The sequence below is a fragment of the Euleptes europaea genome, chromosome 1 (genome assembly GCF_029931775.1).
Source record: "Euleptes europaea isolate rEulEur1 chromosome 1, rEulEur1.hap1, whole genome shotgun sequence".
In the NCBI taxonomy this organism is placed as follows: domain Eukaryota; kingdom Metazoa; phylum Chordata; class Lepidosauria; order Squamata; family Sphaerodactylidae; genus Euleptes; species Euleptes europaea.
Window position 1 is genome coordinate 173410908 of NC_079312.1, and position 71621 is coordinate 173482528.

The 71621-nt window shown below is 42.5% G+C and overlaps 5 protein-coding genes across 5 annotated transcripts; 1 reads left to right on the plus strand and 4 right to left on the minus strand.

Annotated features, from left to right (window-relative positions):
* Positions 1 to 32733: 32733 nt before the first annotated feature.
* LOC130477664 (olfactory receptor 10K2-like) lies at positions 32734 to 33693 on the plus strand. The gene has a single exon (XM_056849703.1). It carries the CDS (start codon positions 32734 to 32736, stop codon positions 33691 to 33693), a length of 960 nt encoding a protein of 319 aa, XP_056705681.1.
* A 4608-nt stretch (positions 33694 to 38301) lies between these two features.
* LOC130477673 (olfactory receptor 13C7-like) lies at positions 38302 to 39237 on the minus strand. Its single transcript, XM_056849717.1, has 2 exons — positions 38708 to 39237; positions 38302 to 38515 (listed from the first exon to the last, which is right to left on the minus strand). Exons 1-2 carry the CDS (start codon positions 39235 to 39237, stop codon positions 38302 to 38304), a joined length of 744 nt encoding a protein of 247 aa, XP_056705695.1.
* Positions 39238 to 43605: 4368 nt separating this feature from the next.
* LOC130483158 (olfactory receptor 13H1-like) lies at positions 43606 to 44541 on the minus strand. Its single transcript, XM_056856014.1, has one exon. It carries the CDS (start codon positions 44539 to 44541, stop codon positions 43606 to 43608), a length of 936 nt encoding a protein of 311 aa, XP_056711992.1.
* Positions 44542 to 49835: 5294 nt separating this feature from the next.
* On the minus strand, positions 49836 to 52720 carry LOC130477681 (olfactory receptor 13H1-like). The gene is made up of 2 exons (XM_056849729.1): positions 51789 to 52720; positions 49836 to 50169 (listed from the first exon to the last, which is right to left on the minus strand). The coding sequence occupies exons 1-2, from the start codon at positions 52718 to 52720 to the stop codon at positions 49836 to 49838; spliced, it is 1266 nt and encodes a 421-aa protein (XP_056705707.1).
* A 7494-nt stretch (positions 52721 to 60214) lies between these two features.
* On the minus strand, positions 60215 to 61147 carry LOC130477690 (olfactory receptor 13H1-like). Its single transcript, XM_056849740.1, has one exon. The coding sequence runs from the start codon at positions 61145 to 61147 to the stop codon at positions 60215 to 60217; it is 933 nt and encodes a 310-aa protein (XP_056705718.1).
* Positions 61148 to 71621: the final 10474 nt, after the last annotated feature.

A 71621-nucleotide genomic window follows, 5' to 3' on the forward strand; every position in this document is an offset into this window, starting at 1 on the left:
ATATTGAATCCTAAATCCTGCATCCATTTGATCATGACTGGTTTAATTCTTTCTTGTTCTAAATTAATAGTCATCAATAATTTATACATCCTACCAATCAATCCTTTATTTCCTTTATCTAATATCTTTTCTAACTCGGATTTATTTTTACTGAATCCAAGTTTACTATCTTTATTAAAAATATCTTGTAGTTTATAATATAAAAACCAGTCTTTTATATTTAATTCTTCCCTGCTTTTTAAAGCCCATTTACTCTCCTTCCATTCAATAATACCCCTATATATCTCTATATCTAAGTTTAATTGTTTTCCCCTCTTCATATAAGCTTCTATTGGATTAATCCACCCCGGGGTCGTATTTTCTAAAGTCTTCTTATATTTTGTCCAAATTTGAAATAACCCAGCTCTAATAATATGAATTTTAAAATCTCTGTTTACCTTTTCCTTTTCATACCACAGATATGCATGCCAGCCATATCGAAGATTATACCCTTCTAACTCTAATAATCGATAATTTTCTAATTTAATCCAGGTTTTTAACCAGAGAAAGCAGGAAGCCTCATAATATTGTTGCAAGTCAGGTAAACCTAATCCTCCTGTTTCTCTTAATTGAATCAAATTTTTATACGCTATTCTATGTTTTCCTTTTCCCCACAAAAATTTTTGAATATCCTTCTTCCAAATTTTAAAAACTTTGAACCCCTTAATAATCGGTAAATTTTGAAATAAAAAAAGCATCCTGGGTAATACCATCATTTTAATCACCGATACTCTACCCCACAATGATAAGGGTATTTTTTCCCAATTTGTCAAATCGGTATTTATTTGTTGCCATGTTTTTTCATAATTATTTTTAAATAGGTTAAAATTGTTAGGAGTTAACCATATTCCCAGATATTTTACTTTATGTTCTATACCAAAACCTGTTACTCTCGCTAATTCCTGCTGCTGCAAGAGTGTAATATTTTTGACCAATATTTTAGTTTTATTTTTGTTTATTTTAAAGCCTGCAAGTTTTCCGTAAACCTCAATCATTTTGCTCCATTCAGCTATCTGAGTAATAGGATCAGTTAAAAAACACACTAAATCATCTGCATATGCCTTAACTTTATAATGATTTCTCCCTATTTTATAACCTACAATCTCTGCATTCATTCTAATTTTTCTCATCAATACCTCTAAAATAATAATAAACAACAGTGGTGAAAGGGGGCACCCTTGTCTGGTGCCCTTTTGTATTTCAAATTGTGATGATAATTCTCCATTAATTATTAGCTTAGCAGTTTGACAAGTATAAATATTTCCAATAACCTTTTGAAATTTATCACCAAAACCCATATATTCTAACACTTTCCTCATAAAATTCCAATTTACATTGTCAAACGCTTTTTCTGCATCTAAAAATATCATTGCAAAAGGTGTATTATCAAATTCTGCATATTCTAGTAAGTCTAACACAACTCTAACATTTTGATTGATTAACCTCCCCGGAAGGAATCCTGCTTGGTCTTCATGTATAATACTATTAAGAATTTTCTTCAATCTATTCGCTAAAATCATCACAAACATTTTATAATCATTGTTTAATAATGATATTGGTCTATAGTTTTTAACTTCCATTAAATCAGCGTTTGGTTTAGGTATTAAAACTATATTTGCTTTCTTCCAGGTATTTGGAATGGATCCTCCCTGTATACAATTATTCATAACTCTCAATAAATTTGGTGATAGTTGATCCATAAAAGTTTTGTAATAAAGATTTGTGAAGCCATCTTCTCCTGGTGCTTTGTTTAATTTACTTTTCTTTATTACTGATTTTAACTCCTCTAATGTTATTTCTGCATCTAATAATTCTTTCTGTTCCTGTGAGATTTTATCCCATACAAATTGTGTTAAATATTTTTCTATCTCTTTTTCTAAAACTATTCCCTGTGTATAAAGATTAGAATAATAATCTATAAAAGTTTCTGTAATTTTTTGTTTATCTAATAAAATTTTTCCATCCTTCCTTATTTTCAATATTGGCTTTCTCCTCTCTTTATGTTTAAGTTGCCATGCTAACATTTTGCCTGGTTTATTTGAATGTTCAAAAAATCTTTGTCTATTATATAATATTTTTCTTTCTATATCGGTAGTTAATAAAATCTCATATTGTTGTTGCCAAGTTTTTATTTTATCAATCTGTTCTTGTTTAAGTAATTTGGTTTGTGCTTTTCTTAACTGTATTTCCGCCTGTTTAATTTCCTCCAGTATTTTTTTCTTTTTTGACTCTCTTTCTCTAAACCACCGCGAGTTTTGTTGTATTAAAATGCCTCTTATCACTGCTTTCCCCGCATCCCAGACAACATCTTCAGATGTGCCTTTATTTATGTTATCTTGAAAATAATGTTGTATTTCTACTTTTATTTTGTCTGTAATTTTCTTATTTTTTAATAAATATTCATTAATATGCCAAGATTTGTTTTTCTTAATTCCCAAATTCATTTGCAACAACAGTGCATTATGATCTGAAAGAACCTTCGGTAAAATTTCAAGGTCATCTAGTTTGCATATAATATCTTTAGATAGCCAAATCATATCTATTCTAGAGTGAGAGTTATGTCTTGAAGAGTAAAAAGTATATCCCTTTTTATTACCTTTTTTCATTCTCCACGCATCAAACATTTCCCATTGTTCTGTTAAATGATCAAAAATACCAGGTATTTTACCTTCAAATTTCCCCTGTTTTTTTTTTGCTGATCTGTCTAAACGAGGATCTGTTACTCCATTAAAATCACCCATCCATAACATATTTTCCGTAGCATATTCAGCCAATGTCGATATTAGATCCATATAAAATAATTTTTGGTTATTATTAGGTGCATATATACCGACTAATACTATTTTTTGGTAACCACACAGAACCTCTACCATCAAAATCCTCCCTTCCCTGTCTTTATACAACATCTTTGGTTCAAATATTAAAGGAATGTACATAGCTATTCCATTAACCTTTTTCTTATCATTACATGAAGTAAACAGTTTACCTAATTTATTTTGTTCTAATCTTAAAACCTCTTTTGTTAAAATATGTGTCTCCTGTAAACAAAAAATGTTAGCTTTTGATTTCTGTAGATGATAGAATATTTTTCTCCTCTTATTTGGAGAGTTTAAACCATTAACATTCCATGATAGTATCTTCATCATTTGTTGGTTAGTAACTCAAATTTTCCCCCAGGTATAATACCCCTTCCCCCCCTCCTCCCCCAATAGTATCCCCATCTCCTTCTCATAAATCCTCAGACCCTAATTCAGTCTGTGTCCTCTTCTTCCGTCAGAGATTTTCCTCCTGAAGCTTCTGCAGCCTTCTCATTCTCTGTAAGATTCTTTTCAACCAGTTCTTTAATTGGTTGTTGTGGTGGTTTACTTAATTCTCCTTCATATCTCCGAAAGAACTGATCAACTTTAGCCATGTCAGTAAGTTTGAACCTCTTTGTTTTGAATATAAATGAGACTCCTTGAGGGTATTCCCATCTATGTTGTATTCCATTATATCTCAGCCTTGCCACCAATTCTGCAAACTCCTTTCTTTTTCTCAGTAGTCTCCCTGGTATCTCCTTCATTAGTCTCACTGGTTGACCTTCTATTGTTAAAGGATTGTTGTAATGTTTATTTAGTATCAGGTCCCGGTGAGATCTTGAAAAAAGCTGTACCAAGCAATCCCTTGGAACTTTGTTTCTGGCTGCATAAGCAGAGTTGACTCTATAAGCTGTAATTATCATCCCTTCCACTATTGCTTCTTCTTCTTGCAAAAAATCAGCCAGGAGCACTTTCAAATATTCTTTCAGGTCAGAACCTTCAGTCCGTTCTTTAAATCCGCGAATACGAATCCAGCTCTCCTTTATCCGCATTTCTAACATCGCCACATTATCCTCTTGCCGTTCTTCACGTTCCTGGCGGGCCTCCAGTACAAGTTCCATAGTATCAACCTTTTTTCTGGTTTCTTTATTTTCCTTTGCTTGTTTTTGCTGTTTCGCCTCCAACTTGTCTTGCTTCACAGTCAAAGCTGAGATAGAGTCCTGCAATGTTGAGATAGCTGCAGTATTCTGGTTAAGACCTTGCTTTACATAGTCCATATCTTGCTTCATTGAGACAACTTCAGATTTTACTTCTGTCACTTCTTTTTTGACTTCAACCACTTCAGTTTTAACTGATGTCACTTCCTGAAGTGTTTTTGTTAGCAGCTCTTGCAAAGAATTCAGCGTGGCATCAGCTTTCTTAGTCATTTTTGCCAAAGAAGTTGATCCTGTTACTGGGGAGGAATCTGGAGAAATAGCTGGACTAGTGAGAGATGGTCTTCTTTTTGTTTGCATAGATAATTGAGTCTGAAGGGTCTTGGGGTCTTTAATAAGTACTTTAGGGTGCTTTTCTGAGTCCTTTTTATTTTTTCCTTCTTTATCTCCCATTGAAGGGCTCAAAAATGCAACATTTGTAATCCAAAGGAGAGGAGAGGGGGGGGGGGAGAGATGACAGTCTCACAACATCAGTTCAAAGAATCTCAGTAATGGAGCATTTAACTGGTAAAGTCAATCTTGAAGAGCCAGCTCAGTGATCATAAATCTGCTGGATATCTCTTAAAACTGTCAGAGTCAACAGAGCAGGAAATTCAACTGCGCCACAGTCTGGCAAAAAGCCAAGTTTCTTTTTGTATTCGTTAGCAAGTATAGAAAAAAAAACCAGCTTGCTTCTCCCTATGAGTTATACCACCAGACACCCCCGTGAATCACTAGTTGTACATCAAAAGAGTAAAAAAAAAAAAAAAACCTGTTGTTTCTTCCGTGCCTTTAAACCGCCGTCCCGATCAGCCTGAGAACAATGGCGCCTGCTTCTCCGCTGGTTCGCCCGAACGCTCCCCGCCGCTTCCAAGGCAGGGAGCGCATCAAGGGCAAGCCGCGAGCCGGCCGCTTGCTCAGCTTCCCCTCTACTTCAAGGGGAGCCGTGGCTGTTGTTCGGGGGAGGGGGGATTCCCTCCCTCCCTTGCCACTTTGATCGGGGCTCGAGAATCGTGCTGCCACGGTGATCAGCAACGGAAGTGGAAGTCAGGAAGTAAACATTGACCTGCATTTGCTTTATAACAAAATCACATACAGGAATTCAACTCACTTGCACTTTTGTTCCTAAATATGCAACAGATGAAAGATTAGCAAAGGTAAAACATAGAAAAAAAGCATTCATGGCCTTTAAGCCAGGGATTGGTTGGTTTCCGTCCGTCTATAAATAAGGCTCCTGAGATCTGATGAGATCCTGGGCCATCCAGGTCAGGCTCCCTTTTCTGCAGGGGGGGGGATTTTCTTAGTAGCAGAGGGGGCTACATTTGGAAACGATTGGAAACTAATCCCCCCTCGAAAAGGCTCGTTAGAGCTGCGTTTCTCTCTGCCAAGATGGGAAAGCTGCTCCCACTCACCCCCCACCTGCAATGACTTACTTGTGAGTAGACCGTCCCAGGATCCCTCTGCAAATGCATCTCAGCAGCCCCTCGTGGTCTCCTTTGCAATTCGGCTGCAAAGCCTCCCCCCCGCCCTTCCTCCTCCTCCTCCTCCTCCTCGCTCGGCCGCTCCAGCAAACAGCTCGGCCGGTTTAACCCCTTCGGTGCTGCAGAGGAGTGGCAAAAAGGGCTCCCTGGTCTTTCCGCGATGCCCTGTGCATGTTCTTGCTTCAGAGCACAAATACTGTTCGCACTTTGTTTGGGCCCTTTAGCTGTGAAGACGTCTTCCAACCCCTTATAAGCAGTGATATCCAAAACCCTTTTAAAGCGATGTTTTTTATAACATTTTCAAACTCTTAATACATCTCTGGGAGTACAAAGTGCGGTGACACCCCTGCTTCGCATCGCGTCGCGGGATCTTGCTGGACTTTGCTGCAATTTTTTCCCCTCCCGGCTCAGCTGCGCCGTTGTCTGAACAGCCTGGGGATTCCCCAGCAGCTGCACCCTGTGCGGAGTGACTCCCGAGCAATCCCACGGAGCTGCACAGGGCGTCGCGGAAAGAGCAGGGAGCCCTTTGGGCCACCCCTCTGCAGCACCGAAGGGGTTAAACCGGCCGAGCTGTTTGCTGGAGCGGCCGAGCGAGGAGGAGGAGGAGGAGGAGGAGGAAGGGCGGGGGGGGAGGCTTTGCTACCGAATTGCAAAGGAGACCACGAGGGGCTGCAGAGATGCATTTGCAGAGGGATCCTGGGACGGTCTACTCACAAGTAAGCAATTGCAGGAGGTGGGGTGAGTGGGATCAGCTTTCCCATCTTGGCAGAGAGAAATGCAGCTCTCACGAGCCTTTTCGAGGGGGAAATTAGTTTCCAATCGTTTCCAAATGTAGCCCCCTCTGCTACTAAGAAAATCCCCCCCCCCCTGCAGAAAAGGGAGCCCTGAGCTGGATGGCCCAGGATCTCATCAGATCTCAGGAGCCTTATTTATAGACGGACTGCAACCAATCAATCCCTGGCTTAAAGGCCATGAATGCTTTTTTCTATGTTTTACCTTCACTAATCTTTCATCTGTTGCATGTTTAGGAACAAAAGTGCAAGTGAGTTGAATTCCTGTATGTGCTTTTGTTATAAAACAAATGCATGTCAATGTTTACTTCCTGATCTCTGTGTTTTGCCACATAACAAGACGGAACTGGGCTGGCTAGTGATGCCACCACTTGCACTCATACCTGGTGCTCTTATATAGTGTCTGGCAGCACTAGAACAACAACTGATGTGCATTTGTCAGTGCAAGAGTGATCCTGAGAGCTTTACTGGGATGAGAGACCACCCAGGCAGCCCAGGTTCCCCAGGCAGAGGCAGGCAATGGCAAACCGTCTCGGCTGGCTGATCCCTTGCCTCGAAAACCCTACTGGGTCGCCATACGCAGTTTGTGACTTGATGGCCCTTTTACACAGACAGAGAAATAGTGGAACCCATGATTGCCTGGTCTCTGAGCTGCCCTTCCTAGGCCAACTGCTACAGAGAGGAGTAGCCGACCGACTCCAGGTCTTCTTGGACAACTGCTTTGCTCCAGACCCTTTTCAGTCTGTTTTCAGACGGGGCTACGGGAGGCAGATGGCCCTGTTGGGTTGAGTGGATGACCTCTGTCTGAAAGGAGTCAAACGTCAGGCCTCCTCCTTGTTGCTCCTCCTGGATGGATCTGCTGCCTTTGGCACACTGGATGTGGCCCATCTTGTTAAGGTGCCGGCAAGCAGAAGGAGGCATCAGGGGCTGTACGTTGGACAGGTTCAAATCACTCCACCTGGACCAGAACCAAAGACTTGCCATTGGAGACCAGATATCATCAGTGTGGGACCTGCCACAGCATGGTGCAGTGGTTAGGAGTGGTGGAATCTACCCTAGAGAGAACCGGGGTTGATTCCTCTCTCCTCCACAGGAAGGCTGCTGGGTGACCTCTCTCAGCCCCACATTATTGCTAGAGAAGTGAGTTAATGCAGTTGCAAAAAAAAAAAAAAAGGCTTTCTTCGAACTCAGCATAGCTGGAAAAATAGCCCCTTACCTTCATACGGCTAATCTGGTGACATTGAGACTAGGCTGCTATAATGGTCTCTTCCTGCCATTTTGATTTCTTTTTCTCTCCCTCTTCATAGCCGCGAGAGTAAGGGCATCTTTCCACAGTCAGAGGCCACCCAAGGGAAGGGGAAGGAGATGAAACAGCAGGACCCAGAAGGACCTGGAATTGGCAAGAGATCAAGGGAAAGTCCCCATCCTGTCCAAGTGGAGAGTGGTGTTGAATGCTGGGAAAGAGCTGTGCCGGAGATCCTAGCTCAGGAAACGAGGACAGTAGATGTCCAAGGCCAATGTTTCCAGCAGTTCCTTTACCATGAAACTGATGGGCCCCGAGCGGTTTGCAGCCAGCTTCATGGGCTTTGCAAGCACTGGCTGAAGCCGGAGAGGCACTCCAAGAAGCAGATGCTGGACCTGGTGATCCTGGAGCAGTTCCTGACCATCCTGCCCCAGGAAATGCAGTGCTGGGTCAGAGGATGCGGGCCGGAATCAAGTTCCCAGGCGGTGGCCCTGGCCGAAGGTTTCCTCCTGAGTCAGGCAGAGGAGAAGAGGCAAGCAGGGCAGGTAAGGGGGTTTCCTTCACCTCATTCAAGCAAGGATTTTATCATAGAGCTTCTCTGATAGATATGGATACCTCTAGAGAATTCCCTTGGATGGGAAAACAACCAACCCTGATTCTGGCCCCTGTGCTTGAAGCAGCTCTGTTGGTTGATGCAGGGGTGACGATTCTTCCCTGTCTCCCTTGCTGTATTTTCAGATGGGACCATCCCTGAAGATGGAAGTGAAGTTTTCAGAGGCAGAAGGAGCTCTGTTGGAGGAAGGGCAGCAGGATGAGGCCCAGGAGTGTACCCAAGATGCAGTCTCACATGGTAAAGGTACTTTGTGGCTGGATGGGATTGAGGCACATGGTGAAGCTGTGGGGCAGAAAAAGGAAATGGGTCTGCACGCATCACAGAGTGAGCTTGTGGGACATGGTACCACAGGAGGTAGTTATGGTCACTCACTTGAAGGGGGATTTTACAAATTCATGGAAAGCAATTGCATTTTTATTCACATGAATTAAAATATCCATTACTCTCCTTCCTTCCACACGAGGGACTCCAGGCATCTAAAAAAAGGAAAGATTGGAATTCTAGACTGACGTTCTTCCTTCCTCTCTTGTCTCCCTCGTAGGCAGTGGAGAGATGCTATTGAGCCATCGTCTTTGCGGAGGTGTGGAAGCGGCTGCTTCACCTCTGGTCCAGGTAGGGGACCTGAGCGGGGGACACCTGTGTGTTCTTTCCTTTGTCGGGGGTGGGGTGGGGCTGCTCCTGCAGTTGCTGCTCTGGTGTCCAAGTGAGAGAGGCCCTGAACGCCACTCCCTTTACCCATGCCAAGCTCTCCATCCTGCACCCTCCCAGAATGCCCCCTTCCAGGGTGCCGTCTCTGCCTGGCTTGATCTCTGATGAGGGAATCTGCTTTTTCTTTCAGTCTCTGTTTTCCTTTGAGGAGGTGGCTGTGCATTTCACCGAGGCAGAGTGGGCCCTGCTGGATCCGGGCCAAAGAGCTCTTTGCAAGGAAGTCATGCTGGAGAACTATGGGAGCGTGGCCTCTCTGGGTAAGGCTCTTTCGTAGGTGCTGCCCGTGCAAATGGCTGCCATTGGGATGATGCATGAACCGAATTCTTGAACGGCAATGTATCGTTTGAGGCCAGCCCAGCCACTTGTTTCCTACTGAGAGCCTTGAGGTGGTGGCATGGCAGCGAAAGCGATATTCAGCATGGGCGGGTAGAGGGACCCAAGCCACCTAGCTGGCCAAAGGGCAACAGAGGCCCATGTTGTGGCCATCATTCAAGCCAGAGAGGGTGTCCTGTCCTGAGGTCAAGGCGGGACTGAGATGCCCTCAGGAAAACGCTGGAAGGGGTCACCTCCCAGTTGCTCAGTTGCCAACCATTACTACTCACTTGTCCCCCAGATGGGGTTAAAATCATCACCTCTGAGTGATCTGGAATGGATTCACCCCCCCTTACACTGGTTGGAATTATGGGCTTTAATCTTGACCAAGCTTCTATTCTTCCAGGAAAAAAAATCCCCATTCTCTGGGTTTCTTTCCTTCCTCATGTAAGAACGATCCCTTTCTATCTGTGTGTTCCAAAGGAGCCAGGATTGTAAGAGAGACTACGGAGGAGACAGAGATAAGCCTTGGATGTGAACAAAGACTGGAGAGTTTCTCAAGAGGCTCTCAAGAGAGTACTTCCTTCCCAGATAAGCTGGCTGCAAGTGAGTATCCCTCATGTCAAGGGAATGAACAAGGAATCACCCTGGAGGATTTCTGCTTCACTTCTCACCAACTTGTAATTTGGTAAAATCATAAAGCCTCCTGGGAAAGGAGGGGAGGGAGGGAGGCCTTCTGGGGCCTGAAATCTGGGCGGCTCAGAAGCTCTTTCCGGGGCTGAGCGCAGCTGCTGCTCTTGAGGGACAGCTGTATCCTTAAAGGTTGGGGGCGTTTCTTATGGACAGCCAAGTCATCCAGTGAAATGGAGTATTGATAGCACCCCAATAGAACAAGTTAAATACTACAAATATTTAGGCATCACATTCAATGATCGTCTGTCTTGGACAGGGCCCAGACTTTTTTTTTCAAGGGCAATCAGAACATTACGGCGGCTATTAAAACTTTCCACCTCAAAACATGTAGCCAAATACTCTATGGTATTCCAATTCAGATAAGGGTCTTTAACAGCAATATGGAGAGCCTTCAGGCGAATTTTATAAGACAAATATTAGGAATCCCAAAATGTTTCTCATATTCAGCCATCTGGATATTGACTTTTAAATACTGGATTAAAATCCACTTTAGAGCCAACTTGAAAGATCTAATGTTCCATCTTCTGAAGGATTCATATAGGGCCATCTGGTTCTCGGCAATTTTATCCAAACGTTCGTAATCAAATCGGAATTAACCTGGATGAGTTATTAATGCTAGAGGAAAAAGCAGCTTTTTATATAATCAAACAACGACTCTTAGATCAGAAATATCAGAAAAAAGGCCCGCTCACTCCGCCAGTATGTTCCCCACTTAACATGGGTTTGTCAATATTACCCGGAAAGACGCAGCAATACTTTAGAACACTTGAGGAACCTCTTCAACGGAGAGCATTTATGCTAGCTCGACTCAATTCCTTCCCATCTAAGGTGTTATACGGGAGATTTACTAAGACTCCCTTTAACAAGAGGGTATGTGCATGCGGAACGGGCCAGCCAGACACCCTACAACACATTGTCTTAGATTGTCATTTACATGAAGAACCCTGTAAAAAACTTATATTACCCTTAATCAACAAACAGATGGCCCCTTATAGAACATCCACTTGCCAATTCTTGCTGAACGACATTACAACTAATGTTACGGTGAAGGTGGCGGAGTTTTTGGCAGAACCTTAAGTTCTTAAGGTTAAGATTCAAATTTAATTTTAATCTAGATATGTACTATCTGTTGATCTCTGACCTTGTGACCATCAATATTATGCCAAGAAAGGTTATCTGATTCTGATTCTGACAGCCAACCTGGAGGAGGCCAAAGGTCCTTTCCTATAGATATCACGTAGACGCCTTTCGGCCTTACCTGCCCTTCCAACAACTGACACCTCTTCCGAAAGACTGTGGAGTTCACTTGGTGAAGTCCTGGGTTCTCCCCCCCGCCGCCCACCCGCAAACAGAGGTTTAAAACCAGCTCTTCAAGGCTTTCAGCACAACTAGAAAGAAACCCTCTGTGCAGTTGCAGGACTGGATATCATGGTCACTTTGAGACCCTTCAGGGTAGAGAAAAGTGGGGTGTAAAAACCTCTTCTATTTCATCACGAATAGCAGAGAATCAAAAGAGTTTCATGACAAGTCAAATGTGACTGGTGGGGGAATTATTCTTTTCCACTTTTTCCCTTTAAAGTACATATGGGGAGGGGAGGGATAGGCAGAATATAATAACTGCTGATCTGGAGGGGCCCTGGCTGGGCAGAAGGTGTGACCAGTGGCTCAGTTGGGAGAGGAAGGAGGTCTGATACAGGAAATGCAGACCCCTTAGTGAGAACTGTCTGATGGGTGGCTTGGCTTCTTGCGTAGGTGCTGACTGGACCTCTTTTCTTTCTTCCAACAGCACATGTCGAGGAGATGCTTGGGGGACTCCAGGGGTTCTGCTTGGAAGAAGCCAAGAATGAAGACTCCAAAAGAAACTTTGGAGGTGGGCCACAGAGACAGGAGGGAAGCTGCACAGACAATAGGAGGGATGAGCCCATTCCGTCCCAAAGAGGAGGGGGCTTCTATGAAATTCCAGTCCACAAAGAAAGGTCGACCAAAACAAGAAGGAATGAAGGCCTCCGTGCTAACCGGAGAATCCACCCCAGGAAAAATGAAAATGTGGCCTTTGGAAAGACTTTCAGTAAGAACACGAGTGATGTTTCCAAGACGCAAATTCGCTCAGGAGAAAAACAATATGCGTGCACAGAGTGCGGAAAGACCTTCAGTCGGAAAGAAGCCCTTACTTCACATCAAAGAATTCACTCAGGTGAGGAGCTGTATAAATTGTTAGGCTGCAAACCCAGCCTTTATGATGCAGCAGGCTTTCATGTCCTTTTGAAGTGTCTATTATTGTACACTCCAACGTACAGCAGGGGAAAGCAACTGCAATGTTTTGAGCATGGATGAACTTCAAGGGAATGTCAGACCTCCTTGTGTGTCTGCTAATGGGCTCTCTTTTTATTCCACAGGGGATGATCAGTGGAATGAGGGCGATGAAGAACCGCATCAGTTATTGCCAGATCAAGTAAAAAATGAAACTTTGCAAGGAAATGTCAAGAATCAAGGCAGACGTAAGAAGCAGAAAGGCAGTCCAATGGTCAAGAAGAGGGATAATTCCATTCCTGTCCAAGGGAGGGAGTTCTGTGAACTAATCCCCATGGTGGAGGAAGCATGTAAGTGTTTGGAGTGTGGCATGAACTTCTCAGATCAAACCCAATATGATATCCATTTGCATATGCACAGAGGAAAGGAGACCCATGGATGCTTAGAGTGTGGAAAGAGCTTTCTTTGTAAAGCGGAGCTCCTTAGACATCAAAGAATACATGCAGGAGAGAAACCTTCTAGCTGCTCAGATGGCAAGAGCTTCTTGCAGAAGTTAGACCTTTTTCAACACCAAAGGATTCATTCAGGTGAGCAGCTATTTCTCTGCTCAGAGAATGGAAGGGTGTTCTCTCATGGAAGGAAGAGTAAGGCAGTCTTTCCAAAGAATAGTATAATGAGGGCACATAAATGCTTACAGTGTAGAAAGTACTTCAGATACAGATCACAGCTCCTTGTGCACCAAAAAATACACACAAGGCAGAGACCTTTTCAATGTTCAGAGTGTGGAAAGAGATTCAGTCAGAGTGGCGATCTTCAACGGCATCTAAGAACCCACTCAGGGGAGAAGCCTTTTGAGTGCTCAGAGTGTGGAAAGAGATTCAGTCGCAGTGGCCATCTTCAACAGCATCTAAGAACCCACACAGGGGAGAAGCCTTTTGAATGCTCAGAGTGTGGAAAGAGATTCAGTCAGAGTGGCTCTCTTCAACAGCATCTAGGAACCCATACAGGGGAGAAGCCTTTTGAGTGCTCACAGCGTGGAAAGAGATTCAGTCGCAGTGGCCATCTTCAACAGCATCTAAGAACCCACACAGGGGAGAAGCCTTTTGAATGCTCAGAGTGTGGAAAGAGATTCAGCCTGAGTGGCAATCTTCAACAGCATCTAAGAACCCACACAGGGGAGAATCCTTTTGAATGCTCGGAGTGTGGAAGGAGATTCAGTCGCAGTGGCCATCTTCAACGGCATCTAAGAACCCACACAGGGGAGAAGCCTTTTGAATGCTCAGAGTGTGGAAAGAGATTCAGTTGCAGTGGCAATCTTCAACAGCATCTAAGAACCCATACAGGGGAGAAGCCTTTTGAGTGCTCAGAGTGTGGAAAGAGATTCAGTCGCAGTGGCCATCTTCAACAGCATCTAAGAACCCACACAGGGGAGAATCCTTTTGAATGCTCGGAGTGTGGAAAGAGATTCAGTTGCAGTGGCAATCTTCAACAGCATCTAAGAACACATACAGGGAAAAAAGCCTTTTGAGTGCTCAGAGTGTGGAAAGAGATTCAGTTGCAGTGGCAATCTTCAAAATCATCTAACATCCCACACTGGGGAGAATGCTCAGAGTGTGGATAGAGATTAAGTCAGCATGTATTTCAAATCTCAAAGACAACGTCAGATAGAAGGGGCTGAAGTAATGTAAACTCTTGTTAAGAGCTTGCATCTACACAGAAACCTTACCCCAGGGGTGTCGAACTCATGTGTTAGGAGGGCCGGATATAACATAAATGTTACTTGGTCAGGCCGAGTATGTGTACCAAATAAATAAATAAACAAATACTATCAAATGTCTGTTTCTTCTATAAAGTTAGGATTTGTAGTCCCTCGCATTATTATTTTTTTGCATTTTAACCTGGGGGGGTTGGCTTCCTTGGCTGGTGAGCCCACAGTTGACTTGCCAGCCGAGATCTGGATGGGGTGGTGGTGGCCGCCTTGGCTGACGAACTGGTAGTGGGCCCACCAGCCCCATCCAGATCTGAGCTGGCAAGGTGGCCGCCACCAGCCAAGGCATCTAGGAAAGATGAGGAGGGGTGAGCGAGTGGGCGCTGCAAGGTGCTACACTCAAGAAAAACAGAATGAGGTGGGTCAGTGGGCTGGAAAGATGAGGAGGGGTGAGTAAGTGAGATTCAGATTTATTTTAATATGGTCCAAGACCAACAATAAAAACTTTTACATAATAAAAGAATAATAGCTATATACATCAATAAATATTTGTCAAACATAATCACAAGCTCATATGGGAAGCATTAAAAACTTAAGCTTAAATAAAACACAGTTACAGTCCATATATAAATATAAAAAACGACGCTCATCCATTAGGGTAAATTCCCACGCTCGCCTAGTCTTCATAACTCGTCATCCAACTTTGGCCATTTTAAAGGTTATCTCTGTGTCCTTATCTGAGAGCATGCTAGAAAGACAAGTCGCTCTAATTCTCCCTGGGTAGCCTGATCTCGTCAGATCTCAGAAGCTAAGCAGGATCAGCCCTGGTTAGTATTTGGATGGGAGACCACCAAAGAATACTAGGGTTGCTAAGCAGAGGAAGGCACTGGCAAACCACCTCTGTTAGTCTCTTGCCATGAAAACCCCAAACGGGTCGTCATAAGTCGGCTGCGACTTGACGGCACTTTACACACACACAGCCAGCTATTACAAGAGAAATGTCTTCTCTTATTATATTATAATTTTTGAAGTAAAAAATGACACCGTCCAGGGTCTCTATGCTCCCATCAGAACAAGGGCATAAACGTTCACCATAGGGTATCTTTTTATATCTCCCAATATTGCCGAAGGAAGAGCATTACAACAATTTTTTTTAAAATATTTTTTTATTTTTCCATACAATCATTATACGTTTCATTACATATTGTAAAAAGTCTAATTCTTTGACTTCCCCTCCCCCCTCCTCTGATCCTTTAATTAACATTTTTTTCTCTTTGTATTGTTTTTCTAATTCAATTATAACAAAACCGTCAATACCCAATACATCCATTCTGAATTAGATCAAAATACATTTGTTAATATCACATTCAAGTTCATCTCTACAATAATTAATCCATGCCTCCCAATCTGTTGCAAATTCATTATCATCCTTTTGATTTACTGACGCCGTAAGTTTTGCCATTTCTACTAATTCCATCATTTTTTCAATCCACTCCGATTTGTTTGGTATATCTGTCATTTTCCATCTCCTAGCATATACCATTCTGGCGGCAATAGTAGCATACATCAAAAAAGGTCTCTGGTTCACTATAGTATCAGGTATTATACTCAATAGCATCATTTCTGTTGTTTTAGGGATATTTTGTTGTAATATCAACCTTAATTAATTATAAATCATGTCCCAATAATTCTTAGCCTTCTCACATAGCCACCAAACATGATGAAAAGAACCCACTTCTTTTTGACATTTCCAACAGTTCGGTGACATATTACCATACATTTTGGCTAATTTCTTTGGTGTTAAATACCATCTATACATCATTTTATAAATGTTCTCTCTCATAGATTGTGAATATATATATTTCATATCCTTTAACCAAAGTCTTTCCCATTTGTGCATATGTATATCATGACCCAAAGTTTGTGCCCAAGTTATCATTGTTGGTTTAACCAAGTCTTGTTCAGTATATAGAGTCAATAACATCTTGTATATCTTGGATATTAAATGTTCATTGTTATCTAACAGCATTCATTGAAAAAGTGATTTACCTTTTGTAAAACCCAACCTCATATCTTGAATAAACACAGATTGTAATTGATGATATTGGAGCCAGGTAATCTGTTCCTTGATTTCACTATATTCCATTAAGGCACATTTATTATCCTTCCATACCAATAAGTCTTGATAAATAAGAAATTGTGCTGGTCTCAGTGGTTTCAAAGTCAGCATCTCTTGTGTAGAGATCCATGGTGGTGGTGTAGGTTCCAAAAGATGTTTATATTTTAGCCAAGTTTTTATTAATGAAGATTTAATAACATGATGCTGAAAGATCTTGTGTATTTTTAATTTGTCATACCATAGATAACCATGCCATCCATATCTATTGTTAAATCCTTCTAGGTCCAACAATCTATTATTTTTCAGTTGTATCCAATCTTTTAGCCAAACTAATACTGCTGCTTCCGCATATAATTTGAAATTTGGTAAGGCAAATCCTCCTCTTACTTTGGTATCAACCAGGTATTTGTAGGCAATTCTAGGTTTTTTCCCTTGCCATATAAAGTTAAGCAAGTCTTTTCTCCAAACATCGAAGTATTTGGCATGCTCCACTATTGGCAAATTCTGAAGTAAAAAAAGTAGTCTTGGCAAAATATTCATTTGTGTTACTGATATACGGCCCAGTAATGAAATATTTTTATTGGACCAGATTATCATATCTCTTTTAACAGAATCCCAAAGTTTCGCATAATTATTCTCCAAGAGATCTTTGTTTTTATTTGTAATCCATATACCTAGGTATTTCACTTTGTTTGTTTTTTCCTAGCTTGTCGTGACCAAAAAATGTGTTTGTTCTTCCTTAGAGAGGTTTTTAAATAAAACATGAGTCTTATCTTTATTAACCTTAAAACCAGATATTTCCCCATAGTTCTTCAATAATTCCAATAGTTGAGGTGCGGATTGGATTGGATCCGACAATACAATCAATAAATCATCTGCAAAGGCCCTCAGTTTAAACACGTGTTTATTAACTTTCAGTCCCTGAATTGCTTCTGTTTCCCGAATCTTACAACACAGGGTTTCCAAGGTCAAAATAAACAACAAAGGTGATAGTGGACATCCTTGTCTGGTTCCTTTTTGTATTTCACAATTATCTGTCATTAATTCGTTTACTAGTATTTTAGCTTTTTATGTGGTATATATCGCATCAATACCTGTACGGAACCTTATTCCAAAGTTCATTATTTCCAAAACTTTTTTCATATAATCCCAAGAAACCATATCAAAGGCTTTCTCTGCATCCAGGAAAACAAAAGCGACCTTATGTTGATTATTATACTCATAGTATTCCACCGCATCTAATAATATCCTTAAATTGTCTTTTATTTGTCGGCCTGGTTCAAATCCTGCTTGGTCCTCATGTATCAAAAACAGTATGTATTTTTTCAAGCGATTATCTAAAATTGAGGCATAAATTTTATAATCCACATTTAAAAGCGAAATTGGTCTATAATTGGTCACCTTTTCCACGTCTCTTCCAGTCTTATGTATCAATGATATATAAGCATGAGACCAGGTTTCAGGGACTATTCCTGTATCTAAAATTGAATTGCATACCTGTAAAAGAGAGTTTTTAACCTTCTCTTTAAATGTCCTATAGAATAAAGCTGTAATTCCGTCTGGGCCAGGTGTTTTATCGGTTTTTTGTTTCATTATTGCTTCTTCAATTTCTACCGTTGTGATTGGAGCATCCAAAAACTGCTGTTGTTCCACAGAAAGTCTATTTACCTTTGTACTTCTTAAGAAATTATCCATCTTTTTTTCTGCAATATTGTCTTTTTGATATAATGTTGTATAAAAAAGTTCAAACTCTTTCAATATTGCTGTTGTATAAACCGGTCCCTTTGAAGTTTGTATTCTGTTGATTACCTTTTTCTGCATGGAGTCTCTTATCTGAGTAGCCAGAAATTTCCCAGGTCGATTGGCATGTTCAAAATATCTCTGTTTAGCAATTTTCATATTTTTATTCATTTCTTCCATGGTCAGCAAATTTAACTGATGCTTGGTTAATTTAATTTTAGTCTCAATTTGCCTCCTCTGATCTTCCTGAGTTTCCAATTTTAATTTCTGTTCTAAGTTTTGTAATTCCCAAAGTATTTCATTCATTTGTTGCAGTTGTTTTTTCTTCCATGCAGTATTCTTCTGGATCATGTAACCTCTTAACACCGCCTTAAAAGCATCCCAAACCACATTTAATCTGGTTTCTCCATGAAGGTTGATACGAAAATAATCTTCAATAATGTCCTGTATTTCCTTCGTTTTCTCATCTCTCAATAACCTGTCATTAAGTCTCCATCTGAATGCTTGTTTAGTAGACCACTCAAAGGTGACCGGGTTGTGATCTGAAAAGGTTCTTGGAAGTATATGAACCTTCCTCAGTTGAGTAAAGACAGACTTGCTGGCCCATATCATGTCAATTCTGGAGTGTGAATTGTGTCTAGCGGAGTAAAAAGTATATTCTTTTGCTGTTGTATTTGTAGTTCTCCATATGTCTTGTATATGAAATTCCTCAGTAAGCTGGTAAAATATTTTAGGTAAACAACCTTCTCTTTCATCTTTAGCTGTTGATTTCTTATCCAATAGTGGGTTGATGATTCCATTGAAATCTCCCATTAATAATAGTTGGTGATCTGCATATTGCAACAAAATTTCATACAATTGCGTATAAAACTGAGCTTTCCCATCATTTGGAGCATATATCCCTAGTATCAGTACCTTCTGTCCAGCTATTTTCACTCTTATCAACAATATTCTGCCCTCTTCATCTTTGTAAACCAATTCTGGAGTAAGATTTGCTTGTGCATATATAACAAGTCCTTTAGTATTTGTTTTAGCTGAGGAAATAAAAAATTGTTTCAAGGCTTTCCTCTCCAGATATTTTTTATCTTTTTTTGAAATATGAGTCTCTTGTAAGCATATTAATGAATATTTTTGTTTTTGTAAAAATTCGTCCTCTTTTCACCTTCTCATTTAGACCATTAACATTCCACGATATGACTTTAGCCATCAGAATTAGTTATACAGTCTTAAACTCCACCTACTGTTCCCTTATCTGCATCCTCATCTTCCTCTTGGCTTGATTCTTCTTTCTGACCTGGTGTATATCCAACCAGGTCTTTCTTGTATTTTCTCAGGAATTTTCCAACATCTTCTTTTGAGGTGATTGTATATTTGACATCTTTAAAGGTAAATACCAATCCTTGTGGTAGCAACCACCTATATTTAACTCCACTTTTTCTCAGCGATGTTGCAAAATCCTTAAACAAAGCTCTCTTCGCCATCAGGTGTCTGGGAATATCCTTCAAAAGTATCAGAGCATTGCCATCTATTACTTTAGGATCTTGATAGTGTTGTGGCATTATTTCATCTTTCATCCTCATATCATAAAAGGTTATCATAACATCTCTGGCTTTTGCTCTTCTCAAATTAGGTGGTAGAGGTATCCTGTAAATCCTCCTGATGGCAAGGTTCAGGTCTCGTTCAGCAATATTAAACAATTCAGCCAAAGTTGTAATTAGAGATTCTCTGGTATTACCTCGATCTTCCGATAAATTTTGTAAACGTAAATTAAGTTCTCTGGCTTTTAGGTCCATTAATGCAAATTGATCTTTTGCGGATTCTTCCTGCTGCTGTAACACTTCCAGCTGTTTTTCATGTATATCCGCTTTCTTCTTAACTTCTTTATGATCTTCCGCTATCTTCTTGACCGAGGCATCCATAGTCTTCATATCCGCTTGTAGCGAGGTGACCTGGGTTTTAGTCTCTTTAACTTCTTTAACAATCTCAGCTAACATTTCAGTTAATTGCGTCATTTGTTTCTCCTGCTGTCTGGACACATGCTCCATTTGCTGCTTTGACATTAATTCCATCTGTTTAGTAAAAGTATCAGTTTGTTTGGCCAAAAGTTCTTGCATTTTCTTTTCTTGCTTATCCGCCATGGTCTCTGTAGATTTGGTAGTTGTCGGAGTATGGAATGAACTTGAACGTGGTCTTGAAGTGGACATAAATTTTGGCAAAAACCCTCAGTTTTTCAGCCGGCTCCCAGCAATGTATTTCTTGAGAGATTAGCTTGTAGTATACTGTCCCATCAAAATTGCAATGTTTAAACTTAAATTCTGCCCCTAGATTGTTTAAAATCAAGTTTAAAAGTTTTAAGATACCATCGAGTTTTGGGTCGCTCTAGGTCGGCTTCTAGGCAGGAAGTGGGAAGTGCCGCGTACCTTCTGCCGTCCTCTCTATGGTAAATCAGATCGTCTTACCAGTTGCATCTTCTGACGTGCTTCCGGTCCTTCGGCTTCGCTCTGCAGCCTGTGATCTCTGCCTGCCGTTCCTGGGATCCCTCTCTCTCTTTACCTTGCCACGCAGCTAGTATCAACTTTCAGGGGCCATTGCTAGAGGTGGGAACTTCCTCCTTCTCTCTCAAGAAGATTGGCTGTGCTATTGGGTAGCAGGTATGTCCATTTTCAATTCCATTTGTTTAGTCTATCTCCCATAGCTTTTAAAAATGTCCTGACGATCTAATTCGAAACTGGATACAGTCTTATAAAGTCATTTTCCCAGTCGGGAGTTCAGGGAACAGTAATCATTTTAAAAGGAGCAGTTGGTTGCTTATTTTCCCATGTAAACAAAGAGATTCTCGTTACTCACGTTGATTTTCGGAGGGTGAGGCTTTTGTTCCCTTAATTAGTTGCTTAGATGGTGTTGGGTAAGGGAAAGCGAGGTCTAACTCAGAAATAAACGTCTGTGGCGATCTGATCCTCTCAGCCAAACGCGGGACAGCATCTGAGATTCCGGGAGTCTTAAAAAAGCACTCTTGGAAAACTCAGGAGTCAACACCGCTCTTCGCTGGCTAGCAGAAGGATTCCTGTTTCCAGCTCCACTTTTTAGGAGCGGGCAGGGGTCTATATATGCCCCTATTTAGACGTAAATTCAGTCCTTCACTGGGAGAACCAGTGAGGCAACGCACCTCGATCAGCAATTCCTTACCGGAAGTCGCATTACAATGTAACAAGGTAAAGGCCCTCCTATAGTCAGGGTTATCCAAGTGAATAAGAAAAGGCATCGGGGCTACATTAGTAAGGGTGCTTTGATTGTAACACACGTTTTAAAGTCTATTTAGATCATGCTGTCTTTCTACATCCAGTACTCTTTTCCTTTTGACAAGCTGGAAGCAGGCTCACTAGCCCACCACCCCCGTCCAGATCTGGGCTGGCAAGGTGGCCGCCACCAGCCAAGGCACCCAGGAAAGACGAGGAGGGGTGGGCAAGGGGGCGCAGAAAGGTGCTTCACCCGGGAAAGATGGGGCGAGGTGGGTGGTTGGGTGGGAAAGACAAGGGAGGGTTGAGTAAACTGAAGCAAGGCTGGACTGTCCTCGCTGTGGCCAGAAAAGACAGGGCGTGGTCGGTGGGTGGGCACAGCGAGGCCGGACAGGGCTCACTGCCCCTGAAAAAGACAAGGAGGCATGGGTGGAGTGGATAGATAGGAAAGATGAGAAAAGGTGGCTGGGTGCAGCGAGGCCGGACGGGTCTCCTTGCGCCTGGGAATGACAGGGCCAGGTCACTCAGCTCACGGTGAAAAGGCCTCTGGAGGGCGGAAGCGGCCCTTGGGCCGCCTGTTTGACTCCCCTGCCTTACCCTACGTGGGAAGAAAAGGTATCAATGCTGGGAAGGTGGAAAGAGATTTAGCCATGATCGAAACCGCCAATAGATCTCACAGGGAAGAGAGCAAGGATGGGTTCTGTGGGTGGAAGGAGATTCAAGACCAGCTCCTATCTCCTTCTGCATTGAGGAATCCACGCAGAGGAGGAACCTCAGAAATGTTCAATGTGTGGCAAGAATTTGAGGCAGAGATCTGACCTTCTTTGAATGGTAACTCAAATAAGGGCCCTTTTAGTGGTTGCCCTCCTTTGTGAAACTCAATACTTTAGTTATCTGCCAACTGAACACTTTCTGATACCTGCAAAACCGGCAAAAACATTTCTGTTTTCCAAATCCTGTGACGCAATAGACAGGATGAATATAGCAGATATCTATTGCCTCCCCGCTGCAGGACAAATCCTAGTGAAGACAGCTGGCAACCCCAATTTGCAAACATGTTTACCTGACAAGGAGTTCAATGGAGGCATCCCGCATCCCTAATTCCTCCCCAGTCCAGCCTGCTACACACTTGTTGGGGTAGCGACTTTGAAGCCCAACGAGTTCTGGCAGTAGGATTAATTTGGGTTGAAAGGAAAAAATCCCCCCCCCCAAATCAACTACACCAGCATGGGTGAATGGTTAAAAGCGGTGGTTTGGAGTGGTGGAGTCTGATCTAGAGAACCAGGTTTGATTCCCCACTACTTCACACGAGCGGCCGAGGCTAATCGGGTGAACCGGGAGGAGGCTGAAGTTGGTTCCCTATTCCCAGTTCCTTATTCACATTCCTTAGTTCCTGAATGTTTTTGAGGACAATTCAAAAGCTCTGCACCCCAAAATATGGATTGGACCACCACATATTATACACCCCCACACTCAGGGGACTGTGCCCTTCGAGATGGCACATGCTGGGTCCTGGCCCAATTTCCGGTTCATGTGCCAGCTGTTCCCAAGTGGGGTGCCCCACAACCAATACACAGGCAGACACATCACCCCAAAATAATCTTTGGACCACCCCAAATTGCACATCCCCACACTCCAGAGACTGTCTCCTCCAAGAAGACATAAACCGGTGCCTGATCCAAATACCGGTTCTGGCACCATTGGCTTCTTTTTGGGTCCCCCCCCAAAACCTGTATTGCAAAGAAGTTTTGAATAAGGAATTGGTTCTCTGCACCCCAAAATATGGATTGGACCACCACATATCATACACCCCCACATTCAAGGGACTGTGCCCTTCGAGATGGCGCATGCTGGGTCCTGGCCCAAAGTCCAGTTCTTGTGCCAGCTGCTCCCAAGTGGGGTGCTTCACAACCAATACACGGACATTGCACCCCAAAATAATCTTTGGACCACCCCAAATTACACATCCCCACACTCCAGAGACAGTCCCCTCCAAGATGAAATACAGCAGTACCTGATCCAAATACCAGTTCTGGCACAACTGGCTTCTTTTTGGGTCCCCCCCCCAAACCTGTATTGCAAAGAAGTTTTGAATAAGGAACTGGTTCTCTGCAACCCAAAATATGGATTGGACAACCACATATCATACACCCCCATACTCAGTGGACTGTGGTCTTCGAGATGGCACATGCTGGGTCCTGGCCCAAAGTCTGGTTCTTGTGCCAGCTGCTCCCAAGTGGGGTTCCTCCAGGACCTATGCACATACAGACCCTGGAGCCCAGCTGCACCCCAAAACAATCTTTGGACCACCCCAGATTACACATCCCCACATTCCTGTCCCCTACAAGAAGATATACAGTGCTGCCCTGTCCAAATACCGGTTCTGGCACCACTGCCTCCTTTTTGGTCGTCCCCCCCCCCCCCCCCAGAAGCCTGTATTGTGAAGACGTTTTGAATAAGGAACTGGAACAGTTTTGAATAAGGAACTGGAACTGGAACAGAAGGAACTGCCTTCTGCACCCTCAAACAAAAGTCTGAACCACCATATATCATACACCCCCCACTCAGGGGACTGTGCCCTACAAGGCAATGGGTGCAGGGTCCTAGTCCAAAGTCCGGTTCTTGTGCCAGCTGCTGCCAAGTGGGGTGCCTCCAGAACCTATGCACATGCAGACACTGGGGCCCAGTGGAGCCAGAACTGCTGTTTGGACCGGGCACCATTGTATGACATCTTGTAGGGGAGAGTCTCTGGAGTGTGAGGATGTGTAATGTGGGGTGGTCCAAATATTGTTTTGGGGTGCAGCTGGGCCCCAGTGCCTGCATGTGCATTGGTCCTAGGGGCACCCCACTTGGGAGCAGCTGGCACAAGAACCGGACTTTGGACCAGGACCCAGCATGCGCCATCTCGAATAGCACAATCCCCTGAATGTCGGGATGTATGGTACGTGGTGGTCAAATCCATATTTTGGGGTGCAGAGAACCAATTCCCTTTTCAAAACATCTTTGCAATATAGGTTTCTGAGGGGGGACCCAAAAAGAAGCCAGTGGTGCCAGAACTGGTGTTTGGACTGGGCACCACTGTATGTCTTCTTGGAGGGGACAGTCTCTGGAGTTTGGGGATGTGTAATGTGGGGTGGTCCAAAGATTATTTTGGGGTGCAGTGTCTGTGTATTGGTTGTGGGGCACCCCACTTGGGAGCAGCTGGCACAAGAACTGGACTTTGGGCCAGGACCCAGCATGCACCATCTCGAAGGGCACGGTCCCTTGAATGTGGTGGTGTATGATATCTGGTGGTCCAATCTATATGTTGGGGTGCAGAGCTTTTGAATTGTCCTAAAAAACATTCAGGACCTAGGAAATGTGAATAAGGAACTGGGAATAGGGAACGAACTTGGAATAGGTAACCAACTTCAGCCTCCCATAAGGCCAGGAAATTCCTGCCGATTAGGAAGTGGAGCTTGGTGAGAATAGAATTTAGGGCGGGGCGAGACCTCAACAGGGGATGTCAAAAGGACTGGAGAAAAATGGCAACCAATGGGCAACTGAAGCTTTTATTCATTTTTTGACAAAATTTATATCCTGCCTGTCCCAGGACATGGAGCCAACCACATCAGGGAGTGAGGTTAGCAGGGTTGCCAGTGGGTGGTTTCGGTGGGCAATTGCCCGCCAATCCACCCAGCTGCTCCGGAGCAGGGATCATGCACAGAAAGCAGGGATCGTGGAGCGGGGATCATGCAATTGCCCCACCCGTAAAACATCCTGCCGTTGAAAAGGGGGGGGACCTGCAACCCTAGAGGTTAGGCATAACCCTAATAGTAACTGTTCAACTTTTCAGACAGAAGCTCAGTTTAACAGGATATGATTTAAAATGAACATATTGCACTGTGGCGGCAGCTGCCGCTGAAGCAATTGCTAAAAATCTGCACAGCCAATCAAATTTCCAGCAGCCAAGTTGATGCCCTGCTGGGCAACCGGACCACCTGGTCCCACCCACTTCCTAAAAACATTTGGTGGGTGTCAGGACAGGTCCTGGCAGGCATCACGGCACCCACAGGCACCACGCTGGACACCCCTGGTCTAATCTGACCTTAATGCTTAGGCTGGGTGGCCGATACATAATATGCAGAGTCCGCTATTTGGAAAAGTTTTGCAAATAACCTTTCCCCATCTGTGATGTCTTCTGAAGTTTCCACCAACTCTGCCCCTCTCGAGGCCTGTGAGATGTTTTGCGTGCCTCTTGATTCCCCCAAGGCGTTTGCCCATCAGATGGGAGATGACTTCTGATGAGCTCAAGCAAGAGGCAAAGGCGCAAGATTAAAATGTGAGGATTGCGAAAAGTTACTAGCAGCAAATTAAAGGGCACGGTAAATGATTCCAGTTCAGCTCAACCATCTTTGCTTGCCTGGGGGAAGATGCCTTGATTCCAGCACATCAGCTGCTTGTTCATGGCTGTTTGCAATGTTACTCGGGTGACATTCATTTCACCATGGTGTTCTTTCCCGTCTCAATATTGTGCAGGTACTGACTCGGCTCAGAGGTAAGGTGTGCTTTCTTCCATCCATTTAGGAAAGCATTCTAGCAGCTGTGAAACTCGACAGGAAAGAAATACATCTAAGGAGAGACCCTTTGCCTGGTTCGAAATTTCATGCTGGTCATTCTAGATGGTATTAAGACCACCATATTCACTGGGAATTTGTTCTTATTCTCTAACGTTTGACCTTCCCTTCCTCAACGGAGCTCAGGGCACTATGCGGGGTTCCCCGTCACCCATGTAATCTTCACAACATTCCTGTGAGGTATAGTAGGCTGAGAGGCAGAGTAACTGGCCCAAGTTCATCCACTGAGCTTCCTGGTGTAGTGGGGATGTTTTCCTACATCTTGTCCAGCACGCCAAGCACTACACCATACTGTCTCGTGCATTGTGTTGTTTACCCATCTCTTTTTTTAAAATGAAAAACATAGTCTTTGATTATGTGATTTATGTTAAAGTTCTGCAAAAAAAATTGTTCCACAATTTAAATAAATAATACAAAGTTGACAGTGTGGAATATTTACATTTGTATGGTATTTTGCTGTTGTTTTAAATATATGAGATGGTCCAGGCTAGTCTGATCTCATCACATCTTGGCTGCTAAGCAGGGTCAGCCCTGGTTAGTATTTGGATGGGAGACCACCAGGGAATACCAGGGTTGCTATGCAGAGGAAGGCACTGGCAAACCACCACTGTTAGTCTCTTGCCATGAAAACCTTACATGGTCTGTTGGCTGTAGTTAATTTTCTCAAGGTTTAGTTATCAACTGCTTTGTATTGCCAGTGGCCCATGTAATACAAGTCTATCTATTAGTGACAGAAAACCACTTTTTAGGGTCTCTGTGGCCATTTATGCATAGCTGTTTCCCTTGTGGTCACCCCTCCAACAACTTTGGGTCTTTGTTTTGATTATGCATGCCGTTTCCGACCGCCAGAGGTCGCCTCGCTTTCCCCCTGCGTTTCCCCGTGTTTTGCCCGCTTTTTCAGAGACCTGTTTTATCTCGAATTTGAAAATGCGGGGAAAGGCAGGGGAGAGCAAGGCGACCTCTGATGGTCAGAAACAGCACGCACCATCAAAACAAAGACCCGAAGTCGTCGGAGGGGGGACCGCGAGCGAAACAGCCATGCATAAAAGGCCTGAGTTGGCTGTAGTTAATTTTCCCAAGGCTTATCCTAGGAGATATCTTCAGAAATTTGAACCTGGTGGTTATAAGTGCCCGTGAGAATCAGTGGGGCAGAGGGACTAAAAAACTGGGCCCATTGATTAGGAAGCCCCTGTTCAAATGCTGTATATCTTTACTTGCAGGCCTTAGGGTCAAATGAAACAGATGAGGAGAGCCAGGTCTATTTATTCTTGTGTCTACGAGGAGGGATACAATTTTTACAGAAAATGAAGTGTATGGAGGGGGCAAGAAATCTTGTCTCCTCCCTGCCCCCTAAATTTGCTCCATTGCTTGAAGCATTTTTCTTAATACCGAAAATGGAGATGGGCTGTGGGGGGGGGGAGGTTTCAAACAATGGAGCATAGCGAGATAAATTAGGAGAGGTTGGAAGGTAACCCCCCCATCTGTATTCTCTCTTTTCTGAAAAATATAGTTTATTTTCTCTATTTTGTACATGAATAGGCAGACACCTGAATGCTACCCTGTCCATCTGTGGTTTTTTTTTTGGGGGGGGGGTTTAAAATGTGATTTTATCATGTACATATTGATTGCTTAGCCACTTCGGTGGTCATTGTGAGGGTAGAAAGGTAGAATATAATTTTTTTAAAATTGATAAATAATCAATCTGGTGTGGATCTTAGAGCAAGATGAGGACAATCAGAAGTTAGTTGCTGATCAAAATGAAATGAAAAAGAACAGATGAATTTGGGGGTCAAGCCATCTCTCCAGGGCTGGATTAAGACGTACTGCGGCCCTAAATGATGTAAAATTTAAGAAGTCCTATAGCATATTACTTCCTCAAATATGTATTAGTCAAAGTTAGTATTTTTTTTGTATTTAGAGGTCTCTTATAATCTGAGCCCCTAAACTGTAGTTTATTTAGCATGTGTACAAATTCAGTTGCGCTTTCCCCAGGCATGTCTACATTACAGATTTAAACTAGGTTTCAAACCAGCTTGCGTATCATCTCTAAGGAACGTTGTTCTTGCTTGTAACATGAATGTTGCATTCATTGCAGGACCAGAGGCAGTGAGATGCCCAGGTGGTCATTCATGTCATTCAGTGAGGACAAAGGACTGCCACTTATCTCTGAATCCTTGGTGTAAAAGGGCCACATTACACATTACTTGACCAATCTGAGGTTGGATAATCTGATTTATTTATTTTTTGCTGAGATTTTGAAATAGCTACAGAACAATGGGATGGGGGCCACAGTGCTGGGGGGTGGGGTATAAAACTACTTCAAGCATTTCCCACTGACATATTGGTTCTACCCCCAAAGCTGATAATTGTAACAATAGGGGAAATTGACAGTTAAAACGTGTAAGTGGTGCTGGCATCAGCATATCCTAAAGTGGGGAAGCTGCTAGGGGTCCAGAGCTTCTTGTGGGGTCCACCTGCTCACAATTGCTCGACTACCCAATGCCCCATTAAACATGGTGCTCACTCAGCATCATTGAGGAGGAGCATGCAGGAGGGGCTTTGAGCCAGCATGGTGTAGTGGTTAAGAGCAGTAGACTCTGATCTGGAGATCCGGGTTTGATTCCCCACTCCTCCACATGAGCGGCAGACTCTAATCTGGAGAACCAGGTAGGTTTCCCCACTCCTGCACGTGAAGCCAGGTGGGTGACCTTGGGCTAGTCACAGTTCTCTCAGAGCTCTCCCAACCTCACCTGCCTCACAAGGTGCTGGTTGGGGGGAAGGGAAGGCGATTGTAAGCTACTTTGAGACTCCTTTCAGTAAAGAAAAGCGGAGTATAAAACCAACTCTTTTTCTTCTCTGGCTCAGTGGAAGATAGGGTTACCAGCATCCAGGTACTAGGGTGGAGATCTCCTGGGATTACAACTGATCTCCAGCCGATAGTGATCAGTTCACCTGGAGAAAATGGCCGCTTTGGGATGTGTACTCTATGGCATTATACCACATTGAATTCCTTCCCTTTCCTAAACCCCATCCTCTTCAAGGTCAGCCCTGAAAACCTCCAGGTATTTCCCAACCCAAAGGTGGCAACCCTAGTGGAAGAGCCTCTGATTTGCATGTAAAAGGTCCCAGGTTCAATCCCCAGCATCTCCCATTAGAAAGAACGAGGCAGTAGATGATGTGAAAGATTTCAGCCTGAGACCCTGGAGAGCCGCTGCCAGTCTGAGTAGACAATACTGACCTTGATAGACCAAGGGTCTGATTTGGTATAAGGCAGCTTCATGTGTTCACGTGTATAGGGATGTATTCTATAAAATAATTTTATAGACCTCCAATTTGACTCTGTGCTCAATATATTCTATAAAATTACAGAGCCCACTGACATGGAATGCATTCTACTTGTTCTTTTCTGGGCTGTATTAACCTTCCATACAAGGTGTGCATACCAGTATGAACCAGATAAACTTTTAATGTAACTTCTTAATGCAGAAAGTCCCAGGTTCAATCCCCGGCATCTCCAGTTAAAGGGACCAGGCATGTTGGTGATGTGAAAGACCCCTGCTTGAGACCCTGGAGAGCCGCTGCCAGTATGAGTAGACAAGACTGACTTTGATGGACTCAGGGCCTGATTCAATATAAGGCGGCTTCATGCATGGGAGCGATGCTCCCAGCAGCCATGGAAGTAGCCCTTCCAGCCACGTGCATTTCCCAATTCCCACTACTGTTAGGCAAAGGGACTGCAGGCAGCTCAGCAGCTGTGAATGCGGGCGGTGGGAAGGTTTGCGAGCAGGAGAGGGACACGCAGGGTGGCTGGGGAGCAAAAGAATGGGGGGCGGATAGGCGAGTACAAGTGGGTGGTCTGGTGGGAGGTACAGAGGAGGCCGCCGGGCACTCTCTGCCCGTCTCCCCAAAATCTGGAACCAGCCCTGCATGGAAGCTAAGGTTACCTGGAGATTTGGGGGGTAGGGCCTGAGGATGGTGGGGTTTGGGAAGGGGAGGGACCAATGGGGGATGATGCCATAGACTCCACCTTCCAAAGTGGCCATTTCCTCCAGGGCAACTGATCTCTGTCACCTGGGGATCGGTTGTAATAGCAGGAAATCTCCAGCCACCACCTGGAGGTTGGCAATTCTAGTGGAAGCCTTTAAAAAAAAAGTTGAGAAATCCAGCAACAGCTTTCCTGTAATGTGGTTTGACTGCCTCGGTTTTTGTGTTTTTTCACTGATGAAACTCTTTAGTGCACTGGTTCCCAACCGGGGGTCCGTGGACCCCCAGGGGTCCGCAAGAACTAAATTAAGGTCTGCGAAACAAAGTTATAACCCATAATAAATTAATATTTTCAATTAAAAGTTCTCTATTATAAAATATATATTCAAATATTATTCTAAGTTTAATGTTAAACTAACAGTTATGATTAAAGTTTATTTTCAAATTCTCGGAATTTTTATTTTGAACCTTGGGGTCCCTGCACCAAACAAAAAAGTCCTAGTGGTCCCTGGTCAAAAAAAGGTTGGGAACCACTGCTTTAGTGCTATGATCGGAACAAATCTGGTGGTGGAGGGGATCAACTTGGCATTCAAAGTATTATCTTTTGAATGTTGTTGCATGTAAATATCCTCATTAAAGTATAGATTTAAACCTTGAAGCTCAAATGAGAATTGTCAGAATTTGATCATTGCATTTCAACAGGGGCGAGTTTTCAATTATGGAGCAGGAGAGCCGTACTATTTATTTACTGAATTATCTTTCAATCCCACCTTATTTCTATCAGATTTCGACATACGCAGAGGCAGAATGGGAAGAGGCACATATGGCAACCCTGCAGCTTTTATTCCCCTTTTAGGGAATAAAATTACACATGATGAGGCATCAGCATGTTGCTAAGAAGGAAATATTCACTAGGCATCGGACAGAAAATCATCCTAATTCTGTTCCAAGAGGAACTGAAGACATGATGTAAATTTAGTTGATTTGTGTAACTCCTTCTGCTCAGAGCCATATACATGAGAACCCAAGTCATTCTAGTCTGTCCAAAATATAATGAGTCTTGAGAAACTCTGATGCGATGGTGAACACACTTGTTTATACCTGGAAATAAAATGTAGTTAACTGCTTTGTATTGCCAGTGGCCCATGTAATACAAGTCTATCTATTAGAAACAGAAAACCACTCTTTAGGGTCTCTGTGGCCATTTATGCATGGCTGTTTCCCTTGTGGTCACCCCTCCGACAACTCTGGGTCTTTGTTTTGATTATGCATGCCGTTTCCGACCGCCAGAGGTCACCTCGCTTTCCCCCTGCGTTTCCCAGTGTTTTGCCCGCGTTTTCAGAGACCTGTTTTATCTCGAATTTCAAAATGCGAGGAAAGGCAGGGGGAGAGTGAAGCGACCTCTGATGGTCGGAAACAGCATGCATAATCAACACAAAGACCTGGAGTTGCCAGAGGGGTGACCGTGAGTGAAACAGCCAAGCATTAAAGACCTTCGTGTTTGACATTCCTTTAATGCCAGGTGTCAAAGTTACATTTGGTTATTCAGTATGATTTATTCTACTTCTGATAGCTGGGGGAATGGGCAAAGGGCAGTGACAGGGTTGCCAACCTCCAGGTACTTGCTGGAGATCTCCTGCTATTACAACTGATCTCCAGCCGATAGAGATCAGTTCCCCTGGAGAAAATGGCCGCTCTGGCAATTGGACTCTATGGCATTCTACCCTATAGAAGTCCCTCCCTTCCCCATAACCCCTGCCCTCCTCAGGCTCCGGCCCCAAAACCTCCCACCGGTAGCAATCCTAGGCAGTGATGATCACTCAAGCCTCACCTATATTTGTTGGAAGGTCAGTTTGGTCAAGTCAAGTCGCCTTTAATGGTCCTTTAATGGTCCTTCGTTGACTTTGGAAATTTTGAACACAGAATTACTGGCCTGAATCCTGGGTCCAATACCAAATTTGGCAGGAATGGAGAAAGAAGAGGGCCGGATCTAGTGAAGAATTCCACCGATGGGAAGGGGGGGCTATTTTCACCGATTCCCCCCCTCTCGATTAACACCTTGAGCTCCCCACTCATCATTCCTGTCCCCCAGAGGGCCTATAATTGAGGACAGCCGCAAGAGGATCCATCGTTACTGGCCTCCCCATCAGTCCCCCCCCCCACTCTTAACATCTATGGGGGTTGATCTGATATTTTATTATACGGTGGCACCTAGGTAAATTTAAGGCCCCCTGTTTATGAGTGTATGATGAGTTTTCGTTGATGTTTTATTGAGGTATTGATGTTTTAATGATACTTGATGGCTTACGTGTATTAATGATCGTTCCCCGCCCTGAGCCTGGCTTGCTGGGATGAGCCAACAAAGAAAACAACCTATGCTGTAGCAAGTGTAACTATACAAAAATGACAGCACAGGGGCTCCTATTAACAGCAATAATATATTAGTTTACTAATACCTTTCAAAAGAGCCCCATGGCGCAGAGTGGTAAGCAGCAGTACTGCAGTCCAAGCTCTGCTCATGACCTGAGTTCGATCCTGGCGGAAGTCAGTTTCAGGTCTCTGGCTCAAGGCTGACTCAGCCTTCCATCCTCCCGAGGTCGGTAAAATGAGGACCCAGCTTGCTGCAGGTAAAGGGAAGATGACTGGGGAAGGCACCGACAAACCACCCCGTAAAAACAAAAGTCTGTCTAGTAAACGTCGGGATGTGACGTCACCCCATGGGTCAGGAATGACCCGGTGCTTGCACAGGGACCTTTACCTTTAACATCTTTCAATATAACTATAATAAGCCTAACTCTAAGCCTAATAATAAACCGAACTAATTCTACAAGATATATATAACTGAAGGTTACAAGAGGTGCATAATATGCAATGGAAAGAAACTCACTAGTACTTCAACGTACTACAGCTGTGAGCCAGTCACGCCAGTTAGGCTTATTATAGTTATATTGAAAGGTGTTAGTAGACTAATATATTATTGTTGTTAATATGAGCGCTCGTGCCATCATTTTTGCTGGGACTGAGGGTGGGCTATAAATTCAAATAAATAAATAAATAAATTTTGGCTGCTGTGCAAGGAGGTAGGTGAAAATATCTCGCTGTGATGATAGCAATAGCAGAGATTTTCCACAGCTTCCAACCCAGAGTTTGGGAGTCAAATTTCTCTTATCCCAGCCTTCTCTCCCATACTTGCAGGATTTTGTTTCTTGATGGAGCCCAGTAGTTGGAATCAAAGGAATTCTTCTGAGGACTTCGTCATGCTCGGCTTTTCGAACCTGCCAAAATATGAGGTCCTTCTCTTTTGGCTATTTCTGACCATGCACCTGGTCACTCTCTCAGGGCACTTTTCTATTGTGGTTGTGACTTTGGCTGAGCCCTCCCTTCACACCCCCATGTATTTCTTCCTGCGTAATCTGTCCTCTATTGAGATCTTCTACACGCTGGTCATTGTGCCTAAGATGCTGGTGAATTTCTTAGCCAGCAGCCGAAAGGTCTCCTTGCCTGCATGCGCCACACAGATGTATTTCTTCATTGCTTTGGGCACATCAGAGTGTTTCCTGCTGGCAGTGATGGCCTATGACAGATATGTGGCCATATGCAATCCTTTGCGCTATACCGTTATTATGAGTCAGGCACTCTGTCTCCATCTAGTGGTGGTAGTCTGTGCTACAGGCTTCATCCTCTCCCTGGGACTCACTGCGCTGATTTTCAGGCTGCCTTTCTGTGGTTCTCATGAAATCAATCATTTCTTCTGTGACATTCCACCAGTGTTGTTCCTGGCCTGTAGTGACACCCACACCGATGAGATTTTGGTCTTCGTTGCATGCCTGATGGCTCTTCTGGTTCCCTTCCTATTGATCCTGGTTTCCTATGTGTTCATCGCCAACTCCATCCTGAGGATCAAATGCTCCCAAGGCAGGAAAAAGGCCTTCTCCACTTGCGCAGCTCATCTGGTGGTGGCCGTCCTCCACTATGGCTGTGCCATTTTCATCTACATCCGCCCCAAGGCCAGCTATTCCCTCGAGCAAGACAAAGTGGTCTCTCTGATCTACACCAATGTCACGCCTATGTTGTACCCCATGATCTACAGTCTCAGGAATAAGGAAGTGAAGGGTGCCTTGAGGAAGGTTATCAGGAGAAAAGTCTCATTTCAGAAAAATACTGAGTGACAAGAAAGGTAGCACCTCTTGTTGACTTGAATAGAAGAGATAAGATTTATTAAAGACAGTCATTGTTAGGGTTGCCAGGTCCCTCTTCACCACTGGCAGGAGGTTTTTGGGGCGGAGCCTGAGGAGGGTGGGGTGGGACTTCAATGCCATAGAGTCCAATTGCCGAAGCGGCCATTTTCTCCAGGTGAACTGATCTCTATTGGCTGGAGATCAGTTGTAATAGCAGGAGATCTCCAGCTAGTACCCGGAGGTTGGCCACTCTAGTCATTGACTAGCATAACAAAATAAAAAAGCAATCACAAAAGTACACAATCATACAATAGTATAATAAGCAAGCTGCTTCACATTGCAACAACGATCTCCGTATTGTGGTTGCAATATAGCAAAACTTTGCCACTGTATGTGAGATGGTGGGATTCTTGTCTTCAATCAGAAAATTCACCATTAAAACACTGGAGTGGCTAGTGTATCCATGAAACCAGCAGAGGCAAGATCAGGTGATTTCTAAGATCCCTATAAAATTCACACTGAATTGAAGAGTATCTCATTGCCTTCCATGGGGAAGGCTCACTATGTTCAGCAGAAAAACGAGTCAAACACTGAGATTTTAGTACTCCACTGGAAATGCCAAAAGTGACTTAAAAAAAAAAGAGGAATACAGTGCTGTCCATCTTTGGTCACACAGCTACCAGAACTCTCAAATCAAGTCTGTCTCCCATTGACAGTAGCAATGAAAACCTTTTTATTAGTGGTGGCATGTACCTTACCCATTCTGAGATTCACATAACAACCTTCTAATTCTTCCCTCATTAAAGGTAGTCCACTTGGCATATTATAGAGTCCATTCTTTATCCATAGCGTAGAATAAGTTCACTGAGGTTGTGAGGGGGTTGCCATCTTTAGAAGTTTTTATTTATTTTATTTTATTCAATTTATATCCTGTGCTTTCCCAACCAAGTCAGGCTCAGGGCAGCTTCCAACAGTTAGTATATATAATACAATGCAATGGAATTAAAATGTAAGTTACAACAATTGCAAAAATGCTAAATTATGCTTCAGATGACTATCCAACAGGGGAAGCTGCTGATTAGCCTAGAAAGTGCTCAAGCGTTCCAAAACGAAAGGAACTCTTCAACATGCTGGTCAGGCAATAGATCCAGAATTATATATCTGTACCCTGATGCATGTAAGACATTTCATACCCATCTGCTTGAAAAGACATGGACGATATTTGAGATGGCAAAGTCAAGGATTGATCAAGAGAAAATAGTAGTCACGCCATACCAACACTGCAATCAAACCCCAAAATACAAAAGCATGTGGCTAAGGGACAATACTCATGGATTTAATTATGTACCAACGTTATCACTACCTATACATACTGACTGAAATACATCCAAAGTACATGCAAAGTAACAATACACAATCATTCTACTGGCTGCAAATAATCTCTTCAGTACTAGAAGGGTTGCCAGCTCCTGATCCCGTTTCATAAAAATCTTCAGCAGAACTTCACATCAATCTTATTTGTCAGAAATGATACATAATCAAACAAACTCCTCATTCCATGTTGTCATTTTGGACAAATAAGATTGATGTGAAGTTCTGACGAAGATTTTTACGAAACGGGATCAGGAGCCGACAACCCGTCTAGTATTGAAGAGATTATTTACAGCCACTTATCTACCGATACTGAAGAGATTATTTATAACTTTATTTATTAACTGATGTACTTGTGTTGCATCATTGAAGAGATATCCACAACATATGGAAGTAGGAAACTGGACGATCCCTTGAGTTCTTCAGTCAAGAAAGTTCCTTCTACCTTAATGTGTGAAAATGGATCATAGCAATGAAGGTAAATTACATGGACGGCTGATAAGGTTCGAAGAGATCAGGAGTCACCATGGCACCCACCCTTTCCTGGTGCCCACCAAGTGTTTTTAGAAAATGGACAGAGCCAGATAGGGCTTCCACCCAGCAAGGCTGCTGATTAGTCATTGAAGAAGAGTTGGATTTTGTACCCTGACTGCTCTGGCCATTTGGTAATTGGATTCTATGGAATTGAAGTCCCTCCCATCTCCAGACCCCATCCTCCTCAGGCTCCACCCCAGGTGTTTCCCAACCCAGAGCTGGCAATCCTACTGATGTCAGAAGCTACTTTTACCAACCAGAGACATATACCATATAGTCCAAACCGGATTGTACTTTGTCAAAAGGGATTAAGTCTGCCACGATGGTCCAACGAGCAACTGAAGGGAGTGGCTCATTCTAATGGAACCTCTATTGGTCCAAGATCTCAGACACTCTAGATGGCGCTAGAGCCTTAGCAAATTTTAGGATTTCTGTCACACCTGCCATCACTAGTTAAAGGACCGTGGTAGTGAGGTAGCTCTGCCTAAAATCCTGAAGAGCTATGGCCAGGAAGAGTGAGCAGATTTATAGGCAACATGGTAACCCTATTGAAGGATGTTGTATTTACTGGAGTGCAGAGATCTGAAGCATGTGGCCTGTTGGCTAAAACCCTTTCTGTTTAAAGAAATTGATTCCAGAGTCTTTCCCATAAGTAATAGCCTATAGCCACAGGCAGGTCAGAGATCTCTTCAGTCTCCTCAAGAATGGCTGGGATGCTTGGGGTGCCATTTTGTTATTGACACTTCTTACTGAGAATGTGGATGAATGACTACACATGAATGCATGAAGCTGCCTTCTAATGAATCAGACCCTTGGTCCATCAAAGTCAGTATTGTCTACTCAGACCAGCAGCAGCTCTCCAGGGTTCAGAAAGAGGTCTTTCACATCCCCTACTTGCCTAGTCCCTTTAACTGGAGATGCTAGGGATTGAACCTGGGACCATCTGCATGTCAAGCAGTTGCTCTACCACTGAGCCACATTCCTCTCAAATAATTGTTTCCCTCTGTTTGCCTTGATGACCTACCATTTTTTAACAGTGTTCATGTGTGTGTGTGTGTGTATGAAGTGCCATCAAGTTGCTTCCGAACTCATGGGGACCCTATGAATCAATGTCCTCCAAAATGTCCTATCTTTGACAGCCTTGCTCAGATCTTGCAAATTGAGTGCTGTGGCTTCCTTTATAGTCTATCCATCTCTTGTTGGGTCTTCCTCTTTTCCTGCTGCCCTCAACCTTTCCTATCATGATTGTCTTCTCCAGTGACTCTTGCAATATGAACACTATTCATATTGCATTAAAAAAAACCCAGCTCATTGAAGAGCAAATACAAAGTGTGGTTCCTTCTAGCACAAGTCTCTCATCTGGTACAAAGGAATGATTGGTAACATGAATAAGATGTGCAGCTGTCACAGAAGAGGGCTAGCTTTAGTATCATACTTTTTAAAATAATGAGACTGTACTTGATTCTTAAAAAAAATTAGACTCCTTTCCCATTTGGAATCTGTGGGTTGAAGGAAGGGCCAATTGGGGAGAAGAGGAGAGTTAGTTGTCCCATACTCAAAGGGCCCCCCAAGTTTAAGCATTCCTTAGTTTGTTAGCATTTGATTCATGTTGCACACATGCAAGAGGGGAAAAAGGAAACAGAAGTGCAGAGGGGAAACTTTCTAATAGAACTAAGGCTTCAGAGTATTTCTTTAGCTTACTGGGTTTTTTTGCTCAATTTATTTATGTATTTAAAACATTTTCATGTTGACTTTCCACCCAAATAGGGTTCCAAAGGCTGCAAACATCAAAATATTTAAAATGTTACATTAAAACAACATTTAAAATAAAGGATTTTAAAAATATGTTTTTAAAAAAACACATTATTTTTTAACATTAAAACCAGGGAGGAGGGCTAATAACAGTTTATTCCAAATAGAGGGTGCTCCAAGAAAAAAATCATTATAATTTTGGATCCTGGATTCAGAGGGAACTTTTACCTTGATGGTTGATTTTCAAGTAGTGCATTACTGGGTTGGGATTCAAATCCATTTCCCCCCTAGGTTGCAGAATTTCACGACATTATTTTCAACGGGGAGGCAATTCAAAGGTCTGGGGAAGCTGTTTGTAAAGATAATGGTACCAAATTTGTACAGAATTCAACCCTCCCTCTAACCTAAAGACCACTTAACTTTCTAGCAGAATAGACAAAGAGTGGATTTTAAAGACCCCCAAATTAGGTGCCTTTTGTCACAAGTTTCAAGCAGAATAGGCAAAGGGAGTGGATTTTAAACTCTCCCAGATTAGGTGCCCTTTGTCACTAGTTTCAAGCAGAATAGGCAAAGGGGGTGGATTTTAAAGTCCCCTAAATTAGGTGCCTCTCTCCACTGATCCTACTGGGGGAAACAGCAACATCTTGGATGGACAGTGGTAGCTGCCAGCACTTAAAAACATTCCTGTCCACATCCATTTTTAAAACGTAATCTTACAGCTGACATGTTCGTCTCCGGAGCGCACTGATATCAACTAGGATAATATCACCAACAGCAACAAAAACCCTGCTTCTCCCCCCAATGGAAAACCAACTCATACAAAAATAAAATAAAATGAAGATTGTATCAAAGCTTTAGTAATGTCCAGTATGGAAAATGAAGTAAAATGATAAACAAATGAAAAGTGGCGGAGAGATACCGGCAGAAGATGAAGTAGTTCAGTTAATATCTGGATCCTTTCCCCCCAAAGAGTTTCTGCAGTGCCCGTTTCACATCCTTGTTCCTCAAACTATATATCAGAGGGTTGAGCATGGGAGTCACAGCTCCATAGAAAACAGAGACCATCTTGTCCCTGTCGGAGGTATATTTGGATTTTGGTTGAAGGTACATGGCCATGGCTGAACCATAGAAGATGCCGACCACAGCTAGGTGAGAGCCACAGGTAGAGAGAGCCTTGCTCCAGCCCTGGTTAGAACGGATCCGCCAAACTGCCAGGCCGATTCGCAAATACGTCACCAAGATAAAAGTAAATGGTACAATGAGGACCAGTATGCTGTTGATAAAAGAAACGATATTGTTGAAGTGGGTATCACCACAGATCAGCTAGCCAACTGTTTGGGCCTCACAAGTGAAATGGTTGATGACATTAGAGCCACAGAAGCGTTTGGGACCTGTGACTGTGGGGATGAGGGTCAGGATAAGGCCACTTCCCCACGTTCCAATGGCCATTTGGACACAAACTCTCCAGCTCATGATCACCGTGTAGTGTAAGGGGCTGCATATGGCCACAAAGCGGTCATATGCCATGACAGCCAGGAGGACACACACTGTGGTGCCTAGATATAGGCTGATGTGAATCTGGGCCATGCAGCCCATGAAGGAAATGGTAGTTCTCTCCGTGGTGCAGGTAACCAAGGCCTGGGGGAGGCTGCTGCTGGTGTAGCAAATGTCCAGGAAGGAGAGGTTGCTGAGGAAAAAGTACATGGGAGTGTGGAGGTGGGAGTCAGTAACGATCAGTATAACCATCAGACCATTCCCCAGAAGGTTGATGAGGTAGAGTGCCAGAACGATCCAGAAGAAGATGGCTTGAGCCACAGGATGGTTCGAGAGGCCGAGCAAAATGAACTCAGTCACCACCGTCTCACTGTTGTTGTTCATGGTCTGCTCAGCATCTTCTCAAGGTGTTCAAGGAGTTGTGTGAGGAGAAATGTCTCGGCTATCAATGGGAGAACACAGGTGGTTAAAGACAAAAGGAGATCTCACTGGTTAACAATTGTAAGCCTAGCTTCTCCCTTATGCAATTTCTCTGAAAGAAATCTCTCGTCCCCACAACTCTGAATGGCAAAGGCAGATGTCATACAGGCAGATGTGCAAGCAGATGTCTCCCCACATTTGTTTTTTGCTCTTAAGGAATATGTCAGGAAATCTAATCCATTCTAAATATTGTCGAAGGCCTTCACGGTCAGAGTTCATTGGTTCTTGTAGGTTATCCGGGCTGTGTGACCGTGGTCTTGGTATTTTCTTTCCTGACGTTTCGCCAGCAGCTCACGCAGGCATCTTCAGAGGAGTAACACTGAAGGACAGTGTCTCTCAGTGTCAAGTGTGTAGGAAGAGTAATATATAGTCAGAAAGGGGTTGGGTTTGAGCTGAGTCATTGTCCTGCAAAAAGTATCAAAGGTAATGTGCTAATCATTGTCCTGTAAGTATCAAGATAATGTGCTAACATACACCTCATTAGCACATTATCTTGATACTTACAGGACAATGATTAGCACATTACCTTTGATACTTTTTGCAGGACAATGACTCAGCTCAAACCCAACCCCTTTCTGACTGTGTATCACTCTTCCTACACACTTGACACTGAGAGACACTGTCCTTCAGTGTTACTCCTCTGAAGATGCCGGCCACAGATGCTGGCGAAACGTCAGGAAAGAAAATACCAAGACCACGGTCACACAGCCCGGATAACCTACAAGAACTAATCCATTCTCTTTAGCTGAAGCCTTGGTTGTAGAAGATCACCAGAGCTTAGTATCTTGATTGTTCTCCATTTCCATTTCATTTTTTCCAGCACCATTTCCAGCACTTACTATACAATCCTAAACAGAGTTACTTCACACAAGCCTATTGATTCTAGTGGATTTAGACTGGAGTAACTGCATTGAATGGCAAAGGGTTACACCTTTCCAAGTCCATTGAAGTCGATGGGCTTGGAAGAGTAACTCTGTTTAGGATGGCACTGTTACAGTAGAGTTACACACTACTAAGACATTAAACTTGACAGGAATCTGAATCTATCAGTCAAGCATATTTTTATCCTTCCCCCGAAGGAGTTCAGAGTAGCATACGTTGCTCTTCTTTTCTCCTTTCCCCCCTTACAACAGCCCTGTGAGGTAATTTAGTCTGAGGAAGAATGACTGGCCCAAGATCACCCAGTGAGCTTCACAACAGAGTGGAGATTTGAACCTAGGTCTTCCATATGCGAATCCAAAACTCTCCGGCAGGGGCCATTGCTCAGTGGCAGAGCCTCTGCTAGGCATGCAGAAGGTCCTGAGTTCAATCTCTGGCATCTCCAGTTAAAAGGATGAGGTAGTAGGTGATGGTAAAAACCTCTGCCAGAGACCCTAGAGACCTACCACCAGTCAGAGTAGACAGTACCGACCTATTTGGGCTGATGGTCAGATTCAGTAAAAGGCAGAGTCATGGGCAGCAGAGAGAGAATGAACCTCTGAAAACGGATTCCACAAAAATCTCCTTCACCCTCCTTGTGTAAGGAATACATCAGACCCTTACTATAAACACTCAGCTGGGTTAGAGGATGGTTTGAATCACCTGAAGATTCTCACATCAGGCAGAGAATCTTGAATGTTAAATATTTCAGATGCAAAGTCCCCATTCAACTTCAGAACAGCTTGTGAAAAGAAGAGTGTCCTCAAAGTGAAAAGATTTTTAAGAAGTGGGGAACACAAGACACAGGACTGATTTTGTCGTGAGATCTCAAGAAAAGATCTCATATTCAGAGTAAGCATTCTCAGTTCCTGGTCATGAAAACCTCTTAGTTGCTTCTTAGTGGTTCAGCTTTCTGTTTAAAGAAACTCTGTAGTTCAGGGAATTGTGAATGTTTGGCTGCATCCCATCATATCTTATTAGGGCTCCAGGGACTGAATGAACCTAATAGGAAAATGGTGGCAACAGGGATTCAACTCACAGCGCCCAATAGAACACAATTGATTTATTGAAGGGTTTTCAGGCCACTTTTCTCTCTGGAGGGATGGAAAGTGGCAAAGAAAAAAAGGGGGAAATTTCAAAGTCCACACACACACACGCGCAGGACAGGTAAAGAAAGCAAAAACAAATCTGCACTGGTCCAGGTGTGACCCTCACATGCTAATAGGTCTTTAACCACACCTTTGATCCCATCCTTCAGCTAAAAGCTGCAGGAAGAGGAGAAAAGTAAGACTAGATGTACCTTGGCTCCCAATTCATTTCCTGGTTCTGGCAACCCCTCCCTACCCTCCTGGTCACCAAGGTTCACCTTTCCCCAGCCTACCACCCTAAATCCAATGGCCAGACTGAGTGAACAAATGCCACTTTGGAGCAGCATCTCCGTTGTCATGCTAATTATCGTGCCACTAGCCAAATTTGGATATAACAATGCAGTACACTTTTCAGCCCAGCAGACGCCTTTCATGGCCAACTAGGGATACCATCCTCGATTCTCCCCCTTGACGCCACCAGCCTTGCCGATGGCCCCACCAGCTGCTTGACCTGTTTGAGATTGATTTGTGGAATTTCATTACCTGACCCTTGGATGGCTTTTGGATCCTGCCTTTGGTCGTCATGCAGAAGAAGGCAATGGCAAACCACCTCTGTTAGTCTCTTGCCTTGAAAACCCTGCTGGGTTGCCATAAGTCGGCTACTACTTGACAGCACTTTACACACACACGTGTGTGTGAGTGTACTATAGTGTTATACAAAAAACAATTGCATAAATTTTGGGTTCAGGTTTATTAGGCCTGATTTTTTTTTGTAAACCTGGAATAAGCCAAATACCCATACCAGTAAATATTAGTATTTGGCTTTATTACTGGATTTACCAAAAAAGAAAAAGAAAAAAAAAGGATTTTTTCGAAGCTCCTTTGGGGGCATTTTTGGAAGTAGAGACCCCAGATTTGCAGCGTGGAATCAGGAATCACCTATTCAGCTTTGGGGAGTCCCCTAGGTTTTGGCGTTCAGTAATCCCAAAGCCCGAAAATTACCGAAACGGCTAATTTCAGGTTTATTTTTTGTTCAGGTTTATCAATATGCACATACTACGTTGGTGTACTATGTTGGTATGTCTCTCACTAGTTCTATGAGCTGTATTTTCCATCAAATATTTAAATTGTTTTATTTTCTGCCTGTTTATTTCCGGAAATCCCCCTGTACACCACAACAAGGTGCAAATAAAAAAAAAATTCTTTTCAAGATCAATTTTATTTTCAAATTCAGGGAGTTGCTATGGGCAGTCTTGCTGTTCCTACCATAGCTAATTTATTCATATGTGATTTTGAAGAAAAAATTATTTTTCAATCTTCTTCCATGTTAGGGAATCACTTGAAAGTTCATTACAGATCCATTGATGATATTTTTATGATTTTAATGGGAGTGATACATTTTGTGAATTTGTTGAGTGGTTGAATAGCCTACATCCTACTATTACATTTTCCCATGCCCCTGACTCTGTTCAGTTTTCTTTTTCGGACACAATGGTATGTGCTCATGAAGGTTTATGTAGGTAGGTAGTTATGTGTCAAACCTTTCATGAAGCCTACAGATAAAAATGATCTCTTGCATTACTCTACTTTTCATCCGCCATGGCTGATTAGGAATTTTCCTTTTAGTTCCTTTTTAAGTATTAAACATTGTACTTCATCTGCTTCTGTTTGCTGAAGCTGAGACCTTGGCTCAGAAATTTTATCACGGTGGCTATCCTAACTGAGCTGTGACATCAGCTTGGAATCGAGCTAATTGTAAACTGAGGAGGAAATAGTTCGTCCATTCCAGGTCAAACAAGGAAGGTGTGATTCCCCCCCCCACTTGAGCTTCCCCCACTCGCTTCGCATTTTAGGACTGTGATTCTTAGACACTGGCATTTCCTAAACAATGTTCCATCCTTTGAAACACAACCTATCATTGGATTTAAGAAGTCACAATCCATTAAGGACTTTTTGGTACATGCTGCTTTAAAAACAGCAGAAGCATTGCCTAATTTGAAGGATCATTACCAGAGCAATGGATGTCTTAACTGTGCCCAGGCCGATCAGATCAAGAGCTTTACTCATCCACTCAGCAAGAAAAGTTTTCACCATAAATCATTTCTCCATCTGCTTATCAGCTTGAGTTATTTATGTTTTAATATGCCCATGTAATTTCTTATTGCATCAGTCAGCACTTAAGTAGTGTCCTATACTACGAACAAAGCAACATGATAAACAAACAAACAGTGGTACGGAGATGGTGGCAGAAGATGAAGAAGTCCAGTTAATATCTGGATCCTTTCCCCCCTAAGAGTTTCTGCAGTGCCTGTTTTACATCTTTGTTCCTAAGACTATATATCAGAGGGTTGAGCATGGGAGTCACAGCTCCGTAGAAAACAGAGACCATCTTGTCCCTGTCGGAGGCATATTTGGATTTTGGTTGAAGGTACATGACCATGGCTGAACCATAGAAGATGCCAACAACGGCTAGGTGAGAACTACAGGTAGAGAGAGCCTTGCTCCGTCCTTGGTTGGAACGGATTCGCCAAATTGCCTGTGCGATCCGCAAATACGTCACCAAGATAAAAACAAATGGTACAATAAGTATCAGTACACCACTGAGGAAAGAAACAATATCACTGAAGCTGGTGTCACCACAGACCAGCTTGGCGACAGTTTGAGCCTCACAAGTGAAGTGGTTGATGACATTCGAGCCACAGAAGCGTTTAGGACCTATGACTGTGGGGAGGAGGGTCAGGATAAGGCCACTTCCCCACGTTCCAATGGCCATTTGGACACAAACTCTCCAGCTCATGATCACTGTGTAGTGTAAGGGGCTGCATATGGCCACAAAGCGGTCATATGCCATGACAGCCAGGAGAAGACACTCGGTGGTGCCTAGATACAGGCAGATGTGGATCTGGGCCATGCAGCCCATGAAGGAAATGGTAGTTCTCTCCGTGGTGCAGGTAACCAAGGCCTGGGGGAGGCTGCTGCTGGTGTAGCAAATGTCTAGGAAGGAGAGGTTGCTGAGGAAAAAGTACATGGGAGAGTGCAGGTGGGAGTCAGTAACGATCAGTATAACCATCAGACCATTCCCCAGAAGGTTGATGAGGTAGAGTACCAGAACGATCCAGAAGAAGATGGTTTGAGCCACAGGATGGTTCGAGAGGCCAAGCAAAATGAACTCGGTCACCACCGTCTCATTGTTGTTGTTCATTGTCCACTTGGCATCTTCTCCATTGGGAAAGAGTTGTGTGAGGAGACAGTTTTAATGTCTAGGCTATCAATTGGAGAAAATGGGTTGGTGAAGAGAAAAAGAAGAGCTCACAGGTTAACAGTCATAAGCTTTACTTATGTGAGACCAAGGTATAAGAGGAATAAAGCTATAAAGACTCAAATTAGCTTGTTTCTTTTTCTTCATTAAGTTTTAAATTTTATTAAAATAAAAGTTAAGCTCCTCTTAGTTGAAGGCATGCCTGAATAACAGAAATATATAATACAGAGGATGAATAAGAAAATTAAAATTAAACCCTGATGGACGAAGAATCCAATATACATTCTGTGAAATCATTGAAAAACCATGAAAGTACTTATATAATTGAATATCAAAAATTCATATTTTTCCACTATATACTATTTTAATTAATAGTTATACTACATCATGGACAAACTTGAAACGAAGATTGTGTCCCTTCCTTCCTTCCTTCCTTCCTTCCTTCCTTCCTTCCTTCCTTCCTTCCTTCCTTCCTTCCTTCCTTCCTTCCTTCCTTCCTTCCTTCCTTCCTTCCTTCCTTTCCATATTACTAAACTTATCTTTGGCTTCTTCTGCCAATACTTTCTTGTTTTGCAGTTTTCACATGATGTTAGGCATCTATTAATTATAGCAGGATGAAGAAAAGGTTTCAGAAATCTTTTAGTATCCTATTATGAATGTATTTTTTTGAGGATTTTCACAGATTTTACAGAATATATGGGGGTTTTGTGCTTCAAAAATTATATTAAATCAAATGTTCTTTTTTACCCTCTGTATCATAAATTTTATGTACACTTGCATGTCAACAACTGAAATAAACTTGACTTTGACTTTAATAAATTTGCAAACCTAAATGGTGGCTTCTTGCTTATGGGCTCAGTTCCAGTTTGATGTTCTAACTCTATTAATAACATACACATAAGTAATCACAGAGTGTATGGAGTGATAATTATTTCCATGGTGGTAGAAAGTGCTGTCAAGTTGCAGCCAACTTATGGCAATGTCGTAGAGTTTTCAAGGCAGGAGACAAAAAGAGGTGGTTTGCCATTGCCTGGCAAACCTGGGACTTCCTCGGTGGTCTCCCATCCAGGAGAACACTGCTGACTCTGCTTGGCTTCCAAGATTTGATGAGATCAGGGTAGCTTTGGCTATCTAGGTCAGGGCGATCATTTTCATTAACCACTCTAATAGGGGCTTGAAGACAATTCAAATGGAAGTACCAACACACACACAAAAGCACACTCAAACTGCTCGAGTTCTTCCAGGTCATAGTTAGTTTAGCCCATTGTACAAGGAGTGTTTGTTCTTACTAAGAAGACTGAGGAGAAAGGATGCTACCCTCATTCCTTTGTCTTCAAAACTTTAATCACTCAAGTATGCAGTGTTGTTTTGAGATCTCATGATTTGATGTTGAACTAGGGAGAGAAGCTCTGTTAAACAAAGTCCAGTAGCATCTTAAAGAATGACAATATTTATTCCAGGATAAGATTTTGGGATTCAGAACTCACTTGATCAGTTGCATCATGGGTTCATCCATAGGAGATATAGGGCAACCTTTTTATAATAGAAACGCTTCTAACTTGTAACTTGTAAGATTTAACTAGTTTGAGAAATGAATATTAAGTCAGATAGAAGATAAGATATATGCAATATTTAATGGAAACATCAGGATCAATTCACTTGCATTAGTATTCTAGCTGTATTTGAAGAAGTGATCTGTGGCTCACGAAAGCTCATACCCAGCAAGAAATTTTGTTAGTCTTTAAGGTGCTACTGGACTCTTGCTCTTTTCTACTGTTGAAGGGCAGATTAACATAAAATCAGATGCAATCAAATAAGTTTGTGAAAAATCACAGCCACAGCAACCTAACATCTGTAAAGGTGGGTACTATCAGAATCTGGCCTTTACAGATATTGATTAGTTCTGCTTGTGATGTTTTACCCTGTGCCTTCCTTGACTGCATCTGATCTCATGTTACTCCTACTACAACATTCCTCGCCCACTCAGAATAGATTGATTTCTCTTTGGTTATTGTTTCAAAGTGGCTGAGGAATTAGACCCTTCCTCTTGGAGTGAGAAAACCCAAGTTCTTATTCAAGCTTGGAGGAGAGATGAATGAATCTAATTCAGCACTTCTGCGTCAAATTCTCTACTTGAATTTCCTTTTATAGGAGAACAACAAGAAGAAGAAAAGTTGGTTTTTATATGCTTATTTGCTCTACCACTTAAGGCAGAATCAAACCGGCTTACCATCATCTTCCCTTCCCCTTCCCACAACAGATACCCTGTGAGGTAGGTGGGGTTGACAGAGTGTGACTTGCCCAAGGTCACCCATCTGGCTTCGTGTGTAGGAGTGGGGAAACAAATCCAGTTCACCAGATTAGCCTCTGCCACTCACGTGGAGAAGTGGGGAATCAAACCCAGTTATCCAGGTCAGAGTCCACCACTCCAAACCACCACTTTAACCACTAGATCAGCAACATTATGTCCCCCCAACAGTTTTCTGGATATGATGATTTTCAATGTCACATCCTTGTGCATATATTATTTTGCTCTGCAACTGTCCTGTTTGTAGAGAGCAGAAGGGGACTGTTGACACATGATAGCACATATCGGAGAGGAACAAATGCATGAATCCAGGATGGTATAGCTCAAATTAGGTCTTACAATAGTATTGCCTGGGGGCCTGGGGGAAGGCCAGGACATATGTCACTGAAGTAATTTTTGACTCCCTCCTTTTTATGTGAGTCTATCACAACTAACCAATATCATTTTCAGCATTCTTCAGCACTAAAACAGCATGTTACCTGCACTTTGGATTTTGTTAACACCTGTGCATTTTTCCTGTGTCTGGATAACCATAGTTATTTCACACCAAGCCTATTGATTCCAGTGGATGTAGACTGGAGTAACTCTGCATAGAATTGCGAAGAGGTACACTTTCCCAACTCCATTGAAGTCAAAGGGCTTGGAAGAGTAACTCTGTTTAGGATGGCACTGTTACAGTGTTATTCTAAGCAGAGTTACACCCTACTAAGCCATTGAGCTTAATAGGATTGCACTCTGAATCTATCAGTCAAGCATATTTTTTATCTCACCCTTCCCACAAAGGAGTTCAGAGTAGCATACATTGTTCTCCTTTTCTCATTTTTTCCCTTACAACAGCCCTGTGAGGTAATTTAGGCTGAGAAGGAGTGACTGACCCAAGATCACCTAGTGAGCTTCACGACAGAGAGATTTGATTTTAACAGCGCTTTCACACACGCTGAATAATGCACTTTCAATCCACTTTTAATACACTCCAACGATCTTTTGCAAGTGGATTTCGCCATTTCACACAGTAAAATCCAGCTGCAAAGTGCATTGAAAGTGGATTGAAAGTGCATTATTTGGCATGTGCGAAAGCACCCTAAATCTCCCATATGCTAATCCAAAACTCTCAGGGATTTAAATGGTCTTAAAAGGTTGAAGCGTGCATATTTAAAAGTTTTAAGACTCGAATTACGCTGTCATTGGATTGAACTGCTGTTTTCTTTTTCCTTTTGTAACACTGGTCACTGACCGTAATAAAGTTATGATGAGGAAATTCTCAGGGAGGGGCCATGGCTCAGTGGCAGAGCCTCTGCTCGGCATGCAGAAGGTCCTAGGTTCAATCCTGGGCATCTTCAGTTAAAAGGATGAGGTCGTAGGTGATGTGAAAAACCTCTACCTGAGACCTTAGAGAGCCACTGCTTGTCAAAGTAGACAATACTGTCCTAGATGGGCCAATAGTCTGATTCACTATAAGGCATCATCATAGGACGTAGACAGGGACTGAACATTTGACAATAGATTCTTCAAAAATATCCTTTACCCTACTTGTGTTAGACGTATGCCAGACCCTTATTATAACACTCACCTGGGTTGGAAGAATGAGTTGAACCACTGGAAGATTCTCATATAAGGTAGACAATCTGGAATGTAGGTTTTTTTTGCAGATACTAGAACACAGTGGTGGCAGAGTGTACTCAAGGTGAAAAAATGAGGAAGCAGGGAATACCAGCCTTTTCCACAGAACTGAGTTTAGGAGGAAGATATCAAGAGAAGAACTCATCTTCAAGCTATTTCACAGCAAGCAGTCTCATTTTCTGGTAATGAAAACCTCTTATTTGCTTCCTAAGTTTTCTGTTTAAAGGAACTCAGTAGTTCAGGGAATTGTCAGTGTTTGGCTGCATCCCATCAGATCTCGTCAGAGCTCCAGGGACAAAAATGAACCTAATAGGGAAAAGGTGGCAACAGAGAGTGCGCAATACAACACAATTGATACAGTGATGCATTTTTAGGCCACTTTTCTTCCTGGAGGGACACGAAGAAGCATACCAAAAAAAAAAAAAAAAAGAGGAGAACTTTCAAGTTTCAATTTTTTTTAAAAAAAGGCAAAGAAAACAGGAACGAACCTGAACTGGTCTAGGTCTGACTCTCACAAGCGAACAGGTAAAAGGGGATCATGCGTGCCCTCGACCACCTGAAACTATATAGCGGCCACCTGTTCATACACCTTGTCCAAGAATGGAATATTAGCCACTGGGTAGTAGTTGTCCCGGTCATTTGGGACCAGTAATGCCTTCTTCACAAGGAGCCTCACAACCACCTCTTTGAAAGTGGTCAGAGCTACATTCTTCCAAGGAGAGGTGTTTACTACCTTCTGGACACATACAGGTTTAATGTAGACAAAGAGGTGGTCGAAACCTTTCATTAAATAGAAGTCACTGTGAAGATGGAGCATATCTGCTTCGCATTTCTTGAGAGCCCCTCTAACGGAACCTTTTTTTTGCTCTGCCCCCGGCCTCGAAACATCTGCTCAAGGAAGCATGAAGAATCACAGCCAAAGGTTAGCCATGCAAACATCGATTGCTAATGGCTATGCAAATGAAGGAACGAAGGAGCAGGCTTGTGTGGGGGATGGAATTTGGTGGAGCCTGAAGAGGGAGGAGTTTGGGGAGGAGTTTGGCCAACTGCCAGGTAGTAGCAGGAGATCTCCTGCTAATACAACTGATCTCCAGCCGATAGAGATCAGATGACCTGGAGAAAAATGGCCGCTTTGGCAATTGAACTCTATGGCATTGAAGTCCCTCCCCTCCCCAAACCCCGCCCTCCTCAGGCTCCATCCCAAAAATCTCCCTCCAGTGGCGAAGTAGTATACCATATTAAGAACAAAGTAAAATGATAAGCAAACAAACAGCGGTACGGAGATGTGGCAGAAGATGAAGAACCCCATTTAATGTCTGGATCCTTTCCCCCCTAAGAGTTTCTGCAGTGCCTTTTTCACATCCTTGTTCCTCAGACTGTAGATCAGAGGGTTGAGCATGGGAGTCACAGCTCCATAGAGAAGAGAGACCATCTTGTCCCTGTCGGAGGCATATTTGGATTTTGGTTGAAGGTACATGGCCATGGCTGAACCATAGAAGATGCCGACCACAGCTAGGTGAGAGCCACAGGTAGAAAGAGCCTTGCTCCAGCCCTGGTTAGAACGGATCCGCCAAACTGCCAGGCCGATTCGCAGATACGTCACCAAGATAAAAGTAAATGGTATTATAAGGACCAGGACACTGCTGAGGAAAGAAACAATATTACTGAAGCGGGTGTCACCACAGATCAGCTTGGGGAGTTTGGGGAGTAGGGTTGCTAACTGCCAGGTAGTAGCAGGAGATCTCCTGCTAATACAACTGATCTCCAGCCGATAGAGATCAGATCACCTGGGGAAAAATGGCCACTTTGGCAATTGAACTCTATGGCATTGAAGTCCCTCCCCTCCCCAAACCCTGCCCTCCTCAGGCTCCACCCAAAAAATCTCCCTCCAGTGGCGAAGAGGGACCTGGCAACCCTATTGGGGAGAAGAGGGACTTCAGTGGGGTATAATGCCATAGTGTCTAGCTTCCAAAGCAGCCATTTTCTCCAGGTGAACTGATCTCTATTACCTGGAGATCAGTTGTAATAGCAGATTTCCAGCCATCACCTGGAGGTTATTATTAACCATAATAAATGGCAGCACGTGGCTTCAAAGATAATATAATGTGAAATATACCAACTGGAAAAGAAAACAATATTATAGAATATAATAATTCTATTTTTGGGAAAATCCAAAACACAACATATATCCATAAACACTGTGTTGAAAGCCACACAGAAACCTCACTGGGTCTGAAATAATAAGAAATGTATATATATACAGATTGTTTTTAACAACAAAACATGAACATAAATTCAAGAATTATTTCTGTGGCCTTAACAAAGGCTCATGTATACTCAAGAATTAAAGTCCATGAAAAATCACGAAGAGACGAAGAAAGTTCCAAGGTGGGTCTATCCCAAGTACGCGTTTCGGAATCCAATCCTTCCTCAGCTTGGCGACCACAACTATATTTAAAGTGACCAATAATAATGGCTTCACTGCTTTTCAAAAAGTCCAAAGAATCTTCAAAAGGAAATTCATGGGAACAATTTTTTCCCCATATGAAAGGGATCTAGAAAGAGTAATCAACCCATTCAGAAGTCAGTATTCTTCGAAAGAAGGCAACGGCAAACTACCTCTGCTTAATCACTTGCCTTGAAAGCCCCTTGCTGGGGTCTCTATAAGTCGGCATTTTTTTGTGACGGCCAACAGCCATATACAATAAATTTTCTTGGTCTATAAGTCGGCTGCAACTTGATGGCACTTTACACACACACTGGTTTCTCCATCCTCAGCTTTGGGGAAAAAATTCATAAAGAGAAAAACGGAAGATAAGGATAGAAAACATGTAACACACACAAGTTCAGCCAGTCTGATAATTTATAACATTAAAAAAAACAATCATACCCTTCCTTCAAGAAACTCAGAGGGGCGTATAAAAATTAACTTCATCTCCATTTTATCCTCACAACGACCTGGTGAGTAACGTTATACTACTGCAGACTGACTGGCACTAAGTAATACCAAAAATGTTATGGCTTATTGTTTGTTTGAACCTGGGTCTCCCAAGGCCTAGTCTGACATGTTAGTCTCCAGACTGACAATAAGTAACCACAATAACAAATATCCTGCTTCTGCCTGAATGGGAACCCAACTCATACAAAAGAAATATTGCATCAGTTAGCACTTAAGTAGTGTACCATATTAAGAACAAAGTAAAATGATAAACAAGCAAACAGTGGTACGGAGATGTGGCAGAAGATGAAGACGCCCATTTAATGTCTGGATCCTTTCCCCCCAAAGAGTTTCTGCAGTGCCTTTTTCACATCCTTGTTCCTCAGACTGTAGATCAGAGGGTTGAGCATGGGAGTCACAGCTCCATAGAGAAGAGAGACCATCTTGTCCCTGTCGGAGGCATATTTGGATTTTGGTTGAAGGTACATGGCCATGGCTGAACCATAGAAGATGCCGACCACAGCTAGGTGAGAGCCACAGGTAGAGAGAGCCTTGCTCCAGCCCTGGTTAGAACGGATCCTCCAAACTGCCAGGCCGATTCGCAGATACGTCACCAAGATAAAAGTAAATGGTATTATAAGGACCAGGACACTGCTGAGGAAAGAAACAATATCGCTGAAGTGGGTGTCACCACAGATCAGCTTGGCAACTGTCTGGGCCTCACAAGTGAAGTGGTTGATGACATTAGAGCCACAGAAGCGTTTGGGACCTGTGACTGTGGGGATGAGGGTCAGAATAAGGCCACTTCCCCACGTTCCAATGGCCATTTGGACACAAACTCTCCAGCTCATGATCACCATGTAGTGTAAGGGGCTGCATATGGCCACAAAACGGTCATATGCCATGACAGCCAGGAGGACACACTCTGTGGTGCCTAGATATAGGCTGATGTGAATCTGGGCCATGCAGCCCATGAAGGAAATGGTAGTTCTCTCCGTGGTGAAAGTAACCAAGACCTGGGGGAGGCTGCTGCTGGTGTAGCAAATGTCCAGGAAGGAGAGGTTGCTGAGGAAAAAGTACATGGGGGAATGCAGGTGGGAGTCAGTAACGATCAGTATAACCATCAGACCATTCCCCAGAAGGTTGATGAGGTAGAGTGCCAGAACGATCCAGAAGAAGATGGCTTGAGCCACAGGATGGTTCGAGAGGCCAAGCAAAATGAACTCAGTCACCACCGTCTCACTGTTGTTGTTCATGGTCTGCTCAACATCTTCTCAAGATGTTCAAGGAGTTGTGTGAAGAGACAGCTTTAACATCCAGGGTATCGATGGGGGGAAAGGGGTTGGTGAAGAACAAAAGAACATCTTACTAGTTAACACTTATAAGCCTAGTTTGTTCCATGACCAAGTTACAGGAAGAATAAGCTCTAAAAGGAAAGACCCAAATTTACTTGTTCCTTTTTCTTGTTAGGTTTGCATATTTTATTGAAGTAAAAGTCAAGCTTCTTCTAGTAGTACAAGTACCCAGAATATATGCTATGGAGGGTGAAAAAGAAAATTAAATTGAAACTCTGATAGACAAAGAAATCACGGAAAAAATGCAAAATTACTTGCACAATTGAACATGAAAGATTTATGAAACCTTCCCCTGTACTATTTTAATTAATATCTATACTACATCATAGGCAAACTTGAAAGAAAAAAAAAACAGTATCCATCCATCCTTCCTTCCTTCCTTCCTTCCTTCCTTCCTTCCTTCCTTCCTTCCTTCCTTGCTTCCTTGCTTCCTTGCTTCCTTGCTTCCTTGCTTCCTTCCTTCCCATATTCAGTAACTTACCTTTTTGTCCTCTCCCACTAGTACTTTATTCTTTACCATTTACACATGATATAAAGTAAGTATTAATTATAGGATTGTAGGGAAATGCTTTATAAAACTTTTGATATTCTTCTTTGTATGTACTGCTGGATGCATTTCATAGTTTTACAGAATGTAAATTGGGTTCTTTGAGGTTCAAAGCTTAAATTAAACTGAATTTTCTTTTTTTATCCTCTGTATCAGAAATTCTCAGTATGCCTACAACTAAAATACACTTGACTTTGAATTTAATACAGTTTGCAAACCTAAATAATTGCTTCTTGCTTACGATGCTCTAACTGTATTCTTTCTAATACATGCACAAATAATTACAGAATCTATGGAATAATGATTTCTTTCATGGTGGTGGAAAGTGTTGTTAAATCTCAGCTGACTTAGGGTGACCCTGTAGGGTTTTCAAGGCAAGAGACAGACAGAGGTGGTTTGCCATTTCCTGCCTCTGAATAGAGGCTCTGGACTTCCTTGGTGGTCTCCCATCCAAATACTAACCAGGTCTGACCATGCTTAGCTTCTGAGATCTGATGAGATCAGGACAGCTGGGACTATCCAGAGCAGAGTGTTCATTTTCATGAACCACCCTAATATGGACTTGATGATCATTCAAATGGAAACATCCATACATAAAGCACTATAAAACTTTTCAAGTTCTTCCAGTTCATAGTTAGTGAGCCCATTGTACAAGGAGAGAATTTGCTCTTACAAAGAAGACTGAATAGAAAAAAATGCTACCCTTCTTTCACTTGTCTTCAAACCATTTATCACTCACATATTCAGCCTTTGTTTGAGATCTCAGTATTTGATGTACTGGACTAGAAACTGGAGGGAAGTTTGGTTAAATTTCTTCCAGCATGAGTTTTCGGGAGATACATATTTTTACTATAATTTACAAGCCACAGAAAGGTGGGAGAAGGGACTCAGTTACATAGGGAGGCTGATTGGCAACAATAACCAAGCAAAGACAACTCAGTATTTTCAGAATTGGTGAGGACCACTATGTTGAAGATGGGCAGAGCAGGACTAAAATAAAATCAAATGAAGTTGAAGAAGGTGCAGCGTGAAACATGAGAAGAAGAACAAAATAACATCTGTAAAGTGTAGGTACTATCACAATCCAGCCTTTACAGATGTTGATTAGTTCTGCTTGTTTTACCCTGAACCTTCCTTGATTTCATCTGATCTTATGTTAATCCTACTCTGCCCATCTCCACCAGCCCTCTCCCATTCTGAATAGACTGACTTCTCTTAGTTTATGGCTTCAAACTGGCTGAAATATAGCACTTGTCTCCCGGAGTGAAAAACCCCAAGTTCTTGTTCAAGCCTGGAAGACAGAGAGCCAGCATGGTGCAGTGGTTAAGAGCGGTGGTTTGGAGCGGTGGTGTCTGGTCTGGAGAACTGGGTTTGATTCCCCACTCCTCCACACAAGCAGTGGAGGCTAATCTGGTGAACTGGATTTGTTTCCCCACTCCTCCACATGAAGCCAGCTGGGTGACCTTGGGCTAGTCACTGCTCTTTTAGAGCTCTCTCAGCCTCACCTACCTCACAGGGTGTCTGTTGTGGGGAGGGGAAGGGAAGGTGGTTTGAGTCTCCCTTAAGTAATAGAGGAAGTCTGCATATAAAAACCAACTCTTCTTCTTCTTGATTATCCTGATGAATTTTAATTCAGCACTTTTGCATTGGGTTCATTTGAAAACGGATTCCTCAAAAAATATCTTTACCTTTCTTGTGTTAGAAGTATGCCAGACCCTTACTATAACACTCACCTGGGTTGGAAGAAGTGCAACGATTTGGACCTCCGGAAGATTCTCACATGAGGTGGACAATCTGGAATGTATAGGTTTTTTCCCCCCAGACACTAGAACAGCATCCAAAAAGAAGAGTGTACTCAAGGTGAAAAAATGAGGGAGGAGGGAACACAAGCCTTTTCCACAGAACTGAGTTTAGGGGAAAGATATCAAGAGAAGTACTCATCTTCAACCTGTTTCAGAATAAGCTGTTTTAGTACCTGGTCATGATAACCTCTTAGTTGTTTTCTAGCAATTCGGGTTTCTGTTTAAAGAAACTCGTAGTTCAGGGAATTGTCAATGTTTGGCTGCATCCCATCATTTCTTATTAATGCTCCCGGGACTAGATGAACCTAATAGGAAAATGGTGGCAACATTGATTTATTGAAGCATTTTAGGTCAGTTTTCTCTCTGGAGGGACACAAACTGGCATAGGGAAAAAATCAAAAATCCTAAGTGAACTGGGGGAAAAAAGGACAGGCAAAGAAAACACAAACAAATCTGAATTGTTCCAGGTTTGACTTTCACAAGATAACAGGCCAAAGGCCTTCAGCCATATCTAGGCTTGCCAGGCCCCTTAGCTCCACCAGAGGGGAGCTTTGTGGGGGTGCTTTATCCTACAAATTAGGTTTCAACAGGTTTGAATTCCCCACACTCTATTGGGCTGTGACCAAAGTATATGATGGGCATTAAAATGGCAAATGAGATTCAATGTGAGTAAGTGTAAAGTGATGCATATTGGGACAAAAAAATCCCAACTTCACATATACACTGATGGGATCTGTGCTGGCAGCGACAGACCAAGAAAGGGATCTTGGGGTGGTAGCGGATAGCTCAATGAAGATGTCAACCCAGTGTGCGGCTGCTGTAAGCAAGGCAAATTCCATGCTGGCTATAATTAGACGAGGAATAGAGAATAAAACTGCTGATATCATACTGCCCTTGTACAAATCTATGGTGAGACCACACTTGGAATGCTGTGTACAGTTCTGGTCACCACACCTAAAGAAGGTTATTACAGAGCTTGAGAAGGTGCAGAAAAGAGCAACCAAAACGATTAGGGGACTAGAGCAACTGTCCTATGGGGAGCGGTTAAGACGCTTAGGGCTGTTTAGCTTGGAAGAGGGGAGACATGATAGAGGTCTATAAAATTATGCATGGTTTGGAGAGAGTGGTCAGGGAGAAGTTTTTCTCCCTCTCCCATAGTACTAGAACATGGGGTCATCTGCTTAAGCTGGAGGGTGAGAGATTCAAAACAGTTAAAATGAAGTATTTTTTCACACAACGCATAGTTAAATTGTGGAACTCCCTGCCCCAGGATGTGTTGATGGCTGCCAGCTTGGAGGGCTTTAAGAGGGGAGTGGACATATTCATGGAGGAGAGGGCTATTCATGGCTGTTAGTTAGAATGGATACTAGTCATGCTGCATACCTATTCTCTCTAGTATCAGAGGAGCATGCCTATTATTTTGGGTGCAGTGGAACACAGGCAGGATGGTGCTGCTGCAGTCGTCTTGTTAGTGGCTTCCTAGAGGCACCTGGTTGGCCACTGTGTGAACAGACTGCTGGACTTGATGGGCCTTGGTCTGATCCAGCAGGGCCTTTCTTATGTTCTTATGATGTATTGGGGCACATTTCTCTTTGATTGGCAGTGAACACCGTCTACAGCTCCTCTGTCAATGCTGCACATTTTTTTTTAAAGGTGCTTGGGAAAATATGTTATATCTCTTTATTGTTATTGCTGCTTGAAACGGAAGCTCCTTTCAGGGTCTCACAAGAAGACCACAGAAACAGCGGCACAAATCATCTCCTGAGCACTAAAACATCATGATCACATCGTCAATCGACCTTGACCTGAGCGTGTTCAGAGGATTGATATAATTCTGATAGTGGGTTTATTAGTATTTTAACTAACAGTATTAGTTCCTTGGTTAGTACTTGGATGGGAGACTACCAAGGAATATCAGGGTTGCTAGGCAGAGACGCAGAGTGGCGCAGAGTGGTAAACTGCAGTACTGCAGCCCAAGCTCTGCTCACGACCTGAGTTCAATCCCGACAGAAGTTGGTTTCAGGTAGCCGGCTCAAGGTTGACTCAGCCTTCCATCCTTCCGAGGTCAGTAAAACGAGTACCCGGCTTGCTGGGGGTAAAGGGAAGATGACTGGGGAAGGCACTGGCAAACCACCCCGTAAACAAAGTCTGCCTAGGAAATGTCGGGATGTGATTTCATCCCATGGGTCAGGAATGACCCGGTGCTTGCACAGGGGACCTTTACCATTACCTTTAGGCAGAGACAGGCAATGGCAAACCACCTCTGTTAGTCTCTTGCCTTGAAAACCATACTGGGTAGCCATAAGTCGGCTGTGACTTGACAGCATTTTACACACACATGTTAGTTCCAACCTGGGATGTAAACTTTTGAATTTGAATTGTATAAATTTATTGTATTTTATTGAATATCTGTATTAGGCTTTACCTGAGTAAGTCCAACAAGCTGTTGTGCTTTATGGACTATTTTTATTGAGAATAAACTGTGTGTGAGAGAGAAACTCCTCCATGCATGGCTAGCTTGTCCCTTCCAAATGCCCCAGCCACTGGCTGGTAAGGATAAGCTGTTTACTTTCTGCCACCCCTTGTGTGTCTTTCTGACTGCTGCCCCCAATAGAGAGCCACCATGGTGTAGTGGTTAAGAGCGTTGGTTTGGAGCAGTGGACTCTAATCTGCAGAACTGGGTTTGATTCTCCACTCCTCCACTGGAGTGGTAGGCGCTAATCTGGTAACCGGGTTGGTTTCCCCACTCCTACACATGAAGCCAGCTTGGTAACCTTGGGCTAATCACGTTCTCTCAGCCTCACCTACCTCACAGGGTGTCTATTGTGGGGAGGGAAGGTGATTGTAAACCAGTTTGATTCTTCCTTAAGTGGTAGAGGAAGTCGGCATATAAAAATCAACTCTTCTTCTTCTTCTTCTTCTTCTTCTTCTTCTTCTTCTTCTTCTTCTTCTTCTTCTTCTTCTTCTTCTTCTTCTTCTTCTATGTTTGCCTATCACTCAGGACACTCAGGACATCAGCCAGGTGAAGGATTGAGACCAACCCCATCTCCCCCCAAAAGGGAACTGCCCTATCCCAGGATTAGGTAACAAGTTTGACTTCCAGGCTGAGTTGCCTCTTTGCTGAGGTGTTGCTGCTCTGCACTGAAGGGCATTTGTATCCTGGTATGTTCCTCTGGCACAGGACTTCAGTCCTGCTGGATCAGACCGTCTTGTCCCACCCAGTGGACTTCTCCTGATGTTGCCTCCTGGCACTGATATTCAGAGGTTTACTGCCTCTGAATGTGGAGGTTTCCTAGTAGCCACTGATGAATCTATCTAATTCATGTATCTAATCCACTTTTAAATCCCTTAATGTCTGAGGCCATCATGAGTCATGATGCACTATAGAACAACATGATTTTGCCCCGGAGCCAGAGGAACATTTGTTCTGTGACTAAAGTGTCAACCTCGTCAATGAACCATATGAAATACTGACCACAAGCAAGAGGGCATGGTAGTTGAAGAAGGCTTTGTGCTGTTTGGTCTTTCCTAATGGCCAGACTAACAGAGCAATCCTAAGAGGTTCTTGTAGGTTATCTGGGCTGTGTAACCGTGGTCTTGGTATTTTCTTTCCTGACATTTCGCCAGCAGCTGTGGCAGGCATCTTCAGAGGAGTAACACTGAAGGACAGTGTCTCTCAGTGTCAAGTGTGTAGGAAGAGTAATATATAGTCAGAAGGGGGTTGGGTTTGAGCTGAGTCATTGTCCTGCAAAAAGTATCAAAGGTAATGTGTTAATCACTGTCCTGTAATTATCAAGATAATATGCTAATGAGGGTGTGGTATTACTCTTCCTACACACTTGACACTGAGAGACACTGTCCTTCAGTGTTACTCCTCTGAAGATGCCTGCCACAGCTGCTGGCAAAATGTCAGGAAAGAAAATACCAAGACCATGGTTACACAGCCCGGATAACCTACAAGAACCAATGAACTCTGACCGTGAAAGCCTTCGACAATCCTAAGAGGTGTTCTTAGGGTTGCCAGGTCCCTCTTCATCACCGGTGGGAGGTTTTGGGGGCAGAGCCTGAGGAGGGTGGGATTTGGGGAGGGGAGGGACTTCGATTCCATGGAGTCCGGTTGCCAAAGTGGCCATTTTCTCCAGGGGAACTGAACTTTATCGGCTGGAGAACAGTTGTAATAGCAGGAGATCTCCAGCTAGTACCTGGTGGTTGGCAACCCTAGGTGTTCTACACTTCAAGACCCATGGACTTCAATGGTGGAAGTCTGCTTAGGGTTGAGATGTCATGCACCTAGTTGAATTAATTTATTTATCTATTTGTTTATTAATCATTTTTATATCCCTCTCAGGGTGGCTCACAACAAAATCACCATACATATAATATGTTGCATGGAATGATATGAAAACAATTCCTATCATAGATAAAATCCAGCCGTGTAATATCATCAATAGATAAAACAATATGAAGACATAAGTGCATAAATATATAGGTGGCACTCCTTTGTGGTAAAATATGCTTTTGCAGGGCCTGCGGGCAATCAGGTTCCCCCACAATAAGAGGAAGAGGAAGAACAAGAAGAAGAGGAAGAAGAAGGAGAAGAAGAAGGAGAAGGAAGAGAAGGAGGAGGAGGAGGAGGAGGTGGAGAAGAAGGAGAAGAAGAAGAGTTGGTTTTTATATGCTGACTTTCTCTACCACTTAAGGGAGAATCAAACTGGCTTACAACCAGCTTATAATCAAAAACAAATAAAGATGGAAAGAAAAGTGGGGTAGGGGGGTCAGCAATGTTAACAATGTTAACTAACAACAACAACACAACACAAGTTTTTATTGGCATATATGTTAACTAACAATTGTTAACTAACGATGTTAGGACCACCAGTGGGGCAAACATAGTTTCAACGAAACAGTGAAACAGTTTATTTAGACAGCAAGTAGAGGAAAAATTACAGTGGAAGAAAGACAAGGAAAATTTGGGCTGGGATCTTTCGAACACGGAAGATTTAAAAGAGAGGTTTCCCCCTCATAGAATGCGTGGCCAAGAATAATTCATTCTTTTGGCTTCTTCTTGATCACTCTGCACATGGCTCCCTTCACATCCTTGTTCCTCAGGCTGTAGATCATGGGGTTGAGCATAGGAGTCAGCATACCATACAATATGGAAATCAACTTGTTCTGATCGGAGGAGGATTTGCTCTGGGGCCGAAGGTACGCAGACATGGCCGAGCCGTAGAATATGCTGACCACGATCAGATGGGAGCCACAGGTGGAGAACGCTTTGCTACGACCCTCTGCTGAACGGATCCTCAACACTGCCAGGCCGATGCGAATATAGGTCACCACGATGAAGACAAAGGGAACTACCAACACGGGGATTCCTCGAGCAATGGTGAAGATCTTGTTGATGCGGACATTGGAACAGGCCAGCGTATAGACCACCCGAGCTTCACACAAAAAATGATTTATGAGGTTCGGACCACAGAAATGGACCGGCATGAAATATATAGGGATAACTGTTAGCAGAAAAGCAGACGTCCAACATGAGGCCACCAAGGAGATGCAAACCTTATTGCTCATGATTAAGGTGTAATGAAGGGGATGGCACACAGCCGCAAATCGGTCATACGCCATTACAGCTAGAAGGAGACACTCAGTCATCCCAAAAAAGAGACCGCTATACATCTGAGTCAAACAGTTCAGGACAGGAATGGAAGCCCTGTAAGTGAAAGAGTTGGCTAGGATTTGAGGTATGCTGCTGGTGGTGTAGAAAATATCTATCAAGGAAAGGTTGCTGAGGAAGAAATACATAGGTGTGTGAAGATGGGAATCAGCAATAATGACCACTATCATGAGTCCATTGCCAAGCAGAGTGAGGAAGTAGACCACCAGAAGCAGCCAGAAGAGCATAATTTGAGCTCTGGGGTGGTCTGAAAATCCAATCAAAATGAATGTTGTCACCACAGTCTGATTTTCACCTGTCATCGTCTTGAGAGATTCTCTGTGACGAACAAAGGAAAGAGGTGTTAGCCAAATTGCTCGGTTATGATATTTATTTTGTGAATAGTGAACCAATAACCGGCTATGGGCATAACCTGCAGGATCTAACCTGTGTCTACGGGAGTCCAGACCGTGATTCAAAGAATAAAGCAGAGTCAATGGATTTAGTTTCAAGGATTTACTTATTAATAATATGTGCACAAGCACTCAAATCGCATGTACACAACAACACAGAGATCCTAGGAAACAAAGAGAGTAGTTTTAGAGACGTTTGCCAATGTGGCAGGCTCTCTGAAGATGGGAAATGCTGCACCTGTCCTGGAGCAGAGTTGTCCTGTGTTCCGTAGGCTAAGATACTAGGAAAGAGGGGCGAGGAAGAGGGGGGTTCCCGAGGTTCGACCAGCAAAACAGGAGGGGAGTGTGGTCAGGCTGAGCAAAACCCAAACCAACAGAGTGGCGGCAAGTAAGCCAGGGAAAGACCTAAGGTAGGGTACGGATTGCTGGAGACCCCAGTTATACCTTTCTCCGGGGGCGGGGTGATTGGATTACCCCTTCATGGTTCCCATGTAAAACAAAAAGTGACAAAAAAGACTAATGGTCAGCTGCTGGGGTGAGTCGAGGGGCCAATTGAGAAAACTATCCTATTTCCATTGATTTGCGTAATTCAGGGAGGACCGGGAGATGCTTGCAGATGGGATTAACGATTGTGAACAAAGACGCGCATAGCTGTGTCCGGGTGCGTCATTTTGCGTAGCCGGGGGAGCGATCTTCCGTCGGTATCTCGATGTCTTCCGATGGGTTATTAATCATGCTGATGAGGCTGGGGAGGGGTGTGTGTGTTGGCGAGGACTACGTGCTTGACAGCTCCCTGCGAGATGGCTTCTGCTGGAATGGGGTGCACAGGAAAATGGATTCCCTCTGGTTCACTGGAGGGGTTGACCTGGCCATTGTTCCTTGACTACTGGTTTTGCGGGATGACAAGAAGCCCTTTCTGCAGCGACTCGGGCTTGCCACTAGGTGTGGAAAGGCGAAGGCAAGCATCTATTGGGGTTGCCATGACCAGTCCAGGAAATTGGCGACCCATTTGCTCACAGAGGCACTGCAGATATTCTAAGATGTGCTTACGGATTGGCAAGGAGCAGGTAAAAAATCAATGGACGAACGTTCACTGAGATTGTACCTTGAGTGACTGACATGCAGTTCTTAAAGAGGAATGGTCTGTGAGTAGACTAGGCACTGCTCAGTTTTCCTATGTTCCAATTGTTTTCCTATGAAGAATTGGTGCATTTAAAAAACGTTATTCTCCAGACTTAATGAGCTTAAGGGCCCCCTCTGGACATTCATGCACACATCAAATGCAAAGTTGCACCCTACTTTTATCTCCTCTCTGAGCTGGCTCTCCTGACTTCCACCTCAGAGGATGGCCTCGATAGCTCCTCTGTCAAGATTAACAGAACAGTCCTAAGCTTGTCTGTGTGTGTTTTATGGGCAGTCAAGTCGCTTCCAACTTGTGGTGACATTACGAATTGTAATGTGTGTGTAAAGTGCTGTCAAGTCACAGCCGACTTATGGCAACCCCTTTTGGAGTTTTCATGGCAAGAGACTAACAGAGGTGGTTTGCCAGTCCCTTCCTCAGCACAGCAACCCTGGACTTCCTTGGTGGTCTCCCATCCAAATACTAACCAGGGCTGACCCTGCTTAGCTTCTGAGATCTGGCGAGATCAGGCTAGCCTGGGCCATCCAGGTCAGGGACATCACGAATTAATGCCTTCTAAAATGTCCTATCACGTGCACAGGTCCACTCAGAACTTTGTCCTATTTTATTCACTGGAAAAGAAAGACAGGGTCTTCCGGGTCGGACGACCCCCCCGCCGCAAGCGTGGAGCCGCGCTCCAGCTGACCACTGCCCAGGGGCATTCAATTAGCCCCTGTTGAAATCGGCAAGCGGCACCCCTCGGAGCAAGAGGGGATGCAGAATCAGGAGCCGGTGGCAGCCCTATCATTCAAGTGATAGCCGCTGAGAAATCGGCGGTGGTTTCTCTGACAGGTCCCGCTGAAGAGCCGGCGCCATCTTAAAGGGACAGCTGGAAAGAGCGAGGAGGGATCCGATTTTATAAGCAAGTTGTCTTTAATATTTTCTTTTGACTTTTAAAATATCAAATCACTTAAAGTTGAAGATGAGCCTCTGAGACTGATGAAGGAAATACCTGCAAGACTGTTGAAGAAGAGGAAGGACTTTATGGAAATTGTTCAACGTTTAAGACTCAGTGGAATTCAGTTCAGATGGGAATATCCACAAGGCATTTCTTTTACTTTTAAGGCTAAAAGGTTAAAGTTCACAGAATTGGATAAGGCTGAACAGTTTTTGCGAAGATATGATGCAGATTTGGTTAAACCTATCAAGCCAAGTAAACAATCTACAACTAAAGACTCTACAGAAGAAGAAAAGGCATCTGAAGCATCTGGGGGTGGAGACTTACCAATAGATTCACCAGAGGAGTCTCCAACTGATGATACTGATGGCTGAACAAAGAACACTGGGGGAGGGAAGGGGGGCAGTTTATGGGATATGGATGACAATTTTGGTTTTGGAAGGTTAATGGATCTAACTGAATTTTGATATGTTACAGGTTTTATCTTGGAATATCAATGGATTGAATTCTCCTAACAAAAGGAGGAAAATATTTCACCATTTACAAAAAACTAATGCTAATATTATTTGTTTACAGGAAACGCATATACTCCCAAAGGATATATTTAGGTTGGAACAATCAAGGTTGGGTACACTCTTCACGGCATGCAATGAAAATAAAAAAATTAATGAAATAGCTATGTATTTACCTTTATCATTAGAACCAAAAGTTATTTATCAAGATATAGAGGGAAGAGTTTTGATGGTGGAAATAACTTGTGGTTTCCAGAAGTTATTACTCGTGGGAATATATGCGCCTAACATTAATCAAAAAGCATTCTATGATCAATTAGCAACGCTATTAGCTGAATATGCTACAGAAAAAATGATACGGATGGGGGATTTTAATGGAGTAATGGTACCTAAGATAGATAGGTCTGGGAAAAAGCAAAAAACGAAGGTAAATTACTGGGTTTTTTTTTTTGATGTTCTTATAGATCAATGGGATATGTTTGATGTCTGGAGACTGACAAATGGTAATAAGAAGGGATACACTTTTTTTTCACAGAGACATCTTACACATTCCAGGATAGACATGTTATGGCTTTCGAAAGGTTTGATAGAGAGATCAGAAGATTCAGAGATTTTGCCTAAGGTGTTATCAAATCATAATACGGTATCAATAAAAATTAAAATAGGAGATAAAAGATATAAACCCTGGATAATTAATGATTTTATTTTAAAAAATACTAAAATAGTGGATAAATTGAAGTTGGATGTACAGAATTATTTTAAGGAAAATACAGGTAAGAGTACCCGGGAAGACATAGTTTGGGATGCCAGTAAGGCAGTAATTAGAGGACTATTAATTCAACAAAATACAAGATGGTATAAGGAAAGGGAGGCAAAGAAAAAATATATATTAGATGAAATAAAACAAGGGGAACGACAGCTTAGTAGACTGCAGGATAAAATGTCTAAACAGGAACAGCAGGATAAGATTAGAAAGTGGCAACAGCAATATGAATTTTTAATTGCGGAAGAAATCGAACGGAAAGTTATGTATAATAAACAAAGATTTTTTGAACATGCTAATAAACCGGGTAAAATGTTAGCATGGCAACTTAAACATAAAGATAAAAAAGTACCAATAACTCAAATTAAAAGGAAGGGTAAGATAACAAGAGTTAAAGATGAGATAATAGAAACATTTGTGGAATTTTATACAAATTTATATAGAAAAATGTAGTTTTAGAGACAGACATGGATGTATATCTCACTAAATGGGATTGGGAAAAAATAACACAGGAAAATAAAGAATCACTGGATTCTCCAATAACTAAAGAGGAATTAGAGGAAGCAATAAGTAAAAGTAAACTAAATAAATCTAAATAAACTAAATAAATCTCCTGGGCCAGCATCTTTACCGCATCTTATTATAAAGTATTTAAAGATCAGTTAATTCCCTATTTAATGGAAGTGATGAATTTAGGATTGACAAAGGGTATTATCCCTCAAACATGGAAACAAGCAAACATAGTACTAATACCAAAGGCAAATTCTGATATATCGGAAGTTAAAAATTATAGACCGATTTCATTATTAAATACTGATTATAAATTATTTGTTGCAATTTTAGCTACTAGACTGAAAAGGGTATTAAATCATTTAATACATGAAGACCAAGCAGGATTCTTACCAGGAAGACTGATTAGTCAGAATGTAAGGGTAGTAATAGATCTTTTAGAATATGCGGAACAAGATACAACCCCAATAGCTTTGATATTTTTGGATGCGGAAAAAAGCATTTGATAATGTTAATTGGCAGTTTATGATCAAGGTATTAGAGTTCATGGATTTTAGTGAGAATTTTAAAACTGCTATAAAAAGTATATATACTCAACAAACTGCCAACTTGATTATAAATGGGTCATTATCACCGAAGATTGAAATTCAAAGGGGAAAGAGACAGGGATGTCCTCTTTCCCCTTTGCTGTTTATTTTAGTATTAGAATTGTTACTGAATAATCTTAGAAAAACTGATGAAGTAGTTGGTGTACGAATAGGGAGAAATCAATATAAAGTTAGAGCATATGCGGATGATTTAGTATGTTTTTTGATTGATCCAATTGAGCAAATTGACAGATGGAATAAAATTTTGGAGGTTTATGGAAAGCTTTCAGGCTTTAAAATTAATAAAACTAAAACTAAGATACTGGTTAAAAATATGACTCTCTCACAACAACAAATATTAATTAAAAAGACGGGATTTAATATTGATCATAAAGTTAAATATTTAGGTATATGGTTATCGAATAATAATCTTAATTTATTTCAATATAATTACGTAAATCAATGGCAACAGATAAAGAAAGATTTGATAAGTTGGGAAAAAATGCCGTTATAATTGTGGGGAAGAATCTCAGTAATTAAAATGATGTTATTACCTAAAATGCTTTTTTTGTTTCAAAACCTACCAATAGTGAAAGGTGTACAGATATTTGAAGATTGGAAGAAAGATATTTTGAGGTTTCTTTGGGGTAAAGAAAGACATAGGATTGCATATAATAATTTAATAGAGTTAAAAGAAACAGGAGGGTTGGGATTGCCAGATTTGAAAATGTATTATCAAGCAGCTTGTTTCACCTGGATAAAAAATTGGATTCTCTTAGAGAACCCGAAGTTATTAGAATTAGAAGGATTTAAACTGAGATTCGGGTGGCATGCATATTTATGGTATGAGAAGGAGAAAGTAAATAAAGAATTTAATTCCCATATTATTAGGAAAAATTTATTACAAATGTGGAATAAATATAAAGGTTTTTTTGAAAGCAAAACTCCTGGTTGGATTAACCCCATAGAAGCATTTATGAGAAGAGGTGTACATTTAAATTTGGATTGTAATAACTACAGAGAAATGATAGAATATAAAGACGGGATATGGGTGCTGAAATCACGAGAAGAACTTCAAATTAAAGATTGGTTTATGTACTATAAATTAAGGGATGTATTTAGTAAAGATAATAGGTTGGGTTTTAATCAAACCAAATCTAAATTTGAGATTATATTATCTAAGGGTAATAAAGGATTGATAGGAAGGATTTATAAAGCATTTATAGAAATAAATTTAGAACAGGAAAGGATTAAACCAGTGATGGTGAAATGGATGAGAGATTTAGATTACAATATAGATTTGGAGATATGGGAAAATTTGTGGGAAAAGGAGTTTAAATTTACTATTATAATTGAAATAAGAGAAAAGTTATATAAAATGTTTTATAGATGGTACATAACCCCAGTATTATTAAGTAAAATGAAAAAAGATGATAAGGCTCTTTGTTGGAAATGTGGTACAGATGTAGGTACATATATGCATGTTTGGTGGTTTTGCAAAAAAAATTAGGAGGTTTTGGCGATTAGTTTTGAATGAAACTAATAATTTGATTAAACTAAAAATAAAAAAGATCCCGCCTTTTGTTTATTGGGTATTCCAAAAAAAGATTTAGATAAAGGTGACAGAGTCATATGTCAATACAGTTTCGCTGCAGCAAGAATTATAATTGCTAAAAAATGGAAGCAAATAAATAAACCTTCAATTAAAGAGTGGAGAGAAAAACTATGGATGTATATGCGGATGGCCAAAATCACAGATTCTTTACATGGTAAAGATATGGATAAATTTAAACATACATGGTCAAAGGCCGCCGCATATTGGGATAAATTGGCAAAAACGGATTTTAAAGGTATAGTTAATGAATTATAGTTCAATGTGATTTTTAATTAATGATTATAATAATAGGTTTTGATATACTGTCATAACACTTCGCCCGAAGTCTAATGGTGATGGGCACAGTGGTGGGTGGTAGGGTTTAGGGTTTAGGGCACTATAGGCTTTTCAAGAGAAAAGATAGTAAATAATAATGTATTAGTAGTGTATTAGTGCTCTGTATATGTTTTTGTGTATTTTATGTGTTTTTTTGTATTATGATTTTATGATGATGATGATGATTTTTTTGTATGTCTTATTATAAAAGCAATAAAAAAATTTTAAAAAAGGAAAGAAAGCCCAGCTACTAACCCTTTTCAGATGTTTAGTTTTAGCCCTCCTACCATATGAAATGGGAGCACACCTTCTCAGTATGTGTGGTCACCCTTTTTGTGTGAGAAGGGCGACAAGCACATTTGAACACACATGAACACGTGGAGCTGCCTTATATTGAATCAGACCCTTGGTCCATCAAAGTCAGTATTGTATACTCAGACCGGCAGCGGCTCTCCAGGGTCTCAGGCAGAAGTCTTTCACATCACCTACTTGCCAGGTTCCTTTAACTGGAGATGCTGGGGACTGAACCTGAGACCTTCTGCATTTCAAGCAGAGGCTTTACCACTGAGCCAAGGTCCTTCCCCCAAAGGACCATGTGCATATCATTTTGGAAGTGTGAAATATGTGCCCTCAAAAACCCATTGTTCCATTCACACAAACTGAAGCTGGAAAGTACATACATTACCCTATTTACACAAAATTGTGACCCTGCAAATCAGAAAGATTGCAAGAGGCACATGCTCCTGTTGTGCATGGAGCACATTAAACTCCTGAAAAGGGCTACTCTGGCTCAAGGTTGCTCTCTTATATATAACTGGACATGCCATGAACTGAATGTGGAACTGTTTGCATAAAAACATTTGTTCTGCCTATGAGCTATGATCCCTACATGACTTCTGGGCATGTCAAACATATTATTTCAGGAAAGCTATTGGAATGAAACCAGTATTATCACACTTAGATTAAAATTAATCTAATTAAAGGGACCAGGCAAGTAGGTGATGTGAAAGACCTGTGCCTGAGACCCTGGAGAGCCACTGCTTCAATGAGTAGACAATGATGATTGGGAGGGACCATGGCTCAGAGGAAGAGCCTCTACTTGGCATGCAGGTCCCAGGTTCAATCCCCAGCATCTCCTGTTAAAGGGACTAGGCAAGCAGGTGATGTGAAAGACCTTTGTCTCAGACCCTGGAGAGACGCTGCCGGTCTGAGTAGACAATACTGACTTTGAAGGACCAAGGGTCTGATTCAGTATCAGGCAGCTTCATGTGTTCATGTGTATAGGGATGTGTTCAAAATTCCATATGGCCGGTACAATCCAAATTTTAGTACTTGGATGGGAGACCATTAAGGAAATCTAGGCTTGCTAAACGGAGGCAGGGAAGGGCAAACCACCTCTGAATGTCTCTTGCCTTGAAGACCCTATGGGGTTGCCATAAGTTGGCTGCAGCTTGATGGCAAAAAAGGGAAATTTACAATGTGCAACGGGGGAAAGGGCTTTGTGTAAACAGTAGGCCAGACTAAATTATTTCAGGGTCATTTTCTGAAAATGTAGAAAGCTACAGGAAGCTCTGAGTTCTTATCAGGGTTGTTCCCACCAGAGGGAAATGCTGCATTATTTGGTGCATTTTTCAAAACGAGACATTTCAAACGTGCTGAACTACTTTTCATAGTAAAATAAAAATTTGGGGATATAACTGCAGAGAACCCCACATTTACGTCTATTTTTAGCTCTTGTTAGAATTCTAGACCTTGTGGAAGATTATACCAAAATATTGCTCATTTGTTGTACTTCGTGAGAAATTTTGTGGTTTCAGTAATAGGAGGCAGGAGACGAATGCCTCTCAGGATACAGGCAACAGATCCCCCCATGATTGTCAAAAGTCTACTGTACTTTTTAATTCAAAATCTAAAAGTCCATTAACTAGCTCAGAAATCATTTTTAAAAGTTCAAAATTTCCTCCAAGCCAAAATATGGTTATTTGACTGAGATTTCCCTGCCATTTATTTTCAAGCTAATTATCTGTTGCCACTCAATGAATGGTAAATAAAATCTGACCAATGCGTGCCCAAGTCTTTTATATATGTCCAGTTCAAATTATATCCCATTCTCAAGAACTTTGCACTGTTATGAAAACACTTACCTGGAAGACATGTAGGGGATGGTGTCAGAGCAGTAGGAGTAAAATACGTCAAATCTTATTTTGATCCTGTAAAAAATGTTAGAAATCCCACAGTAAGCCCAAGCAAATGAACATTTGCGAGGTGGAAATAATGAGGGGGAACTAATGCTTCCCACCAGGACTATTTTCAAAGGAGTCGCTACCACAAGTTCTCATTGGAAACACCCATATATATCTTTGCAGGGACTATGTTTATATCCATACTTTTCAAGAAACTTCCTTTCTAAATCCTCTCATGGCTTATGAGCAATTAGGTTTATCTTAGAATGTCCCTCTGGAGCGTGAGATGGAGACTCTTTACTACTTCACAGACAAGAACTGATGGTTAATCTAACTATACAGATTCTTACGTTTTGTATCAAAATCAAACACTGTGGGTTACTATAAGGGCTATCCACCATTTAAAAAAATTGCATAGATTAATCATTTTTTTAATATGATATGTGTAACAGGTTATGGTTCAATCAATGTGCTTATTGCTAAAACCTCAGTGCGAGAGGTTTTCGGACATACCAAAGGAAGGGTCGATAATTTAATCAACTATCACAATCTTCTGTAATATTTTCGTTTTCATACCCAATTGGTGGAACACACCAGAATGGTTTGGGGCTGGGATACTTGAAGGATTATATCCTCCCATATTGTCCAGCCTGCCAGATAAGATCTACTTGTGAAGTCATGCTCTCCGTGCCCTGTGCTGTTAGCAGTCGGATCCCTCCTCCCGATAAGGGCTTCTTGCAGGCAAGGGGGCCTCTGAGATTGGCATCAGAGCAGGGCACTGCTCCCCCCCCAAATGGATTCCCCCTCAGAGATTGGGAACCATTTTGTTTCGAGCCTGGGCAGGAAGGAGTTGGCAGTTGACTGTCCCCTTAGCCTAAAGGTGTGCCTGGCTTAACTATGGGACCAGCTAGACCCCATTGTGCCATGTTAGGTTATTTAAGCAGCGCTTCGAGCAGACCCTTATTCACTAGGGGTGCCAGGTCCCTCTTCGCCATTGGCGAGAGGTTTTGGGGGCAGCGTCTGAGGAGGGCGGGGTTTGGGGAGGGGAGAGACTTCAATGCCATAGAGTCCAATTGCCAAAGCAGCCATTTTCTCCAGGTGAACTGATCTCTACCGGCTGGATATCAGTTGTACTAGCAGGAGATCTCCAGCTACTACCTGGAGGTTGGCAACGCTATTATTCACCCTATCTGCACCCATCCCTCTAATCAACCGGCACTTAAGGAAATGGTCCAGGCATTCTCTTGGGACCACACCCTATCAGCCGAACGGTTAACAACCCATTAAAAACCCTGGAAAAGAAATCGATTCTTTGTTTTCTGGCTTTTCTTCCAGAATACCTCATACCACCTCAGGACCCATTTTAGGTAGGGCTGCCAGGCCCCCCCTCTCCTTCGGCAGGAGGCTTTGGGGGCCGAGCTGAGGGGATGTAAACCGGAAGTGACATGGTACGGTGTGTGCGAGTGTGTGCACGCTTGCCCACTGACCCTCAGCTGGTCGGCAGCAGAGGGGTGAATTGCTGGGGGTTTGCCCGCCACCAACGGGCACCTGGCAACCCTAATTTTAAGGTATAAAACAGGTCCTTTGGCCACATTATGTATGTGGGTTCTTGGATCCATCATACATCCCCGCTCTGCTTCAAGAAACATGGGCCGTTCGTCTCTTCTTTCATAGACATTGTCTTCAGGACTGGTAAATCAGACCTTGTATAAATTTATAAACTCAAATAAAGTTTTCTCGGTTTATTTAGAGAGTTTTGCTGGAACAAATCCCATAAATATTAGTCTTTCGATCTCGGTTATTCGCTTTCGCACAGTCTCT

Bases quoted from the DNA above. Each gene is read 5' to 3' on its own strand.
- LOC130477664 (XM_056849703.1), top strand. From the start codon at position 32,734: ATGGAGCCCAGTAGTTGGAATCAAAGGAATTCTTCTGAGGACTTCGTC.
- LOC130477673 (XM_056849717.1), bottom strand. From the start codon at position 39,237: ATGAACAACAACAGTGAGACGGTGGTGACTGAGTTCATTTTGCTCGGC. The intron at 38,516-38,707 runs TTGTGAGGCCCA...CTCTACCTGTGG, and splicing joins AATGTCATCAACCATTTCAC to CTCTCACCTAGCTGTGGTCG.
- LOC130483158 (XM_056856014.1), bottom strand. From the start codon at position 44,541: ATGAACAACAACAATGAGACGGTGGTGACCGAGTTCATTTTGCTTGGC.
- LOC130477681 (XM_056849729.1), bottom strand. From the start codon at position 52,720: ATGAACAACAACAGTGAGACGGTGGTGACTGAGTTCATTTTGCTTGGC. The intron at 50,170-51,788 runs TTAAATGGGCGT...TTCTTTCCTCAG, and splicing joins GGGGGGAAAGGATCCAGACA to CAGTGTCCTGGTCCTTATAA.
- LOC130477690 (XM_056849740.1), bottom strand. From the start codon at position 61,147: ATGACAGGTGAAAATCAGACTGTGGTGACAACATTCATTTTGATTGGA.